Source organism: Rhinopithecus roxellana, chromosome 3 (genome assembly GCF_007565055.1).
Source record: "Rhinopithecus roxellana isolate Shanxi Qingling chromosome 3, ASM756505v1, whole genome shotgun sequence".
Taxonomy (NCBI): domain Eukaryota; kingdom Metazoa; phylum Chordata; class Mammalia; order Primates; family Cercopithecidae; genus Rhinopithecus; species Rhinopithecus roxellana.
Genome location: NC_044551.1, coordinates 48,664,090 through 48,736,178, shown reverse-complemented (window position 1 = coordinate 48,736,178; position 72,089 = coordinate 48,664,090). Strand labels below are relative to the sequence as shown.

General features: G+C 39.2%; 1 protein-coding gene across 6 annotated transcripts; it reads right to left on the bottom strand.

Annotated features, from left to right (window-relative positions):
* Nucleotides 1-37,009: 37,009 nt before the first annotated feature.
* On the bottom strand, nt 37,010-65,926 carry NREP (neuronal regeneration related protein). 6 transcript variants are annotated; one of them, XM_030926967.1, is made up of 5 exons: nt 65,767-65,926; nt 64,969-65,010; nt 63,608-63,668; nt 43,130-43,207; nt 37,010-38,752 (listed from the first exon to the last, which is right to left on the bottom strand). In XM_030926967.1, exons 3-5 carry the CDS (start codon nt 63,608-63,610, stop codon nt 38,627-38,629), a joined length of 207 nt encoding a protein of 68 aa, XP_030782827.1. In that variant the 5' UTR covers nt 63,611-63,668; nt 64,969-65,010; nt 65,767-65,926; the 3' UTR covers nt 37,010-38,626. The 6 variants fall into 6 exon arrangements, 5 of the variants coding, with proteins under 5 accessions (XP_030782827.1, XP_010359300.1, XP_030782828.1 ...); XM_010360998.2 differs by lacking the exon at nt 65,767-65,926 and adding an exon at nt 65,395-65,577; XM_030926968.1 differs by lacking the exon at nt 65,767-65,926 and adding an exon at nt 65,151-65,373.
* Nucleotides 65,927-72,089: the final 6,163 nt, after the last annotated feature.

Sequence of the window (72,089 nt, the reverse complement as noted above, 5' to 3'; positions counted from 1 at the left end):
ATTTTAAGCTATTTGCTTCTTAATTTACTGTATCTCTGCATAGGTGATCAAACATATGTTGCTGTATTCCCCTCTTTCTGTGGTCTCCTTTTCTGCTTTCTTCCACTCAGTCTTCAGCAAAGATCCATGTTCTCAAGAACACCATCCACCCAACAGTGCCCCCTGCCTCCCATCTAGCAACTCAGCAATGGTATCCATCAGTCCTGGCTCTGAACTCCTGGCTTGTGCTATTGGACTAAATAGCCAGTAAGGTTTGCTCAGTGAACTGTTGTTTGCAAACAAATAAACTAAGGCATGTGATCACTTAGTGATGAGTGGGTGAAGAGAAACTTGAGCTGTACAGTGTTGCCTGTTATGCATTGTTATCAGCCCAGAAACCCAGGGTTTCCAGGCCTAGAGTCACAGTGAAAGTGCTTTAGGTGTCATCAGCACAGTTGAACTGCATACCCGACCCCTGCCAAATATGGCCCACCTCAGACTCTTATTTCACAGGTGGGAAAACTGAGTCCCAGAAACATATGTTATTAATTTGCTCAAGTTTGCATGGTATAGCTCATTGCTGGGAAGTTGTGTATAGAACTCAAGTCCCCTGACTTCCAGTCCAGTGTTCATTACGTTATACTGTATGTTCCTCTAGTACTTCTTCACCATTCTATCCATCCCATTATGCCACCCTAGTCTGAAGACCATGCAAGTCAGCTTTCTGCATGCCAAAATAACAGGTCCAAACACATGAGCTGTGCATCCAAAAAGCCCGAGGGTGCACCTGTCTTTCTGTATCAGGAATTGTCCATGTCCTTTACCAGCCAGCCCCTGGAGCAGCTAAATGGCACTTGGCAGCTTCGCACATTAATTCTGCAGAGAACAAAGGAATACAGATGGCACATGATGTTGCTGGCCTCCTCAAACTCCTTCATTGTTTCCCTACAAAGGTTCAAACACCACAGCCCCATGTTAGAGATACTCCTTAGCCTGCCCTAAACCTCCCTGCTTGCTTTCTCCACAGTTGTTCCTTAACTTGTTCTTTCTGGTTGCTGTGTACTTGTCTCCTTGCATACAGAGTGCCCCTCCCACTTCTTCACCCAACTATGCTTGAAACTCCAAGACCCACATTCTTTTTCCCAGGCCTTGCTCAACAGTCATGCCCTTTACCTTCTCAAGAAAAATTTCTACTCTGTAGAGAAAAGTGGTTCTGAACAATTAACACATTTAGTGGCCACTAGAGATGGGTTCACAGCATCAGTTTGGCCACAAGCCTTGTTCCCCACCAGTTCCTCCTTCTCTGTTTATCTAGTACAATGCCTGGCATATAGCAGCTTAGTAAGTGTTGGGTGAATGGGAATTAATGAATGAATAAATGTACTTTCTATGCTCTGTATGTATCTGTATATGTTTGTGGGTGAGTGTGTGTGTATGTATGTGTTTGTTGGGGGGATATGTATGTGTATATATGTTTGTGTGTAGGTGAGTATGTGTGTGTATTTCAAAGTATTTGAAGTTTGAAAGCCATTAAAGCTACACTTCTTTTTTGTTCCTCCTCAGTAAGGTTCAACAATGAAATTAGGAGTAGAACTTAAGTTTCTGGTTGGCTTAAGTAAACCACAACCCTCTCCATCCTGGCTCCCTTCCATTTTAGAAACATCAGCTTTCTGAGGTTTCAGGCTTGGTATTTCACCAATAACTTGTAAACGGGTCCAGTGGCTCTGAGTCAGAGCCCCAAACTTCAGCTCCACTGCAAAGAAGGGCTTCATTGATTTGAAAGCCAAGCCATAGAAATGTTTGCTTTCCTTGCAGTAGCTGACTGAATTGTGCTCCAGAGCAGTGGGGCTGCACATGCGGCCCTGTGAACTCTGCAGGGCCAGGGTGTAGCTCCATATGGCATAGGTACTCATGATATGGCATCATGCCATCTGCAATGGCTTAGCACAATGCACCTATACACAGGAAGCTTAAAATATACTAGAGCCCTCAAATTTGCTTTTAGTGGTTGTATAAATTAGTACAATCTTTATGGGGGTAGTTTGGTAAAAGGTTTGAAAACTTTAATTTTGCCTATTCTTTTTCCTTACAATTTTACTTCTGGAGGCTCTAGAGGAGAATCCATTTCCTTGCCTCGCTACAGCAGTGCCTACACATGGTCACAAAGATAATTTACGCAATTATTTTCATTGCAGAATTGTCTATAATAATGAGTGAGTTGAAATTACTTAAAAGTCTCTCAATATGGTACTAGTTAATTAAATTATGATACAGGGAAAAACTCAGAATACTAAGCAGACATTAAAAACAAGAGAGAGATGCATAAACTGGCATGAAAAAATGTTCACAATATGTTGTTCAGTTAAAAAAAAAGCAAGTTGCCTGCAGTATAGCTAAAAGAATTTGACTTTTGAAATCAAAATCATGAGATATGTATAATAAGTTATATATGTAAGCAGAGAGATCTGGAAAATAAAGAGGTTGTCTCTTGACTATGTGATTTGGGTTTGGTTTCACCTTCTTAAAACATTTGAACTTATTTTCCCAGTTACGTTTTGTCTTTATAGTTGGAAAAATAAATTTACTTTTGAAAAATATAGTAACAGATGCTATGTAAATTCTGAAAATAAGGGAGGTCAATCATAGGTATTAGGTAAGAAACCAAAACACAAGGCATTCTTCTTTCAGAGGAAATTTAAAACCAAGAAGGAGTGAGCACCCTTTTGTTAATCTTATTATAATCAACTGCTTTATATTTATTTTCATTTCCACCAAGTGACAGCAGTCACATAGAAATGTTTCTCAATGACGTTAGAATGTCAAGACTCCACTGCAGTCTGTGTCTACTCTTTTCAGATGCTTCTGCAGTTTGACAATAAACTTAAGGAAATCTTCTATAATTCCCAGGGTGAGGAGGAAAAAAGGTCTTTCTGTTATTGAAATGAATACAGGAATACAGTCATATTAAACAAAAGGATATTTTGAAAGTTTGGATTTAATTAGCCTGTTTATGGTTTAAATTTCTTTTTAGATGGTTCTATTTCTGAATTTAAGAAGGTTTTAAAATGACTTCTCTTTTCTCTTTAAGTCCCTGTATCCCATTTTTTGTTTTTCTATATTTCAGAAACTAATCAATTTAGAATTCTTCACACATGCCAATTCTTTCAATTGAGTTTGGCCTACAAAATAGTAAGATGCAATCAAACTTGTTTTTGTACATAAGATTTCATATGTTTAAAAGTCAACATGCAAATATATGCAGAAACTCTCAAATTTTTTTAATGAGAAAAACATCTCCCTGAATTTGAAATCAAGCCTTATGGGTGGTTCCGGTGCTATGAAGTTAGGTGGCTCACGTACATGTGTGGGTGATGGATGGTGGACCCCAACTCACTGTCTTCCTGAAGGTAGCTAAAAATCAAATATTCCAGGAGACCAAGAAGATGCAGTCAGTGGACTCTCAACAATAATTTTCTAATTGACAGGTTTTATAGATACTTTTTCTGTGAACATAGTTTCATTTACTTGAGTCAATAATACTCCCACAGGAATGAAAACCACAAAATTATACTTTCTTAGCTTGCCTGGCAATATGATGCTTCTATTACAGAATGACAAATCCTATTACCTGTTTATTCAGAATTTCAATTTAATTCAACATTCAGAAACACTGCTGGTTTGATTTTTTTTTTTTTTTCTCTGAGTCTCATTTCTGTCACTGGCCATCTTCTCTGCATACAATGTCTTCTATAATGAGGTAAGAATTTCAGTACCTCGCACAATTCTCATAGTAAGAATTTACAAAAACTTTGTTCCATTTACTTCTACTTAAAATGGCTTCCTTTTCTCCAGAATCATAGAAGTCTTATCAGCATGCTAAGCAAAGACTCCAAGCTTAAGGGAGAAAAAGAAAGAAGGGATTTAAGCAGTTGGATTATAAGATATAATGGACCAGATAATTCTAATAGATTTGGAGTGCTACAGATATCTCCCTGGCCCTAGGCAGGCCCAACCTTCCACGGTACTACCCAAAATCCCACCCCCCACCCCCTACCCCCATACCCTCTCACCTTCCACCCATGCACCCTCCTTTCTCATGAACCTTCCCACCTCCTACCCTACTCACCTTCTTACTACCTGTCCACTCACCTATAAAGGTGAGCTGATTGCAGATGATTCAGGATATGAATTAAGCTGTTCTGGGGATAAAATCTCAACTCACTACCTCTTGGCACATTCTAAGATATAAAGTGACCTTCCTCTGGGTAGAATGCAAACATCCCCTGTTCATCCCAGACATCAAATGGATTGAATGATTATGTTTCTGAGGACTAAGACCTCCATACATTGGTGAAGTAAGGCCAGTTTTTTTGATGCTGAAGATTTAGGCTCCTGTTTAAACATAGTCGAGTCTCTTACTGGGCCATTAAGGTCTTTTGTGAGAGAAAATAAAGAAGATTGAGCTTTTGGATAAAGCAGAAGTTGGAGTAAAGTTAGGGAGGCTGGAAAGAAAAGGAAGGGAACCCTGAACGAGGTGGAGGATCTATCAGGAGCAGTGCAATCATCAAGGGATAACCAGGCAGGAGACCTTGAGAAGGACCTCTGTAAAGAGATAATCATTTCTTTTTTCTTTTTTTTCTTTTTTTTTTTTTTTTTTTGAGACGGAGTCTTTCTGTTGCCCAGGCTGGAGTGCAGTGGCGCAATCTCGGCTCACTGCAAGCTCTGTCTCCCGGGTTCACGCCATTCTCCTGCCTCAGCCTTCTGAGTAGCTGGGACTACAGGCGCCCACCACCACACTCGGCTAATTTTTTGTATTTTTAGTAGAGACGGGGTTTCACCGTGTTAGCCAGGATGGTCTCGATCTCCTGACCTCGTGATCCAGCTGCCTCAGCCTCCCAAAGTGCTGGGATTACAGGCATGAGCCACTGCACCCAGCCGAGAGATAATCATTTCTGTTGTTTTTGTAAAATATGTCAGTCTATACAGCTCCATGTGTGTTTGCAAATTAACCTTCATATACACTCTGGGGGTGTTAATTAGCATATGAAACACCCTAATCAGAAATCCATATATGAGTAATAGCTCCAAATATTGCTATCTAAATATGCACCAGAGAGTTTTTAATTAGGGCAAAGCATATTAGCAAATACTTTTTCTATATTGGAATTAGAGATTTTTCAAGATAGATGTTTGGTCAGGAAGATTTATGCAGATGTTTTTCCCCTGCATGAGTGAGTTATAGGAAACCTAGCAGCCTAACATCTTTGGGGATGGTGCCCTTGATCTGGAATGCTGTTTGGTCCTGTGTTCCCTGGACGCTTAGAAAATGATTCCCTTGCCTGATTCTACCTGAAGGCTAGCTGAGCCTCATCAACATTGTTACTTTTGGCTCAGCACAAACCTTTCTTGTATAGTGTGTGTTAAGAAACCAGAAAGAATGAAGAGTGAGGACTTTAGCAAGTTTAGAGAATGAATTGTCTTACTGTTTTGGTACCTCTTTGCTTACAAAGATTTGTAAGTGAGGGAACACTGAGTCTGAGACTAAGTCACTGTAATACATTTTAATTGTATTTATTATAATATAGACATAGGTAGAGAATTATTCAAAGAGGGCATATAGCTCTCACCTACTCTAGTAGTAGAAGGCTGTGTTTACAAGAAAAACCTGACACCTGGAAAATGTCTGCTTGGCTTAACTGAAATCTCAAAAGAGGAAACTGCTGAAGAACCCAGCAGTGAAGTGAAAGTAAAGTCCTTGTCTGTCAACTACCAGGCTGTATGTGAAAGGGAACCTCATTTCACATTGCCAGCATGTACTGGACAAATGTGAGGCAAGGTGCACAGGAGTTCCTGCACCTTGACTTGGGGGGAGCTGCAAGAACTATCTTGATTCCTCTGCTGGCCCTTGGACACATACTATCTAGGACTGAAACTTCCATGATCCCCGGCCAATTTTGGTGCAGACCCTCTAGCTCTTAGGTCTCCTGGATCACTCTTCCTCCAAATCCAGGACGTGTATGCTCAGACATCTTGGGCTGGCCAGTTATGTATGAATGGTCAGTTAAGTGGGGATTGGGAAAAGATAGTTTCTTAAGAGGTGATGTTCTGGTGACAGTATTTTTCATAAGATAAAATGCACTTCTATTATGAATGTTTAGATTAGAATGATTGGAAAAAGAGGGTATCAGGAATAGGCAGTGTGGGGAAAAAAAAAAGGCCAAGTTTGTGGGAATACCAAACAAAATAAGAACACAAAGAGCACAGTAGTCATTATCAACCATAAGTGCAGAAAGATCATTTTGTCAATGAAGTATTCAGATGAAAACCAGACAAGTTGTTTTTTGCATATTGAAGACAACTAGTGTTATTGATTGGAAGCCTAATTTGTGCATCTTTATGCTGGAATTCTCTTTGATATGGCTTTATTAATTTTAAAATATATAACTATTTAGTGTTTGTTTCCCCAGGTCTAGAAAACTTAAATTCATGGGTTAGAGAAAGCTGACAATAAGATCACTAATCCACCACAGGTAATTGTTGAGAAACCAACCATGAAGACCAGGGACAATACTAGAGGATGTGGTAGAGGAGGAGGATAGCACGAAGGGAGGAAATGACCTAACTTCATAAGAAAATAAGGCAGATATTGAAGACTGAACACTAGTGAATGAATTTAACATTGATCTCTGGGGATTCTCCTGAGCACATGGTGAGATAGGAGATGATCTTTTAGAATCTGTCTGCACTATAAGGAGAAGTAATGCTAGACTGTTATTTCTTCTAAGGCTGTGGTTAATCAACAGGTGGATGGGGGTACTGTAGACCTAGTGAGTCTGGACTTACAGCACTGGATAATGTCTAAGTTCTGTCGGCAGCAGCTTTGAAAGCTGGTCTTTGGACTAATGCCAAAACAGCTGCTTAAGAGTCACCTATGGATGTTGTTAAATAGTTCAAGATGCCTGTGCTACAACCCTTTAGGCTAAAGAGTGAAGTCCAAAAGTTGAGTTTTAGTAAGCTGTCCAAATAAGTTCCATGTACAGGCAGGTATGACATCCCTGAAGGGAGCTGATTTATGGACGAAAGACAAACTGAAGAGAGTCTTCCCAAAGTGCCATATGGGGTTCTGTTTCAGTCAACATTCTTATCAATACCTTAGATAACAATGACAAGTTTATCAAATTCAAGGATGACATGAAACTGGAGAAGAGAGCAGAGTTAGGATCCAAAATGATTTCATACTAAGTCAGATAAAAACCAAAGATCAGGTTAAAAACAAGTCTGTCAGTAAAATTTCCATATCAACTATGACTTCCAGTCACATAGGAAACATCCAAAATTCATTTTAATATTTGTAATATTAGAAAATCAATGAAAAAGAATGCAGGGATCTAGCCATGGTCAAAGATCTTTAGGCCTGGGCAGGAAGTTCATTTCATATATTGAGAGACAAAGAGTCAATCATGTGATCATTTTGGCAGGAACAAGAGAGTTGTAGATTTCTGTAAATAGACTAAGGAAGAAATAGGTAATGTATATGGCTTAAATCCAAAGACGTAGGCCATGTGCCACACCTTCCTTGAATTTATGGAATCAAATATAAATGAGATTTATTGCATCCCATTAGGGCCCAAGCCAAAAATTCTGGTCATTTGTACCTACTTTAGGATGGTTCTATCCCTCCTTAAGAGATAAGCATCTTTCAATCTCAGAATTGCAAATTAAGTAGAGAAATATTTTAGAAAATTAAAACCCAGCAATATTAATACTTTTGAATTATGGAAAAATATTCAATTTTTATTGTAATGTTTAGAAATTGCATTTGAGTGATAGCATTGTAACTTCAATTTAAAATGTCTAATTAAGTAATTAATTCAGACTTCTGGCTTGCAGTGAAATTCTTACTAACTATATGTATAATATAATAATGTAGTACTTAAGAGAACTCAGAGTTCACGATATTTATAAGCTTAATTTATTAGATTTATATAGATTACTTAGTCCTTGGGAAAGTTTGCCAATTGGGCAATTGAATTACTCTAAAGAGAAATAAAATGCATTAAACTTGTAAATGCAGTATAAAATATGTGAAAGTATTTAACTAGTTTTTTAATGGGATCAAGTATTGTTCAAAGGCAATTAGAGTGATTGCTAAAAGTGCTAGGCATAACTGGAATAACAGGATTTATAAATTGAACTTAAAGCTTAAGGAAGAATGAGGTTATTAAAAATTGGTGACTTTAATAAAGTGAATATCAATTTTTCAAAATAAAATAAATGACTGAATAGTCTTTTCTAGATAGAAAAGCTATCTTTGGGTGAAACAAAAAAACTCCCAGCAGTTTGCCCAGGGTGGAGATGGAACTTCAACAAGTATGAAAGTGGCCTGGATGGAGGTCAAGTCCTCAAGGCTCCATTGGCGATTACAGAATGCTGAACCTGCCAAGAGCTGCTGCAGTCTTAGGCTATAAGGAGAGGAGAGTGTGCAGAGGGAGGAAGCTGATTGCTTGCCTCCATTCTACACTAATTTGATCGCTTAGTCTATTATGATCACTCCTGAAAAACCTGACTTTAAGACCAGCTGTTGCTAATTGCCCTGAGCCAGCGTGATCGTTCACTGACTCTGAGGTTCTTTGTTTATTTTTGTGGATAATGGTGGGTACTTTGGTAGATAATAGTTTGTGGTGAGTGGGTTAGTGATATTAGTTACTCTCTCACAAAATCTCTACCAGGTTATAACAAAAGCAGGTCTCCAATCAAATTCTGCCACACATCTCCCACCAAATTCTGCCACACATCTCCCAAACGATTATCAAACAAACATCTATTGATAAGCAGACCCCAAACAGTTCACACGATCTGAAATCCCAGCTCTCTATTCTTTTATGTAATCTGGCCATACTTTTTCATAAAGAAATCACTAGAACCAGATGTGACAATATATTTCAGTGGCAAAAATCTATAAGTCTTATGGAACAGCTGGCTTCCAAAATTTAACTCTCACAAGGATACAGGATTAGACTTGTAAGGCAGTTTAGCAGAACCTAACAAAATCTCAAGAGAAAAGAGCCTGAGACACAGACAGAGACAGAAGTCTTGGTTCAAATATTGGTTGTCACCATGCACTGACTGGGGAATATTACACAATTTCTTTTGCTTTCCATTTCTTTACAGGAAAGGTAAGGATAATAAAAACTGCCTATTTTGAATGTTGTGGGAACTAAAAAAATATAGTGTACATAGAGTCACATAGTCAGAACTTTTTAAATATAAAGGTATTATTGCCATTGTTTCATGTGGTTCCAGAAGGAGAGCTATTGATAGCATTTATGAAGGAGAACAGAAATGAGTCAATTTAAAGTGCAAATTTTCTGGAAATCATAGTATTATAAAACAGATTAGGTTATCTTTTGCTGAAATAAATTTCTATCAAGGGTAGAACATAAGGAGAAGCTATTCAAAGTCTTAACAGAAACAAATATTTCAGAAGAGATTTATGCTGAGGGCAGAGAATTAGAGATCTCTCTACTGCTGTCCAACATAGAGATTCTGGGATATTGGCCTACTTTCATTCCTTGTAGGTATAATTTAGATCCTGTTCATCCATGTGTATTCACAGGAGGGCTCTCTAATCTTGCAGTTTTATAGACTGAGAACTTAGTGTATAGAAATCACTTTTTCTTCTTCTAACTTTATACCCTTTTTCTTAAGCACAGTCAGCATTTCTTCAGCACCTTCATTCCTAAGCAGTGTAAGTTCTCTGCTTTTATTCACCAATGAAAGTGCATACACGTTCACCAATCTCACATTTTGCATGTCCCAACCTACAACGTAATCACAAATGTCTTCAAACAACCACCCCACTGCTGTATTTGTTTTAAAGGCTACATCGCTACTGAAACACTAAAGCCTTGTTTCTGGAATTAAAACTGTGCCCTGGGGTTGCCTCTCTAGCTTTCTGCCATTTGTATTTTTATGTTATTTGATTCTTGCACAATTTTTGTATATTTACCTGCATCCCTGATCCTTCTTTCCACCAGAAAAAGCTACACTCAGCTCTTGGCTTACAAGATTCCTGCTATAATATTGCTATCTATAAATAAATCACTTCCTGACCACCCCCATCAGGCCTAAATCTTGTCTGGACCCCACCTCTGACTTTGTGTTAGTGTACTGTTCATCTTTTTGACTTCTTGGTTATATTTCACTTTAGGATTCCCCTGACACTCAAACCTGTTTGTTAGTTTCATGGTAACTTTTAACAAATTATAACCAATTTTAACCAGCTCATAGTGTCTCCTGTGCCCACTGCTTCATGCATGAAGAGCCAGAGGAATCCCTTGGTCCTTGATGAATAGACTAATCATAAAATCATACAAATGATTTAAAAACATTTAAAGATTGTCAGCATCAATAATAAATAAGCCCAGAGGCAATAGAGTACTATTTTTCACCTATAAATTTAGCAGAAATTAAAAACCAGTTGTGCACTCCACACCTGATGAAGGTGTTATGGGACAGGCATCCATACCTACTCTATTGATAAAGAGTTTAACATGGTATATACTTTTGGAAAAGCAGTTTGCAAAACTATAAAAGAAAACATGACAAATGCATATAAGAAATCATTCAGCATATAACTTTGGAGATTGGCATGTTTTCACTCAGCAGAATTCTCTGGAGATTGATTCAAGTTGTTGCATGTATTGACAGTTCATTCCTTTTTATTGCTGAGTAGTATTCCATGGTATAAGTGTACCCAATTTAGCCCGTTAGAAGACATCTGGATTGTTTCCAGTTTAGGGCTATTATGAATCAAGCTGCTTAATGTATAGACTTTTACATGAATGAAACAGCAGGAGTACAACTGCTGGGCCATAGGCTGTTTGTACATTTAGTTTTTAAAGAAACTGCCAATCTGTTTTCCAGAGGGGTTGTCCCATTTTACATTCCCACCAGCAATGAATGAGCGATCCAGTTTTTCCTCATCCTCATCAGCAGTTGATGTTGTCACTATTTCTTATTTTAGCTATTCTGATAGGTGTGTAGTAATAGCTCATTGTGGTTTTTACTTGCTTTTCCCTAATAGCTAATAATGTTGAACATCTTCATGTACATATTTGTCATCTGCATATTATCTTTGGTGAAATCTCATTTGAATTTTGCTGATTTAGGATTGAATTGTTTGCTTTCTTTATTGTTTAACTTTTAAAAATTGATATATAATTAGTACATCATAAAACTCTCCCTTTAAAAATGTACAAGTGATTGGGGCGGAGCAAGATGGCCGAATAGGAACAGCTCCAGTCTCCAACTCCCAGCGCGAGCGACACAGAAGACCGGTGATTTCTGCATCTTCAACTGAGGTACTGGGGTCATCTCACTAGGGAGTGCCGGACAATCGGTGCTGGTCAGTTGCTGCAGCCTGACCAGCGAGAGCTGAAGCAGGGCGAGGCATCGCCTCACCTGGGAAGCGCAAGGGGGAAGGGTATCCCTTTTCCTAGCCAGGGGAACTGAGACACACAACACCTGGAAAATCGGGTAACTCCCACCCCAATACCGCGCTCTAAGCAAACCGGCACACCAGAAGAATATATCCCTCACCTGGCCGGGAGGGTCCCACGCCCACGGAGCCTCCCTCATTGTTAACACAGCAGTCTGCGGTGATCTAACCACAAGGCAGCAGCGAGGCTGGGGGAGGGGCGCCCGCCATTGCTGAGGCTTAAGTAGTTAAAGCCACTGGGAAGCTCGAACTGGGTGGAGCTCACAGCAGCTCAAGGAAACCTGCCTGTCTCTATAGACTCCACCTCTGGGGGCAGGGCTCAGCTTAAAAAACAACAGGGGAAGCAACAGAGGCCTGAGCAGACGCGAACGACTCTGTCTGACAGCTTTGAAGAGAGCAGTGGATCTCCCAACACGGAGGTTGAGATCTGAGAACGGACAGACTGCCTGCTCAAGTGGGTCACTGACCCCTGAGTAGCCTCACTGGGAGACATCCCCCACTAGGGGCAGTCTGACACCCCACACCTCACAGGGTGGAGTACACCCCTGAGAAGAAGCTTCCAAAGTAAGAATCAGACAGGTACACTCGCTGTTCAGCAATATTCTATCTTCTGCAACCTCTGCTGCTGATACCCAGGCAAAGAGGGTCTGGAGTGGACCTCAAGCAATCTCCAACAGACCTATAGCTGAGGGTCCTGACTGTCAGAAGGAAAACTACCAAACAGGAAGGACACCTATACCAAAACCCCATCAGTACGTCAACATCATCAAAGACCAGAGACAGATAAAACCACAAAGATGGGGAAAAAGCAGGGCAGAAAAGCGGGAAATTCAAAAAATAAGAGCGCATCTCCCCCTGCAAAGGAGCACAGCCCATCGCCAGCAACGGATCGAAGCTGGTCAGAGAATGACTTTGACGAGGTGAGAGAAGAAGGCTTCAGTCCATCAAACTTCTCAGAGCCAAAGGAGGAATTATGTACCCAGCGCAAAGAAACTAAAAATCTTGAAAAAAGAGTGGAAGAATTGACAGCTAGACTAATTAATGCAGAGAAGGTCATAAACGAAATGACAGACATGAAAACCATGACACAAGAGATACGTGACAAATGCACAAGCTTCAGTAACCGACTCGATCAACTGGAAGAAAGAGTATCAGCGATTGAGGATCAAATGAATGAAATGAAGCGAGAAGAGAAACCAAAAGAAAAAAGAAGAAAAAGAAATGAACAAAGCCTACAAGAAGTATCGGATTATGTAAAAAGACCAAATCTACGTCTGATTGGGGTGCCTGAAAGTGAGGGGGAAAATGGAACCAAGTTGGAAAACACTCTTCAGGATATCATCCACGTGAACTTCCCCAACCTAGTAGGGCAGGCCAACATTCAAATTCAGGAAATACAGAGAACGCCACAATGATACTCCTCAAGAAGAGCAACTCCAAGACACATAATTGCCAGATTCACCAAAGTTGAAATGAAGGAAAAAATCTTAAGGGCAGCCAGAGAGAAAGGTCGGGTTACCCACAAAGGGAAGCCCATCAGACTAACAGCAGATCTCTCGGCAGAAACTCTACAAGCCAGAAGAGAGTGGGGGCCAATATTCAACGTTCTTAAAGAAAAGAATTTTAAACCCAGAATTTCATATCCAGCCAAACTAAGTTTCATCAGTGAAGGAGAAATAAAATCCTTTACAGATAAGCAAATGCTTAGAGATTTTGTCAGCACCAGGCTTGCCTTACAAGAGACCCTGAAGGAAGCCCTAAACATGGAAATGAACAACCGGTACCAGCCATTGCAAAAACATGCCAAAATGTAAAGACCATCGAGGCTAGGAAGAAACTGCATCAACTAACGAGCAAAATAACCAGTTAATATCATAATGGCAGGATCAAGTTCACACATAACAATATTAACCTGAAATGTTAATGGACTAAATGCTCCAATTAAAAGACACAGACTGGCAAACTGGATAAAGAGTCAAGACCCATCAGTCTGCTGTATTCAGGAGACCCATCTCACATGCAGAGACATACATAGGCTCAAAATAAAGGGATGGAGGAAGATCTACCAAGCAAATGGAGAACACGAAAAAGCAGGGGTTGCAATCCTAGTCTCTGATAAAACAGACTTTAAACCATCAAAGATCAAAAGAGACAAAGAAGGCCATTACATAATGGTAAAGGGGTCAATTCAACAGGAAGAGCTAACTATCCTAAATATATATTCACCCAATACAAGAGCACCCAGATTCATAAAGCAAGTCCTTAGAGACTCACAAAGAGACTTAGACTCCCATACAATAATAATGGGAGACTTCAACACTCCACTGTCAACATTAGACAGATCAACGAGACAGAAAGTTAACAAGGATATCCAGGAATTGAACTCATCTCTGCACCAAGCGGACCTAATAGACATCTATAGAACTCTCCACCCCAAATCAACAGAATATACATTCTTCTCAGCACCACATCGCACTTATTCCAAAATAGACCACATAATTGGAAGTAAAGCACTCCTCAGCAAATGTAAAAGAACAGAAATTATAACAAACTGTCTCTCAGACCACAGCACAATCAAACTAGAACTCAGGACTAAGAAACTCAATCAAAACCGCTCAACTACATGGAAACTGAACAACCTGCTCCTGAATGACTACTGGGTACATAACGAAATGAAGGCAGAAATAAAGATGTTCTTTGAAACCAATGAGAACAAAGATACAACATACCAGAATCTCTGGGACACATTTAAAGCAGTGTGTAGAGGGAAATTTATAGCACTAAATGCCCACAAGAGAAAGCGGGAAAGATCTAAAATTGACACTCTAACATCACAATTAAAAGAACTAGAGAGGCAAGAGCAAACACATCAAAAGCTAGCAGAAGGCAAGATAACTAAGATCAGAGCAGAACTGAAGGAGACAGAGACACAAAAAACCCTCCAAAAAATCAATGAATCCAGGAGTTGGTTTTTTGAAAAGATCAACAAAATTGACAGACCGCTAGCAAGACTAATAAAGAAGAAAAGAGAGAAGAATCAAATAGATGCAATAAAAAATGACAAAGGGGATATCACCACCGACCACATAGAAATACAAACCACCATCAGAGAATACTATAAACACCTCTACGCAAATCAACTAGAAAATCTAGAAGAAATGGATAATTTCCTGGACACTTACACTCTCCCAAGACTAAACCAGGAAGGAGTTGAATCCCTGAATAGACCAATAGCAGGCTCTGAAATTGAGGCAACAATTAATAGCCTACCCACCAAAAAAAGTCCAGGACCAGATGGATTCACAGCTGAATTCTACCAGAGGTACAAGGAGGAGCTGGTACCATTCCTTCTGAAACTATTCCAATCAATAGAAAAAGAGGGAATCCTCCCTAACTCATTTTATGAGGCCAACATCATCCTGATACCAAAGCCTGGCAGAGACACAACAAAAAAAGAGAATTTTAGACCAATATCCCTGATGAACATTGATGCAAAAATCCTCAATAAAATACTGACCAACCGGATTCAACAGCACATCAAAAAGCTTATCCACCATGATCAAGTGGGCTTCATCCCTGGGATGCAAGGCTGGTTCAACATTCGCAAATCAATAAACATAATCCAGCATATAAACAGAACCAAAGTCAAGAACCACATGATTATCTCAATAGATGCAGAAAAGGCTTTTGACAAAATTCAACAGCCCTTCATGCTAAAAACTCTCAATAAATTTGGTATTGATGGAACGCACCTCAAAATAATAAGAGCTATTTATTACAAACCCACAGCTAATATCATACTGAATGGGAAAAAACTGGAAGCATTCCCTTTGAAAACTGGCACAAGACAGGGATGCCCTCTCTCACCACTCCTATTCAACATAGTCTTGGAAGTTCTGGCTAGGGCAATCAGGCAAGAGAAAGAAATCAAGGGTATTCAGTTAGGAAAAGAAGAAGTCAAATTGTCCCTGTTTGCAGATGACGTGATTGTATGTTTAGAAAACCCCATCGTCTCAGCCCAAAATCTCCTTAAGCTGATAAGCAACTTCAGCAAAGTCTCAGGATACAAAATTAATGTGCAAAAATCACAAGCATTCTTATACACCAGTAACAGACAAACAGAGAGCCAAGTCAGGAATGAACTTCCATTCACAATTGCTTCAAAGAGAATAAAATACCTAGGAATCCAACTTACAAGGGATGTAAAGGACCTCTTCAAGGAGAACTACAAACCACTGCTCAGTGAAATAAAAGAGGACACAAACAAATGGAAGAACATACCATGCTCATGGATAGGAAGAATCAATATCGTGAAAATGGCCATACTGCCCAAGGTTATTTATAGATTCAATGCCACCCCCATCAAGCTACCAATGAGTTTCTTCACAGAATTGGAAAAAACGGCTTTAAAGTTCATATGGAACCAAAAAAGAGCCTGCATTGCCAAGACAATCCTAAGTCAAAAGGACAAAGCTGGAGGCGTCACGCTACCTGACTTCAAACTATACTACAAGGCTACAGTAACCAAAACAGCATGGTACTGGTACCAAAACAGAGCTATAGACCAATGGAACAGAACAGAGTCCTCAGAAATAATACCACACATCTATAGCCATCTGATCTTTGACAAACCTGAGAGAAACAAGAAATGGGGAAAGGATTCCCTATTTAATAAATGGTGCTGGGAAAATTGGCTAGCCATAAGTAGAAAGCTGAAACTGGATCCTTTCCTTACTCCTTATACGAAGATTAATTCAAGATGGATTAGAGACTTAAATGTTAGACCTAATACCATAAAAACCCTAGAAGAAAATCTAGGTAGTACCATTCAGGACATAGGCATGGGCAAGGACTTCATGTCTAAAACACCAAAAGCAACGGCAGCAAAAGCAAAAATTGACAAATGGGATCTAATTAAACTAAAGAGCTTCTGCACAGCAAAACAAACTACCATCAGAGTGAACAGGCAACCTACAGAATGGGAGAAAATGTTTGCAATCTACTCATCTGACAAAGGGCTAATATCCAGAATCTACAAAGAACTCAAACAAATATACAAGAAAAAACCAAACAACCCCATCAAAAAGTGGGCAAAGGATATGAACAGACATTTCTCAAAAGAAGACATTCATACAGCCAACAGACACATGAAAAAATGCTCATCATCACTGGCCATCAGAGAAATGCAAATCAAAACCACAATGAGATACCATCTCACACCAGTTAGAACGGGAATCATTAAAAAATCAGGAAACAACAGGTGTTGGAGAGGATGTGGAGAAATAGGAACACTTTTACACTGTTGGTGGGATTGTAAACTAGTTCAACCATTATGGAAAACAGTATGGCAATTCCTCAAGGATCTAGAACTAGATGTACCATATGACCCAGCCATCCCACTACTGGGTATATACCCAAAGGATTATAAATTATTCTACTACAAAGACACATGCACACGTATGTTTATTGCAGCACTATTCACAATAGCAAAGACTTGGAATCAACCCAAATGTCCATCTGTGACAGACTGGATTAAGAAAATGTGGCACATATACACCATGGAATACTATGCACCCATAAAAAAGGATGAGTTTGCGTCCTTTGTAGGGACATGGATGCAGCTGGAAACCATCATTCTTAGCAAACTATCACAAGAACAGAAAACCAAACACCGCATGTTCTCACTCATAGGTGGGAACTGAACAATGAGATCACTTGGACTCGGGAAGGGGAACATCACACACTGGGGCCTATCATGGGGAGTGGGGAGGAGGGAGGGATTGCATTGGGGAGTTATACATGATATAAATGATGAATTGATGGGTGCTGACGAGTTGATGGGTGCAGCACACCAACATGGCACAAATATATGTATGTAACAAACCTGCACATTATGCACATGTACCCTAGAACTTAAAGTATAATAAAAAATAAAAAATAAAAAAAAGTAAATATTAATGTCAAAAAAATAAAAATAAAAATGTACAAGTTAATAGTTTTAGCATATTCAAAAGGTTATGTAACCATCACATACTCCATAATTTCAGAACAAGTTAATCAACTCCAAACGAAACTCCATTTCCATGAGCAATCACTTCCCATTTCTGCCTCCCTCATACTTGAACAACCTCGAAGCTGCGTTCTATCTCTATAGATTTGCCTATCCCATGCATTAAATATATATGGGATCATACAGTATGTGGCCTTTTGAGACTACCTTCTCTTACCTGGCTTATATTTTCAAGATTTGTCCATGATGTAGCATGTATCGGTACTTCCTTTTTATTGCTGAATAATATTGCATTGTATAGATACGCCGCATTTAGTGTATCTGTTTATTGATAATTCAAATAGTTTCCACTTTGGGATTATTATAAATAATGCTGCTATGAGCATTCATATATAAGTTTGTGTGTGCACATATTTCTGTTGGGCGTATATTCAGGAGTTAAATGCTGTGTCATATGATAGCTCTATGTTTAATTTTTGGAGAAATGCCAAACTGCTCACCAAAGCTATTTCACCACTTTACATTCCTCCCAGCAACTGTGTGAGTGTATAGGTGAGCTTTTAGGGTTCCTTATATATTCCACATACTATTTCTTTTCAAATGTGTTTGGAAAATATTTTTACTCAGTTTATATCTTATTTTTTTCAACCTCTTAATAGGGTCTTTGACAGAAGACTTTAATTTTGATGAAATTCAATTTATAATTTTTTCCTTTTATGGGCCATGCTTTTATAGTCAAGTTTTAGAACTCCTTGCCTAGCCTTAGATTTTGAATATTTCCTCTATGTGTTTTTCAAAAATTTTTAGTTTTGTATTTTACATTTAAGTTTGTGATCCATTTTGAATTAATATACATATAAGTTGTCTGACAGGTAGAGTTTCATTCTTTTTCCATATGGATGTCCAATCGCTTCAGCACCTTTTCTTGTAAAGGCTGTCTTTCCTAGTCTATTGAAATGCTTTTCCATCTTGAGCAAACTTCAGCCAGGCAAATATATATACGTTTCTTTGGGGTTCTCTAGTCTGTTCCATTGATCTACAAATGTATCCCCTTGTGAATGCTACACAGTCTTGTAGTTATATAAGTGAAATTTCAGAGCCTCATTCCTTCTTTATTATTTTTCAAAATTCTTTTAGCTATTCCAGTTCCTTTGCCTTAACATATAATTTTATGATACTCTTGTCTATATCTAAAAATAGTCTTGCTGATACTATTTGCCTATTTTTGGTAGAAGTTGTGTTAAAGCTATATATCAATTTGAAAAGAATTGACATCTTTACTATGTTGAATCTTCCAATCTATGAAAATGGTGTGTCTCTAAGTTTATAATATTCTTTGATTTTTTCATCAGCATTTTGTAGTTTTCATTACACAAGTCCTGCACATATTTTGTTAGATTTGCATCAAAATATTTTATTTTGGGTGATTATAAATGGTATTTTATTTTTAATTTTGGGTCCATGGACTCACTGATGGTATATAAAAATAAAATTGATTTTGTTTACCTTATATCTGTCAGCATTGCTGAACTCGCTTATTAGCTGTAGAAATTTTTTGTGTAGATTCCTTGGAATTTTCCACATAGACCATTGTGATATATGCAAATCAGAACAATTTTATTTCCTCCTTTTCAGTCTGCCTTTTATTGTATCTTCTTACCTTATTTCACCAGCTAGCACTCCATTGAATTAGAGGAGTAAGAGCAGATATCCTTACTTTGTTCCTAATCTTAAGGGTATAGCATTCAGTTTTTTACTGTTTTATTTTTATTTTTTATTATACTTTAAGTTCTGGGGTACATGTGCAGACTGTGCAGGTTTGTGACATAGGTATATACATGTGCCATGGTGGTTTGCTGCACCCATCAACCCATCATCTACATTAGGTATTTCTCCTAATGCTATCCTCCCCTATCTCCCCACCCACTGATGAGTCCTGGTGTGTGATGTACCCCTCCCTGTGTCCATGTGCTCTCATTGTTCAACTCCCCCTTATGAGTGAAAACATGTGGTGTTTGGTTTTCTGTTCTTGTGTTAGTTTGCTGAGAATGATGGTTTCCAGCTTCATCCATGTCCCTGCAAAGGACATGAACTCATCCTTTTTATGGCTGCATAGTATTCCATGGTGTGTATGTGCCACATTATCCAGTCTATCACTGATGGGCATTTGGGTTGGTTCCAAGTCTTTGCTATTGTGAACAGTGCCACAATAAACATACATATGCATGTGTCTTTATAGTAGCATGATATATATGATATATAATCCTTTGCACATATACCCAATAATGGGATCACTGGGTCAAATGGTATTTCTAGTTCTACATCCTTGAGGAATCACCACACTGTCTTCCATAATGGTTGAACTAATTTACACTCCCAGCAACAGTGTACAAGGTTCGTATTTCTCCACATCCTCTCCAGCATCTGTTGTTTCCTGAGTTTTTAATGATTGCCATTCTAAACTGGCATGAGATGGTATTTCATTGTGGTTTTGATTTGCATTTCTCTAATGACCAGTGATGATGAGCTTTTTTTCATGTTTGTTGGCTGTGTAAATGTCTTTGTTTGAAAAGTGTCTGTTCATATCCTTCACCCACTTTTTGATGGAGTTGTTTTTTTCTTGTAAGTTCGTTTAAGTTCTTTGCAGATTCTGGATATTAGGCCTCTGTCAGATGGATAGATTGCAAAAAGTTTTCTCACATTCTGTAGGTTGCCTGTTCACTCTAATGATAGTTTCTTTTGCTGTGCAGAAGCTTTTTAGTTTAATTAGATCCCATTTGTCAATTTTGGCTTGTGTTGCCATTGCTTTTGGTGTGTTAGTCATGAAGTCTTCCCCCATGCCTATGTGGTGAATGATATTGCCTAGGTTTTCTTCTTCAGTTTTTATGGTTTTAGGTCTTACATTTAAGTCTTTAATCCATCTTGAGTTAATATTTGTAGAAGGTGTAAGGAAGGGGTCCAGTTTCAGTTTTCTGCATATGGATAGCCAGTTTTCCCAACACCATTTATTAAATAGGGAATCCTTTCCCCATTGCTTGTTTTTGTCAGGTTTGTCAAAGGTCAGATGGTTACAGATGTGTAGTGATATTTCTGAGGACTCTGTTCTGTTCCATTGGTCTATATATCTGTTTTGGTACCAGTACCATGCTGTTTTGGTTACTATAGCGTTGTAATATAGTTTGAAGTCAGGTAGCGTGATGCCTCCAGCTTTGTTCTTTTTGCTTAGGATTGTTTTGGCTATGTGGGCTCTTTTTTGGTTCCATATGAAATTTAAAGTATTTTTTCTAATTCTGTGAAGAAAGGCGATGGTAGCTTGATAGGGACAGCATTGAATCTATAAATTACTTTGGGCAATATGGCCATTTTCATGATATTGATTCTTCCTATTCATGAGTATGGAATGTTTTTCCATTTGTTTCTGTCCTCTCTTATTTCCTTGAAGAGTTGTTTGTAGTTCTCCTTGATGAGGTCCTTCACATCCCTTGTAAGTTGCATTCCTAGGTATTTTATTCTCTTAGTAGCAATTGTGAATGGGAGTTCACTCATGATTTGGCTGTCTGTCTCTTTCTGTTGTATAGGAATGCTTGTGATTTTTGCACATTAATTTTGTATCCTGAAACTTTGCTGAAGTTGCTTATCAGCTTGAGGAGATTTTGGGCTGAGATGATGGGGTTTTCTAAATATACAATCATGTCATCTGCAAACAGAGACAATTTGACTTCTTCTTTTCCTATTTGAATACCCTTTATTTCTTTCTCTTGCCTGATTTCTGTGGCCAGAACTTCCAATACAATGTTGAATAGGAGTGGTGAGAAAGGACATCCTTGTCTTTTGCCAGTTTTCAAAGGGAATGTTTCCATCTTTTGTCCATTAAGTATGATATTGGCTGTGGGTTTGTTATAAATAGCTCTTATTATTTTGAGATTTGTTCCATCAATACCTAGTTTATTGAGAGGTTTTAGCATGAAGGGCTGTTGAATTTTGTCAAAGGCCTTTTCTGCATCTATTGAGAGACTCATGTGGTTTTTGTCATTGGTTCTATTTATGTGATGGATTACATTTATTGATTTGCATATGTTGAACCAGCCTTGCATCCCAAAGATGAAGCCGATTTGATTGTGGTGGATAAGCTTTTTGATGGGCTGCTGGATTTGGTTTGCCAGTATTTTATTGAGGATTTTTGCATAGATGTTCACCAGAGATATTGGCCTGAAATTTTCTGGTTTTGTTGTGTCTCTGTCAGGTTTTGATATCAGATGATGCTGGCCTCATGAAATGAGTTAGGGAGGATTCTCTCTTTTTATATTATTCAGAATAGTTTGAGAAGGAATGGTACAAGCTCCTCTTTGTACCTCTGGTAGAATTCAGCTGTGAATCCATCTGGTCCTGGACTTTTTTTGGTTGGTAGGCTATTAATTGCTGCCTCAATTTCAGAACTTGTTATTGTTATATTCGGGCATTTGACTTCTTCCTGGGGTAGACTTGGGAGGGTATATTGTTCAGGAATTTATCCATTTCTTCTAGATTTTCTTGTTTATTTGCATAGAGGTGTTTATAATATTCTCTGATAATAGTTTGTATTTATGTGGAATCAGTGGTGATATCTTCTTTATCATTTTGTATTGCATCTATTTGATTCTTCTCTCATTTCTTCTTTATTAGACTTGCTAGCAGTCTATCAATTCTGTTGATCTTTTCAAAAAACCAGCTCCTGGATTCATTGATTTTTTTCAAAGGGTTTTCTGTGTCTCTATCTCCTTCAGTTCTGCTCTGATCTTAGTTATTTCTTGTCTTCTCCTAGCTTTTGAATTTGCTTGCTCTTGCCTCTCTAGTTCTTTTAATTGTGATGTTGGTGTGTCAATTTTAGGTCTTTCCTGCTTTCTCTTGTGGGCATTTAATGCTATAAATTTTCCTCTACACATTGCTTTAAATGTGTCCCAGAGATTCTGCTACATTGTGTCTTTGTTCTCACTGGTTTCAAATAACTTATTTATTTCTGCCTTAGTTTTGTTATTTACCCAGTAGTCATTCAGGAGCAGGTTGTTTCCATGTAGGAGACAACATTCAGGAGCAGTTTTCATGTAGTTATGTGGTTTTGAGTGAATTTCTTAATCCTGAGTTCTTATTTGATTTCACTGTGGTCTGAGAGACTGACTATTATGATTTCCATTATTTTGCATACTGTGGAGTGTTTTACTTCCAATTATGTGGTCAATTTTAGAATAAGTGCAAGGTGGTGCTGAGAAGATTGTATATTCTGTAGATTTGGGGTGGAGAGGTCTGTAGATGTTTATTAGGTCAATTTGGTCCAGAGCTGAGTTCAAGTCCTGAATATCCTTGTTAATTTTCTGTCTCATTGATCTGTCTAATATTGACAGTGGGGTGTTAAAGTCTCTCATCATGATTGTGTGGGAGTCTAAGTCTCTTGGTAGGTCTCTAAGAACTTGCTTTATGAATCTGGGTGTTCCTGTATTGGGTGCATATATTTTAGGATAGTTCGCTCTTCTTGTTGCTTTGATCCTTTTACCATTAGGTTATGCCCTTCTTTGTCTCTTTTGATCTTTGTTGGTTTAAGAGATGTTTTGTCTGAGACTAGGATTGCAACCCCAGCTTTTTTTTTTTTTTTGCTTTCCATTTGCTTGGTAAATATTCCTCCATCCGTTTATTTTCAGCCTAGGTGTGTCTTTGCACATGAGATGGATCTCCTGAATATAGCACACTGATGGGTCTTAACTCTATATCCAATTTGCCAGTCTGTGTCTTTTAATTGGGGCATTTAGCCCGTTTACATTTAATATTGTTATATGTGAGTTTGATACTGTCATTATGATGCTAGCTGGTTATTTTGTCCATTAGTTGATGCAGTTTCTTCATAGTGTCAATGATCTTTACCATTTGGTACGTTTTTGCCGTGGCTCGTACCGGTTGTTCCTTTCCATGTTTAGTGCTTCCTTCAGGAGCTCTTGTAAGGCAGGTCTGATGTTGACAAAATCTCTCAGCATTTGCTTGTCCATAAAGGATTTTATTTCTCCTTCACTTATGAAGCCTAGTTTGGCTGGATATTAATTTCTGGGTTGAAAATTCTTTTAAGAATGTTGAATATTGGCCCCCACTCTCTTCTGGCTTGTAGGGTTTTTGCTGAGATAGTCTGATGGTCTTCCCTTTGTTGGTAACCCAGCCTTTCTCTCTGGCTGCCCTTAACATTTATTCCTTCACTTCAACCTTGGTGAATCTGATGATTATGTATTTTGGGCTTGCTCTTCTCGAGGAGTATCTTTGTGGTGTTCTCTGTATTTCCTGAATTTGAATGTTGGCCTGTCATGTTAGGTTGGGGAAGTTCTCCTGGATAATATCCTGAAAAGTGTTTTCCAACTTGGTTCCGTTCTCCCCATCACTTTCAGGTACACTAATCAAATATATATATGGTCTTTTCACATAGTCCCATATTTCTTGGAAGCTTTGTTCATTCTTTTTCATTTGTTTTTCTCTAACCTTGTCTTCATGTTTTATTTCATTAAGTTGATCTTCAGTCTCTGATATCCTTTCTTCCACTTGATTGATTTGGCTATTGATACTTGTGTGTGCTTCACGAAGTTCTCGTGCTGTGTTTTTCAGCTCCATCAGGTCATTTACGTTCTTTTCTAAACTGATTATTCTAGTTAGCAATTTGTCTAACTTTTTTTCAAGGTTCTTAGCTTCCTTGCATTGGGTTATAACATGCTCCTTTAGCTCGGAGAAGTTTGTTATTACTCACCTTCTGAAGTCTACTTCTGTCAATTCATCAAACTCATTCTCCTTCCAATTTTGTTCCCTTGCTGGTGGCTGGTGAGGAGTTGTGATCCTTTGGAGGAGAGGCATTCTGGTTTTTGGAATTTTCAGCCTTTTTGTGCTGGTTTCTTCCCATCTTCGTGGATTTATCTACCTTTAGTCTTTGATGTTGGTGACCTTCGGAAGGGGTCTCTGTGTGGATGTCCTTTTTGTTGATGTTGATGTTATTGCTTTCTGTCTGTTAGTTTTCCTTCTAATAGTCAGGCCTCTCTGCTGCAGGTCTGCTGGAGTTTGCTGGAGGTCCACTCCAGACCCTGTTTGCCTGGGCATCATCAGTGGAGGCTGCAGAACAGCAAAGATTGCTGCCTGTTCTTTCCTCTGGAAGCTTCATCCCAGAGGGGCACCCGCCAGATGCCAGCCAGAGCTCTCCTCTATAAGGTGTCTGTCAGCACCTGTTGGGATGTGTCCCCCAGTCAGGAGACACAGGGTTCAGGGATCCGCTTGAAGAGACAGTCTGACCCTTAGCAGAGTTCAAACGCTGTGCTGGGGGATCTGCTGCTCTCTTCAGAGCTATCAGACAGGGATGTTTAAGTCTGCTGAAGCTGTACCTACAACCATCCCTTCCCCCAGGTGCTCTGTCCCAGGATGATGTGGGTTTTATCTATGAGCCCCTGACTGGGGCTCTGCCTTTTTTCAGAGATGCCCTGCCCAGAGAGGAGGAATCTAGAGAGGCAGGCTGGCTACAGTGGCTTTGCTGAACTTCAGAGGGCTCTGCCCAGTTGGAACTTCCCAGCAGCGTTGTTTACACTGTGAGGGTAAAATCGCCTACTCAAGCCACAGTAACGGTGGATGCCCCCCGCCCCACACACACCAAGCTCGAGCAGCCCAGGTCAACTTCAGACTGCTGTGTTGACAGCAAGAATTTCAATGCAGTGAATCTTAGCTTGCTGGGCTCCATGGGGGTGGGATCCACTGAGTTAGACCACTCGGGTCCCTGGCTTCAGACCCCTTTCCAGAAGAGTGAACGATTCTGTCTTGCTGGCATTCCAGGCGCCACTGGGGTATGGATAAAAAAAAGAAAAAACCTCCCGCAGCTAGCTTGGTGTCTGCCCAAATGGCCACCCAGTTTTGTGCTTGAAATCCAGGGCCCTAATGACGTAGGCACCAGAGGGAATCTCCTGGTCTACATTGTGAAGACTGTGGGAAAAGCCTAGTATCTGGGCCGGAGTGCAGCGTTCCTCATAGCACAGCCCCTCATCACTTCCCTTGGCTAGGAGAGGGAGTTCCCCAACCCCTTGTGCTTCCCAGGTGAGGTGACACCCCACCCTGCTTCTGCTCACCTTCCATGGCCTGTACCTACTGTCTAACTAGTCCCAATGAGATGAACAGGGTACCAGCTGGAAACGCAGAAATCACCTGCCTTCTGTGTTGATCTCGCTGGGAGCTGCAGACCAGAGCTGTTCCTATTTGGCCATCTTGCCAGCAATACCCTCAGTCTTTTATTATTAAGTATAATTTTGTAGCTTTTTATAGATGCTTTATATCCAGTTGAGAAAATTCACCTCTATTTCTATTTTTCTTAGAATTTTTTTTTCATGAATGAGTTTTGCATTCCATCAAATGATTTTTCTGCACTGATCAATATGATCCTGTAACTTTTCCTCTGCCCTTTCTATAGCCAAGCACAGGTTCTCATTTTCCTTTTTTCTTCTTGACATCCTCTGCCTGATATTCTACCTGCTACAACTGTTGCTAGGGCACTTTCATCCTTTCCTACTCATTCCAAGTTGGCTTCTTCCCAAAATAAGAGCTTGGTTTACTCCCTGACATGGCTGATATTTCCCAGCTCTTTTCTTTAACAGGAGCCACCTTCTAATTATGGATTTATTGTTGATCTTCTTGTGAATATTCTGTCTTTATTGAGGTTTATTTTTCTGTACATATCACCTTTACTCCTTATCTATCTCCTTCTGCCATAAGTCCTTTTAGTGCCTCTGCTTCTTTTATCATCCCAGGTAGTTTCTTTGTATTCTGGGTACAGGTACCCTGCTCAGCTTCAGTCCTCCTTTTATGCCAAGTTCTTGAAAATGCCAGCCATTCCAGCTGCCCTGTAACTGTGCCATGATCTTTAGCACTTGGAATACACTCCTCATGACTGAAATTGCATGCAATTTTTTTTTTTTTTTTTTTTTACCAAAGACTGTCTCCCAAGAAGTTGGTTTATCTGTGATGATTAAAGTTTTCTGCATTCATCATCCCACTCCTGAAACTTTGATTTAAATAGGTTTAATTGTTCCTTTCATTCTGGTCCTGTTTTTCCCGCTACTGCTCAAAGTGAAGTTGGCATTTCTACTTATGTGAGACCCTCCTCAAATTTTCTGTTTATAGGAATAAGATGGCAAAACACAGCCCCCAGGGCTCATCAAATTGTGCAATAGCCAGGTTTTCCACATCACACTTTTGTGGGCCATCATACTGACATGCACCTACTCTGGAATAGGAAAGATCTTCCTGCCATTTACTTCCTCACTCCACACACCCCCAGCCCATGGAAGCTGCCTGTGTTCCTGGCCTTCTATCTCTATTTTTCCATGTACTTACAAGAACAAAATTGGATGCAGGTTGTAGATTTGTTTTTATTTTCTCCTCTCCTCATATGCCAAAGGACTTTCTGCAGTTGACACACAATGTCACCTGCTTGAAGTTTGTTTGTTTTGTTTTGTTTTGTTTTGTTTTCTGACTTCTTTCCTGTTCCTGCCTCTGCCAGTTCTACCATCTTGACCTTTCCAATATTCAGTCTCCTAGGCTGTCTACCTGGATGATTGCCACAGGCCTGCCACCCTTTCCCATATCTGTCCTTCATTCCTTCACCTCTCATTTAGTGGTCAAGAAAAATGCACAACCCACACACCCACCACTCTGGGAACACGCCTTCCATTCTCATAGCATACATTTCCAATAGACAGGCAGGTATTATTCTTCCTATACAACAAATGAGAAAAAAGTCTTGTCAAGATAAAAGAGCAGCTGGTTAAGAGCAGGGCCAGGCCGGGTGCGGTGGCTCAGGCCTGCAATCCCAGCACTTTGGGAGGCCGAGACGGGCGGATCACGAGGTCAGGAGATCAAGACCATCCTGGCTAACATGGTGAAACCTCATCTCTACTAAAAAATACAAAAATCTAGCTGGGCGAGGTGGCGGGCACCTGTAGTCCCAGCTACTCGGGAGGCTGAGGCAGGAGAATGGCATAAACCCGGGAGGCGGAGCTTGTAGTGAGCTGAGATCCGGCCACTGGGCCAGTGCACCACTCCAGCCTGGGCGACAGAGTGAGACTCTGTCTCAAAAAAAAAAAAAAAAAAAAAAAAAAAAAAAAAAAAAAAGCAGGGCCAATGCTGCTTCTGACTTCTAGCTAAATCATGTAGGACTGCAGAAAGCAGAAAATCCCTCCCACATTAGTCTCCATTTTTCTGCTCAGGTAGTGACTTATGCCTTATCTAATCAGATACCTTCTACATAAACATCATTGGCTGGCCCAATGTTATCATCGTTAACTTCCTTAACATAATCATGGATAGATGAAAGACTGGTAATTCTCAGAATCACTATATATAATGCTTTCTGTTCTTGATAGTTCACTAATAGAAAGAGAAGTGTCAGGAATACCCATTGGCCTGAGATTATGAAGATGACTGAGGTGGGAGTTGTAGCATTGATGCCTGTATCAGAAGAAAGTCTTAAGTTAACTAGCGGGACAAAGTCCCTCTCCCCACTTCACCATAAGAACAAGGAAGATGCAGACTGACTAAAGAGGATAGAACCCACATAACACCATATCAGAGATGGAGTCAGGTGTGAGCTTTGATAATATCTGCTTCTGTCATGCCTGCAGTTTTGGGACAAATGCTGTCTCTTTTTATGCCTTACAAAGGCATAGTATGGGACATGGAAGAACAAAAAGTTGTCACTTCAATTCCCTCCTTCAAAAAGTAAAAGATTATTTGCTTTTGTCCACTATTCGTTTTTCAACAAAACAAGCCAGAGAATGTATCAGGTGTGTAGCTGATAGGTGTCCTTGACCAGGGAGTGGACTTCTTGGTCAAATTGCCACACCACTTTGGGAGGAAGCTGTGTGGAGTAGTGAGGGAGAATGGGGACAGCCACCTAACCAGCCAGATTACTTGAATCAGCCCTGCAGATCAGCACAGTGACAGATGTCCCAACCAGATGGTGCACACATCCACTTCATGAATACACCGTAGAAGTCTGGAATCTAGGGGAAAAAGGTTTTCTGCCATGAGGGCTCCTGCCCAAGAACAATTGGCTGACACCACTCTACTGAAAGTCAGGCTCAGAGAAGACCACAGCTTCTCTGCCATGTATGTAGGGGTGAAAATCCTGCCCCATGTTTCTCAATTCCCATCTTTGATGCCTGAAATCTCACCATTAGCACCCTATTCTTTGGTTTAAGGATTTCTGCTATACAAATACATTTATAAAAACCAAGACAAGTGTTTTCAGTTCTTATGTCGAAAGAATTACAGATACTTTTTGAGAGCAAGTTTACATGTGAGGGAAGTGTGGTGGTTAACTTTATGTGTAAACTTGACTGGACCCAGATGTCTGATTAAACATTCTTTTCAGGTGTGTCTGTGAGAGTGTTTCTGGAAGAGATTAGCATTTGAATTGGTAAACTGAATAAAGCAGATGGCCCTCCCAGTGTGTGAGTGGCATTATCCTATCCATTGATAGCTGAATAGAACAAAAAAGCAGAGGAATTTGGAATCACCTTCCTTCTACCTGACAGAGCTAGTACATTAATCTTCTGTCATTGGTACTCATGGTTCTCAGGCCTTCAGACCTGGACTGAAATCTACACCATTGGTTCTCAGGCTTTCAAACACCAACACTAGCTTTCCTGAGTCTCCAGCTTGAAGATGGCAGATCATGGGACTTCTCATCTTCCGTAATTGTGTGTGCCAGTACCTTATAATAAATCTTATTGGATCTGTTTTTCTGGAGACTACTTTTTTTAAGTTTCTAATATTTCTTCTAATACTGTAAGAAAGGTCATGAAAAAGTGGAAGTTTGAATGGCAAGGTTAGGTTTCCTAAGTGGTACCATGGAAAAGGTGAAGATTAACTCTGCCATCCTGGATAAGATATTTCACTCTGAGCAATTAATCATCCCTCAACTGAGACAATCATGGTGACCTCACAGTGTTGTGGAAGGCCCATATGTGAAATGATAGATATGACAACCCCTCAAGTGTCCTGCACGTGCAATAAAAGGAAGCAGCTATTTTTCACACCCTTCCTGGGTGCTGCTGTCACACTTTTTAAAATGTCCCTCTGAGCTAACTGTCCTCCTCAAGAACTCCCATCAAATACCCCTCATTATCACATCCGACAAAGCAAATCCTAGCTATTAATGACAAATTGGAATGTTCCAGTTACCTCTCTGTCCTAGAAAGCAGCACTCCTCCGCTCTGTGGGGAACATTTGCTTTTCAGAAACTAGCCCTGGGATTTTAAGGAATGAGCCAGTGAGACAGTCCCTAAGTAGGCCTGATGTTCTTTGCAGACATCCGGTTGCATTGTCACAAAGCCCAGGGAAAAGAGAAAACAGGAGGTGGTCTGTGGCCCCCAAGAAAAGAAGTGACTGTCTCTCCTTTTTTCAGGGTGCCATGGGACCAACACTATAGCAAGGGGCTGATATGGTTTGGCTCTCTGTCCCCACCCAAATCTCATGTGGAATTGTAATCCCAATGTGTTAAAGGTGGAGCCTGGTGGGAGATGATTGGATCATGGGGGTAATTTTTAATGGTTTATCACCATCACCATCCTTCTAGTGCTGTCTTGTGATAGAGTTCTCACAAGACCTGATGGTTTAAAAGTGTGTGGCACTCCCCTGCTTCACTCTTTCTCTCTCGTCACCATGTGAAGAAGGTCTTTGCTTCCCCTTTGCCTTCTACCATAATTGTAAGTTTCCTGAGGCCTCTCAGTCATGTTTCCTGTCAAGCCTGCAGAACTGTGAGTCAATTAATCTGCTTTTCTTCATAAATTACCTAATCTCAGGTAGTTCCTTATAGCAGTGTGAAAACAGTAGAGACCTGGCTCAGGATTGGGATTGTCCAAAGTGATAGGTGGAACACAGCACCTGGGGCTCTACAGCAGCTGTTTAGACATTAATAGGACTCATAACTCTCTTCTACCTAGTTATGTCTTAGAACCCCCCTAACAACCACAGCACCATACAGTGTGTTCCTCCAGTGGATGCCTCTGTCATTGATTCCTTCCAGGCCTCAGCTATCATTTTTAAAAGGAAGCTGAGTCAGTCGCAAACAAGAGTTTGTGTAAGAGGGCAATAGTGGTGGTGAAAGTCCCAGAAAACCAGTCACAGAAAAACTGACTAAAGGAACTGAGGTTGCTAAAAGGACAAGGGGAACAGGATGTGAAAGGTTGTTGCATTGGAGAAAGAGCCAGCTCATTCTGTGCAGCCCTGCGCTCAGCTGGGACCAATGTGTTGGTGGAAATTAATAGCAGCATTGGGCTCAGAAAGGTTGCAGCTAATAAATAAAGCTGCTCAACTTGAAATCAGCAAATTAATGCATTCTTAGAATTCTCCACTACACTTGATCTTAGCCAAAAAAGATTACAAGCGATTAGAATTCTCTTTCTATGAGGCTTTCACATAGCCACATGGACCTCCTGGTTATAGCTAAGCCATGCATTAATGGCACCATGTACTGTGCAAGGGGATAGATTAATTTCATATTCCTTCTACGAAGTTATGTTCAGAAGGAAGCCTAATGGAGACATGCAGTAAAAGAAAAGATGATCCTCTTTTTCTGCCCTGATTCATGAGCTGCTTGCTGCTGTATAGGCTTTTCTTAGGGGTACTGGGATCTCAAGTACTACAGGGTTGCGACCTGAGGTATAATACCACTTCTCTCACTGACTTGTGCTCGCTTCTCCTACGGGAGGAATCATTGACTCAACCCTTTTGAACATGCTGGATAGAGATACGGTGAAGAATCTGGAGAAATAAAAAAAAAAGTAGCAGTAGAAAGATTTGTGTCAAGGAGGAATAATGTAAAGGCTCTAAGAAGAGTTGCTGATCTGTTATACACTCATTGAACTTGCAGCTCAGAAAGACATCTTCTCTGGGACCCTCTTTGATCACTCCCCTGTGTGGTCAGTGCCTCCAAGCCATCTAGCCTGTCCTGCTTGACCACTGACAGGGAGTCTGGATCTTTCTTTCCCTTCCCCATCAAAATTCACTGGTGCTGTTTCCTCAGGTCTTGGTCCCTGCAGTATAGTAAATTAATAGCCAGTCCCCTTCAAGGCTTCTATCAAAAAGAATTAATGGGAGAAATTTTCAGGCATTGAGACTAGATGGGAAGTATTTCTGTCCAGGAGTGACTTCCTCAAAACCTAGCACCTAGGTTTCTTTCCTAGCTCAGAGATTTTCAAACTCTTTTGCTTTTATATCCCCTATAAGAATTGTATTAAAGTATGTACCGTCATGTAACTTTTATGAATAGTAATGTCTTTCATCATAAATTTAAACACTTTAAAGGATGTAATTTGGGGCATATTATAAATGTTTTCATGTTAAAATGAAAGTTGAATTTCTCCTATAATGTATACAGTTGAATCTAAACACCATGACAATGGATAACCCACCATCATTCAATTTTTAAAAACAAATACTTCCATAACTTTTAGAAATTTGACTTTCCTTTTCTACTCGAACTTAAATTTTTATTCAATTTCCTCCAAAGAACTTTACCTTAATGTAACATAATTTTGTTTGAAAATACTCCTTACATCATCACATTTATCTGCCTAAATTCAATTTTTTACTTTTATTTTGTTACCATAAAGCTCTGAACATTAAAAAAATCTATGCAATTATTATCAATACACTACTGATTAAACATACATATTAATTATTAAACACAAAAAGTAAAATTATATTGCAAATGCATCCTTTCATGAGATGATAAACTTTTTTCAGTTAGTTCATTTATCTGTAGATGAACATTACTTAGTTCTGAAATAAGGGGTATCAGTTATATTTCTTTTTTGTTTTGTTTTTATAGATGTAAGTTGAAGGAATTGAGAGTGTTTTATTACAGCAATGTAATTCAGTTCTTTGAATTCCTTCTATGTTATATGTCAACATTTATATAATGGTGTATTAGAAAATATTTTTAATCTTCAGTCACATGACAATTTGATAAAGTCCTTCTTCATTTCTTTTAAACAGTGAACTAGGAAGCACCTGACTAGCAAAGAGATTTGTTCTCCAGCAATTTGAATAATTTACTTTCTCAATTTCTGGGAAGTACACCAAGAGAGCTTTACTAAGATTTATCAAATTATTGTTAATTGTGCTGTAACACTTGTACTTAGGCCCACCTTTTAAAAGCCATATCACCAGAAACGGCAGGAAAGAAAAACAAACAAATTTTTAGTTTTATTACATGTTTGCCAAAACAATGCTTTTTCATAAAATGATTTGATCTTATTTCTTGTTTTAAATGTATTGCCACTAATTTGGAGTTGCAGATTTAACTCATTTATGAAAAATATCTGTCATAAAACCTCACTGGCAGGGCCAATCTTCACTGTCAAACCGGTATGCCAAATCAGATACACTTTCTGTCAGAAAAAGTTTTTCATTTTTCAATTCAAATAGCTATTTTGAGCAATATTATAAAAATCAATGAGAACCAAAAGTATGTCTTGTGAAACTGATCACTAAAAACAATTAAGATAAAGATCTAATATAATTGATTTTTCCATGTTTAAGTTATAAAAACAAGATGACCAATACACTATTTCTCATATAAAGTAGGAAAATGATAAAAGGCATGGTATATCTCTAGTAAAATTATGTACAGGTATTGAATGCTGCTGACTGGCTTTGGAGAATGATTAAACAAGAAATATGTTATAAGATAAAATGGTAGACACAACTATAGTTTGAATGTATTCCCCAAGTATCATATGTTGAAAAATTAATCCTCAAATTCATATGTTGATGGGGTAGACCCCATGATGGGACCCAAGGCTTTATAAGAGGAGAGACCTGAGTTGAAATGCACTTTTTGCCCTTCCACCCTTCTATCACAATTTGAGGCAGCAAGAAGGCCCTCACCAGATGTTGAGCAAATTCCAGTGCCAGGTTCTTGGACTTCCCAGTCTCCAGAACCATGAGCCGAATGTTTCTTTTTTGAAATAAATTATCCAGTCTGGTGTTTTGTTACAGCAACAGAAAACAGACTAAGACAAGAATATAATTGAATAAATGTTTCATGTTATGGTTTGATACAATGGGTTCTGACAACTTTATTAATGAATGCACATCAAATCTGAAAGAATCATGTGAAACTTTTTATCCTTGGGTTCTATCTACTGCATCTTCTAAAATTTTGGCATTCCCAGAGGGCATTCTGGTTACATTTAAAATAATCAGCATGGCAAATCTATACTGCTTTAGCTCTTCCAAGTTGCTTTTTTTTCCCAGTCAAGATACATCCTATGGAAGGACACTGACAATAGTGGAAATAATTGATTACAATTATATGAAGAAGACTTTTTTTGGCATTCAGTGCCTTCTACTAATTTTCTTTATTTCAGTCTCCCATGTCTCTCCCTCAAGAGCAAGAAATTCTTTGACAAGAGTCAGGAAGAGAAAAAGAAAAAGCTGTAAAAAAAAATTGTCATTATTACCATTACTCTACTTTATCATATATCTGAATTCCGAAAATCTATTTTTGAGTCCAAACCCCCAATTTCTATGTTATCTAACATCATAGCTTCAACATGTGTATAAGAGGTGAAAGCCCAAGGCTCTATGGTTTTATGATTAATCATCAAAGAAACCTTTCGTCTGTTTGCTACATCTGAGGTTTTTGGGATCATATTAAGAGCAATGTATTATATTAAGATATGGGATGGATAGCCCTGTATCTTTTTTTCATGTGGGAAAAGAAACAGTATGAACAAAGACTCATTCTCAGCAGATCAATTTAAGGAAAGAGTGTATATAGAGGATCTGGAAATTAATTTCCTGAAAACTGTCCTGAGCATGCAATCTGTGAAAAGCCACCACATACCTTTAGGTACACATATCTGTTTGAAAATTATGAATTTATCATACCTGTATATAAATTAACCTGACCCAATCCAAGATTGTTTGTCACGTGATCTCAATCCCTGGAGGAAGATAATCAAAGGATTCTAAAGAGGGCCCAGAGAGGTAGAGTTGGAATTGCAGCAGAGAAGTTTTGAGTAGCATTGAGGAAATTCTGATTCCAGTCTGGTGTTCATCATCCTGCAAGTGTTCCTGCTATCAAACAATGAGTACAAAATGTGCCCTGGGCCTTTGTTGGTGAAAATAAGTGCAGTACCATCCTCCCCAAACCAGAAGATTAGTGTTGCTAACTGCCATACCAACAGAGGCAAGCAGATGATATAAATCAATCAAGCAGACAGGATATAAGAAAAGAGGTGATGAGAGTTTGATAAAAGAGAGGACGTGCCTCATCCACAGGTGGAGGCAGCTATTCACCTCTAATCCCACTGTTGCTATATTTTCCACTTTTCTACCTGGATTTTCATGTAAAATCACCTGATTTGTAAATGTAGGCAATTAAATCAACATTGTTATACAACACATTGCAAAACAAATCTCCAGGTTATGTCAGCTCAATGGCTGTTAGCCGTCTCCTCCCAAAGGCAACATGGTCATATGTTTGCCTCTGGTGAGAGAACAAAGCAGTCTTGAATCAAAGTTTGGGTCTTCTGAAGTGAGCCCAGCTATCTCTCCAGTTCTTATAACCCTTCACAAAACATTGCTGGATCCTCACACGAGTTTTTCAAGTTTAAAGTGCAGAGTCAATTATTACTTTAAGCTTTATGGAGGCTGAGGAATTGTCATCAGCTAACCCCACAATCCATAGAGTTGGATGGAACTTTAAACATCATTTATTCCAGCTCCCCTGTTTTTACAGCTTCTCATAACATTCTCTCAACATTAGTACTGGGTCTAATCGAACACGGATTAACCAGTGGAGGCTATGCAATCCCAGTATTATAGTTCCTGGATGCTGTCCTCATATGCTGCTTCCAAGGACTGTAAAAAATTTTCAATAGAAAGAAGTAGCTGTGATGCTAGTTTCAGCCCTTCTTACTTCCAGACTCTGACCTATAATTACCCTGAGCTCTTCAACTTCAGATCATGTGCTAATTTAAAAACATGTCCATAAATTCTTTGGTATTCCTCCTTTCAGGAGGTAGAAACTAATTTCCTTCATCCTTGAGTGTGGGCAATACTTAGCGACTTGCTTCTAATGAACAGAATATGACAGATGATGGTGACTTCTGAGAATAGGTCATAGCATTTTAGTTTGCTCTCAGCTTTCTCTTGAATTACTTGCTCTTCAGGAAGCCATAAGTTATGCGGACACTCAAGCAGCACTAGGGAGAAGCTCATGAGTAGAAGAACTGAGGCATCCTTCAAACAGCCATGGACTAACCTGTATTGGGAGCAGATTCTCCAGCCCCATGTAAGTCTTCAGATGATTTTTTTTTTTTAATAAAAAAATTTTTTAAAAAGGTAATTAAATTGAAGGAGAACTTCCCTTATATCCAGAGGTTAATACTCAAAATGGTGGTGGTATGTCATTTTTAAGAATTTTCCTTCAGAATGAACAAATTCTAACGATTTGGTAAGCAGCTAGAATTTGGTTCTGCCCTAAGGCTCCTTTCTCTTAATAAAAGTTGAGGGTAAATAGGAAACTTAACCAAAATCTGAGAGGTGCATTAATTTCAAATTAAGCTCAGTAACCCCCAAATGTAAAAGTCCTTCCTGACATAACACACATATTAAGACCCAAGATTTCTCAGAGAGAATCTGATGCCCACTCTCCAGAGGCTGAGCTCCCACTGCAGGGGAAATGTTCCCTTTGGCTGTTTTTTCTCTCTCTGCTTTTATCTCAGAGGTCTGTTCCTTAGTCTCTGTTGAGGTGAAACTCCAATGTCATCTGAACCCAACCAGCCAAATAAGCAACTTGTGTACAAGCCAAGTTAAAAAGTTTCACTCCCAGAATGGATGAGGAGAAACCAGAAGACATTTCTCATGCACAGAGAGTACATGAATCCCCTGAACTGCCAGGTTTCAGGGTCACATGAGACCTCTAGAAGGCTCTGCTCACCATCACCTTACCATCTGCTAGGTTCCAGGTATCTGGGTACACATGAATTAAGTCTTAATGACTTTAAATTCTGTCTCAAATTTGTACCCTCTTACAAGTTTAAGCTTTTTGTCTGAGGAAAAGTGCAAATAGTCCATGAAGAAGTGAGGTCAGATCTCTTTTGGCAGGGATAAAGAATACCACAGAGTGGGTCTTAATGGCAAGGCGTGAGAAAGAGTAAGTTCTGAAGTGTATGGGAATGCCTTGGAAGGGAGAAAAAGTGTAGAAATAAAAGGATCTTGGTCTAATTCTCCTTTGTGTCCAGAGGCAGCTCTGCAAATACCATCTTAATGAGCCACTGCCTAGCCCCTAATCTCATAAAATCCTCAAAAGGGAAAACGCATGAAAGGCAGAGCTGATTCTCTCTCTTTCGATATTTGCCCTTGGGTTTGCTGGCCTGACTTCTGGGGCCCTGGGAACACACGAATTAGCGAGAACCAGAGAAGGCATTCAAAACTAGGCCTCTTCAATGATAAGCCAAATCAGACAGTTACTTTACAGCTTGCATATTTATTGAACAAATACTACTAAAATAGCTAAAATACATTGGGTACTTGTCATGAGTGCATCAGTAAAGATCACATTGTTACAAAAGCCTGCATTTTCAGCAGTACACAACTGCAACTCTACATAAATGCCACAGATGCAGAATACTGTTTTCTTGCTCTATTTACACAGCTGATATACCTATTCTAACGAAGGAGGGAGAGGAGGAATGCACAAGAAACTCAGGCCAATGGGGGAGCAAGAAGAAAACGAAGAAGTGCAGTGCATGCGTCATCGGTGTTTTAACAGTCAGAAGCGAAACAGTTCAGAACAAGGCCTGCCCTGTCAAAAGAAGAGCTAAAAGACAGTTATATAAAAATTAAGGTGGGCTTTCAGACTGGCTAACACAACAACATTCCATGAGTAGATGGTATTTTATTTTTGTTTATCCATTTCGTTGGGAGCAAGGACAAAAATGTAAATCTACACCTTGCTTATCGAAATTCGCAAAAAAAAGAGTGCTCTGCCTTTTAAAAAAGCATTATGATTTTGTAAAGACATTGTTTTCCAATTTAATATTTGGAAAAGGTGTCATTTTCATATTCCTACTCAGATGCCAGTGTTTTGGGTTTTCTTCAGGGTGAGTTTATTTAAAAAGGTTTTGCTCTTTTTTTCCACAAGTATCCTTTCAAACAGAAAGAACCCAAAGAGACACCTCAAAATGCCTGTAAAATTATTGCTTTTCTTTCTCTAAGTCAGGCAGGCGAGGCTACGGAAAGGAAGAGATTTGGTAAGTAAATTACAGTTTTGTGATTGCTCCCGCTACCGTGACTGCATGTCCGTGAGTGCCAGTCAACGAGACAATCGTCTCTCACACTCTGGTAGCATTCGCTCAACCTACAACACTGAGGAAGAAAGCCACACTGAAGACACAAGGAATACAAGTCAATCCAGTCTAGAGAACAACATTCAGGGAAACAGAGTACCAACACCTTCTTAGAACATGGAAATAAAAAATAACTCCATCAGAGCTACCTCGCCAAGGAGCATGTTGAAAGTCCAAAATAGCACCATTCATCAGTGTCTCAGGTCCTGTGGCAGCATCTCGGTCACTTACCACAAGGAAACAATGAGTTTCAAACTACTTCTATACATCAAAAGAGTACATGGATAAAATATAGAGATATACAGACAATTGATGAACATAAACTACTAGGTTTGTTACATCTAAATGAAAAAAAAAGGGGGGACTCTCAGCCTCTGCAAGAAGCAGTCGGGAGCTGTGTGAGTGAAAAGGCAGGAGTGGACCGGTTGTGTGAGCGCGGTGGGAGTTTGAGTTGTGGAAGACATTGTTGTAGCGAACCAGGCCTGAAGGCCCACCTGTAAGGGTTGTAAACGTGGATTCACAGTGTGAAATTCTGAGCGTTTTCACTTGAGTCAGAATGATTAAAAACTGGTTTGATGATACCTATTTGTCCACTGTAAATTCTCTAAAGCAAGGCTCAGAGTCCCATAGTTTCTTCTTATACTTGATGATTTACACAGAAAAAAATCCCATATATGATACCATGACCTCATCAATACCCATACACCATATGTAATACAAATGGAGGTGTTACGATTAAAAAAAGTGGAGGTAACTGATTCTTGGGGAGCGGAGTTCACTGCTGCCCAGTGGAGTCAGGGAGGCAGCGTTTGTCTCATCGTTCTTCTTGCGGTTCACTTCCTTTGGGACAGGAAGTCTTCCCTGCAAAGCAGGCAGACCCACACACAGACACACACACATAAAAGACAAAATTAGTCATGCTTCTGAAACCATTTTTTAAAATTTTGCTTTTCCTGCCCAGCCCACATTTTACCCTTGAACTCTTGCTGTTTTGCAAAACAGAGTTTACATATTAAACACAGTTCACCTGAATGTAAATATTAGGTCTGTGAGGAAATAAAGTAATTAAACACTAGCCACCTTTGCTTCAGTAGAATGAAGTGCTTCTGTCATGGTGGTGCCAGCCATGTGTGAGGCAGCATTCCCCAGTGTCAGGTTTCTTGGGACAGTTTCTAGTATCAGATGGGGCGCAACCTTAGACTGGGTGATAGATACTCACAGGAGGGACAGTCAATAATTGGAAAAAAAAAAAAAAAAAGTCCAGAGGGTGTGATGAAGAAGAGTAATAGTCTATTTTCGAATATGTAATAAAAATATTTAAAAACTTATCCAATTTGCATAAATCTTATCTATATGTATGGCTTATTCTACATGCAATTGGTACATGCCAGAAGTGGGTACCAAAGATGGGAAGTGTCTGGGAGAGAAATAATGTGAGGGTGCCCAGACAGCGGATGTAGGAGAGAGGGGGCTAGTGGGAAACCAAGGCCAGAACTGACTGGGGCTATTCTAAGTCTCTCCTCACAATCCTGATGAGTAAGGTTGTTGTGTTTCTGACTAGAATAACTCAATCTCAGTGTGACTGCTGATCCGCCGCCATGTGGCTTCCCGGATACACTGCTGCAGTGCCAACAGTGGAGAGGAGCTCTCCATCACAATCAGACAGCAGAAGCACAGCACAGTGAAGCCCACCTGCCCACATGATGCATAATAAAGGTATTAATTTACAACAGATGGATTTTATGCCCATACAGGTATGAACATAGTGAAGATTTGATGATAGTCTCTCTTTTAGCTGAACTCTGGAGTTTTAATTACTCACATTTTCTTGGAAAAAAATATCCTTTGTGGTTTTAAAAGATGTGTGGGTTTTCTTTTTTGTTTTTGTTTTTTTGCTCAAGTCACATGTTCTAACAAGTCAGTTTTAATAAGCCAATTTGACTAGATGTAAAGTACTTGGATTAAAGTGATCATCTTACTTTGTGACCTATAAATTAACACATCTAAATTTCTTTTTAAGAATTCAGAAGCCAGTAACTTCCAAACAACTTGAAATTGAATAAATATTTTCAGCAGCCCAGGGGTGAACTAAATGCAACAGATAATTCAACTTTAAAAAGTCTTACTTACTGTGTAATTTTCCGTATTTAAACATCTGGTATGCCTCAATTTTTTGCTTAAAAGTCTCAGACTCTGAGAGCATACAACAGTTTTTTGGACATATATAACCATTATGTACTTTAATACTCCAATCTTAGGTTGTGATTTTAGAGGTTGTTTTGGTATCATTAAATACCAATGAGACCAAACCAGAAAATTAAATAAAAATATAATTCACCATTCACACACCGTTAAGAGTCTAGATTCAATTTCCAAAAGCATAATATTGGGTAGTTACTTGCATTTCTGAAAATAATTTCAATCTTGGAATCTTGGTACACAATCCCAAATTTAACAACAACAACAACAAAAAAAGGAAATCCACTGTAATACCAGTGTCTTTAAAATTATGCTGCCAGCCCAACGCCATCTCACCCCACAGCCAACCAGTTACCATGGTTCAGGATAGGACAAACTTAGGTTTTGGACAAATGAAGAGTTCAATGGCTGTTAATTGTCACAGGCAAGAAAAGGAAAACCAAAAGTTGATAAATGTTAACTCAACAATTATACTCTTTACACAGCTTGCCTTAAAACTGCTCCTGTTCAGACTTACTCTGTTCAAAAGTGAATATACAGAACGTTAGTATATCTCTCTATTTAAATCTTAGTCTCAGTACTAATCTTCTACCTCCATGAAACATACACAACAAAACAAAAGGAAGAGCAAAGGATTTGGGAAGAGGCACCTCCAGAAAAAAAGAAAGTGAAGATTATTTCAGATTTGAATTTACCATTTTTACTATTTTTTCTGTTTCAAGGTGCCAGATAATATATATTTCTTTGTTCACTTTTATGCTCTGAGTGCCTACTATGGCTGGAGTACTCTATTCGATTTTAAGCTTAGAGATTGAAACAGAAACAAAAACAGTCCCTGCCCATCTCACCCTTCATTAACTTGCTGTGTGGAAGACAGGCATACAGACTGGACCCTGATGAGGCAATGGTAGTAGGGCCCACAGGGAGGTGTGCTACTGCAGCAACCTGAGGGCCCAGAGCCCAACATGCCCGTGGGGAGAGGTGCTCCTGAGGAGACAGAGTTCTGTGCATCCTCCCTATGGAGTCCTGGATTTACTAGATTTCAACCCTCTTCCCCCAACTGATTTCAATCCACACACCCTCCTACTATTTAAAAAATAATAATAATAGGCTTTCTGCCCCCACTAAAGGAATTTTAGGCTTCTGCAACAAATGGAGGAGGCATTTTGAAGATGGGACACAAAGAAGTCTTCTTTCTCCAGATCCAGAAGTCAGGCCTTATAAGAATTTAAGCCAAAAAAAAGTCCATCCATGGAAAAAACAGTTGTTCTATCATCCAGCACATATTTGTGCCAACAGAACTGAGGGACTTGAGTAATTCAAGAGGCTAGGGGTTGGGGGGCAGATGTGTCCAGTGGCTCCCACAGCCCCGCTGTCCTGGAAGTCATGCCAGTTAATGTGCCTCGGGGTGGATCAGCCCTCCCGACAGATGACTACTAGGAAATTAATCCCCAGTTAATAATGTGCTTTGGACCAAGTAAGTCAAGATTATTTTTCCTACAATTATGCAAAGATATGCTTTTCCAGAAGGGAACTTCTGGAAAAAGAATAAATACACTATGCTTAAAATATTATTCACATATTTAGAGAAGAAAGAACTGAAAATAGCAGAAGACCTGAATACCATGATCCACTGTGCCCACCCCTGGGAGCATGTCTTTGTGTAGGACAAGACCTAGCACACCAGGGCTGGCTATCTAAGAGTAGGGGGAGGCACCACTGAGCTTATCAAGGAATGTGCCTAGTCTTGCCCCTCTGGTTTATGTCACCAGTATCAAAGAGAGGACCTTTGGATGCTTGAATGAGGCAAGAATTAATGCGAAGGCTATACTTTGCTTTGTTTTCACATCTTGCCCTCAGCTGCCTTAAGAAAATTATGCCCTGATCTGGCACAGTGATGAATGTCTACGGTTATACTGCTGCTGCCGCTGGTGTGCTGTTGGTGAGGTGGTGGGGTGTGGGTGTGTTTTAAGGAAAGCGCTACTATTTTAGCTCTCTTCCACTCCAGCTCTACAAATCAGTGCAAGTCTAGTTCAGGCAGGGCCAAACCATTTTGTTCACCTACTTTTCTGCCAGTGATTTCAACCTTGACCTTCAAAAATGCTCTGCAAGATTAAAAGTGATTTAAGATTGTTTTCTTTCAGTGCAAACTGCCAGTTGATACAACCGCTTCAGTTTCTGCCTGCCAGTATAAGATAGGGAATTGTTGAGACTATTGAGTGTAAATAAAATAATTTCTTAAACATTGAAATACCAGTAATAGCTAGGGGAGGCCTCACCATTAGTCAATTATTACACTTATGAAACTTTCAAATAGAAATGTTATTTTCAGTGGATTCTGTTTTTCTTTATTAACTGCAAAATCAGTAAGTCATTAAAAAGTACACTCTTCCTGCTTGAGGTCAAATAAGTATTTACCCTAAGAGGCAAAGTTCAGTATCTACAGTAAAAACTGGTAAGTAGTTGTTATTTGTTTCAGAAATTGTGCTAAAATCTAAAATATAAATTTTACAAATTTTGAGGCAGAGAACTGCCATACCTAAGATGTCAGAACAATGAAGCCATGTTTATAAAAAATGGTTTTTAGGCTTAAAAATTAGAAGAAAGACATGTAACAGTTTTTTGGTCTTCCCTTTTGCTTCATGGATAATCTTATCAGACCTTCAGACTTCATTAGCAGGCAATTATGTCATCATCTTACACTTTTAAGAAATCTTTTAGTTTGATCATTGTATTTGAGTTTGTCTAACCAGGAATGGAACAGATTTAAAACCTGTAAATTGTACATTTGATAAACTAATTCCATGTTTTAAATGAAAATTTTTTATTTATGAAGAAAGGAAGATAATGTGAACTTTAAGTCAGAGGACTTTATGATATTTTTTAAAAGTACATTATTTCCAAGGTCATCATAGTATCAGATTGATGGATTCTTATAGCAGCCTATAATGGGTATTAAAATGAAAAGGCTCTGATATTTTAAAACAATTGTTTCAATATTGAAAATAGTGTTAACAAAATGGCATCTAGGGATCTTACCTTAGGAAGCCTTCCCTCCATGTTCTTGTTTGGAAATGGTTCTTGACTGACCCAGACAAAGAGTTCTGGGCAATAAACCTACAGAGACACAAAAGCATACACATTCAGATTAAAAACAGGATCCACTCTGAAACTACATGGGATAACCTTAATGAGCTCAATTCCCCTCAATGGTCACTTATTCCCAACTGCAACTTAGAGCACTGGGGAAACCATTAACTCTTTCAAACTCTTAGTGTGCTTCTGAACACACACTGCACTCAGGAGCGTTTCAGCTCAATGTCTGCCAAGATTAAGTCCAATAAATCAGAGATATCAATCAATGTTATTTTTAGCAGGCAAAGTAGCAGCTTAATGGTATGTCTGGCTGAGTGCACTAAGTCACCAGGGAGGTCTAACTTTCAAAGGATTCTATGATAAGTATCCTTGCAAAACTCCATCAAACACTGTTAAGGGTTATTCTGATCATTTATTAGAAGGCCAAAGATTATGAACAAAATAAAAGAGGAAAGAAAGCAGCAGCCCAGATTCTCTCCAAGTCCATGTGGCCAGTGACAACACATTCTGCCCAGCTGCCTGAAACAGCCAAGTGTCTGAGGGAGGGGCGGGAGATAGATGTCATCACCATGAATGATTCAGAGAATACTAGTTGATGAATTTGGTGGTGGGAGGGGGTGGAGCGAGGGAGTGGAACTGAGTAACTCTTCTTTAAATATACAAAGGATGATTAGCATAAGGTTGCGGACCAGCTGTTCTCCATCTTCAGTAATGACAGGAGGGGGGAAAGGACTTAAAATTACAACTAAGATTTGGGTCAGCTCTAAGGAAGAACTCAGCATAAGAATTGTTAAATTACTAAAAGAAATTAGAGAAAAACTGTGAAATCTTCTTTAAAAAATTTAGAAACAGAATCCAGCAACCATCTTTCAGAGCTAATTCACATTTAATATAGTCCTGATTGAAAGCAGAGTGAAATTAGGTAAGATTCCCTCCAGATCTGATTCTCCACATTCTTCAATATATAAGCTTCACATTTAATAAACAACAATTAAGAGTCACACCTCATTAACAGATTAACAAACAGACTTAGATGTCTGTTTAGATTTTGGTTTTGGAAGCCAAATTGAGCCCTAATTGAGGTAACCTAATCATTGAGTTGACTGTAATACTTGGTATACTCCAATCAATCCATTTTGTCAGGACATCTAGGGTAGGAAATATGTTCACTCTTCGGAATAATTGAACAGTAACTATCTTTGATCTACACCAGTGACATTTAGAGCACATCCTAGCTTACAAAGCAATTTTGCATACATTACTTAATTTGTCCTGATGATAAGCCTATAATATTGGTCTTATCATTAAACAAATGAAGACACTGAAACTCAAAAAGGTCAACGACTTGCCCAAAGTCACACAGGCAGTGTAGGGTAGGACTGAAACTCACACTAGGTTTCCAGATTCTAAACTTCAGTTCCTTCCACTATCCTGCTGCCCTCACATTATCCCAGAATGCAAATCGCCTGCCACCACTCCCTCAAAATTACACCAGTCCACAGCCACCACCCACGTTTGGGTCTTCAAGAGAGCTCATTCTGCAAGAGCTGGAACTATTTTCTTTTTGGACTGGGTCTAGTTTTCTGAGCCATGTGGTTCCCCCCACCCCAACCACCTTACTTTTCCACATATTTCCTCTCCTCTGCCCAGCTCCTTCAGAAAGTATTCCACCATCTGCCTTGTTTGGGACAAGCAGCCACTTCTGACATTTCCTTTATCCAGGAATGGGTGAAGAAAACAAAAAATAATCTCAAATACACAAGCTTTTTTCAAGACTTAAAACCAAGTCACAGCACACAAAAGCCCAGTTTCGGCTTAACTTGAGGGGACCCTAAGTTTGAATCTACTGTTAAATTCACTTCATATAAATGGATATAAAGTGATTACATTTCTATATTGCCACTTTAAAAATCATATTTTAAGTACAGTCTTAAAATATTAGTGAGAAATTAAGTTACATTGGAAACCAAAAATGTTGATAAAAATACATGTAAAAACTTTGTAGGCATAGGAAGCAATGAAAAGCAAGGTCAGGTAAGTATTGTCATTCCTGTGTTCTTGTGCTTTTCTGGGATATTCCATTTTAACGAAATGACACTGCTTTAACATTTAACTTCTAAGCATCAATACCAAAAGCACCGAAGTCTGATTTGTAGGGGAAAAATAGCTTGCCTTTCCGAAATTATTACACCTATTTTAACAATCTGTTGTTCTAAGAACTGTCCATTTGCTTAATAAATTAAAAAAAAAAAAAAAAAAAAGCCAACAACTTTTGCCAAAGAACTTGGGAATATGAATATCCAACAGGAAAACACACATGACTAAGGAAACTTTCTCCCTCCCTTCATATTTGTTACATTGACCAAGGCATTTTTTTTTTTTACTATTAGGCATTTTTAGCACATTAGGCATTTTCTAGTATTTGAATCATAATCATTGTATACTTTTAGAAAAATGAACGTTGCTTTGGCCTTGTGGTAGTCTTCCAATCTGCTTCAAAGTCAGAACCTTAAGCCAAAAATGGCAGGGACAGAGGAGTCTCAGTTACACTCTTAAAACCTGCTTGGCTAGTGTCTAAGAACTCAGCATATCCCTAGACATAGTATCTAAAGGAGATATTTAAACTTTTCATTTTTTTTAAGCACAGCTAGTTTTAAGAAACAGTGGTAAATTACTGGAAACTAATATGATCTATCTGCATTACAACATTGTTCTTTCTTATACCTGCAGTATTTTCAGACTCTAAAGTGAAGAGCTTAAGAGAAAAGATCTATTGACAATCATTAATTACCTTTGCTCTCAAATGATTCAGACCTGACCTTTGGTATTCCACAAGGGCCTCAACTTCCATTCCTTTCCCAGAGCTGGATATAGAGAATGGGTGTCCAAACAACAGTCATTTGTCTTTCTGTCAAAAGCTGTCTCGGTTTAAATGTACTGTATTTTCTCTGCCGCTTCTTCTCATCAGAACATATTCTAGTCTACTCACCAGGTTCTACTTCTGGCAGTCAGAAATAGTGCCACTTTTCAACTTCATGTCTCTTACCAACCTTTGTGCATTTATGCCGCAAGAGTTCATGAAATAGCTGCAAAGTGCTGGACACTGTTAGGTTCTGGGGATTGCAAGAGAAATAGAGTTCCTGCCTTCCATATGCTCAAGTCTGGGGGTGGGGAAGGTACAGCAGGGGTGATCAATCCACAAAAATCTACTTTTAAAAATGTGTGTTATGGGCTGACTTGTATCACCTCAAAATTCATATGGGGAAGTCCTAACCACCAATACCTCAGAATGTGATTGTATTTGGAAACAGGATCTTTATAGAGGCAATTAAGTTAAAATGAGGACATCAGGGTGGGCCCTAATCTGAAGTGACCCATGCATGTTGTTCTAAGAAGAGATTAGGACACAGACACACAGAGGAAAGACCATATGAAGACACAGGGAAAAAGACAGCCATCTACAAGCCAAGGAGGGAGGCCTCAGAAGAAACCAACTCTGCCAACATCTTGATCTCAGACTTGGAGCCTCCAGACTGTTAGAAAATAAATTTCTGTTGTTTAAGCTGCCCAGTCTGTAGCACTTCGTTATGGCAGCCCTCACAAACTAAACACAATGTGCTTTTTAAGGGCAACAACAACAAAAATAAATATATAGGTTATGTCAAATGTAATAGCTGCTGGAACATGTATCAACAGACTAAACAACAAACAAAACCAACATTTAGCGTAATATCCAGTAGTGCTGTCAACAAAGGAAATGGGGGTGGCAGTGAGTGCATCTGGGAGGGCATTTGATGGCTGTCAGAATCAGATAGAAGGGTGAGGGATAAGTGCATAATGAGCTCCATGCAGGCAGGTGGCCCTGTGGCCAGGAGGTCTCCCTGCAGCTCCCAGGGGCCACAGTAGTAGCAAGACCCACATGAACCCATGAGTTTCCTAACTAGTTCAGAATATTAGGAACTGACAATGACCCTATGACTGAAGCTTTTGAGTGCTGATAATATGAGGATCAGAAAACTGGTAAGCTGATCCATCTTTCTAGAGTCCATCTGTGCTTGCTGAACTGTAAAGTTGCCCATTCTTCTTGGTGCTCATCAACTGACACGCCAAACATGGGCACGTGGCTGATACTGCATTCCATTCATTCATTGTCTGAATTCAAGTTTGTGTTTTTCATGAAGACCAATTAACTTTCTTTTTGACACTTCATTGAATACTCTATTGTTGTTTCGGTGGTTTGCATCTCGAAAATTTAAGCATTCTGGGTATGGGAATACCACCTCAAAACTGTTGTTTTATTCAACAAACCAAAGTTTGCATTAATCTTCACAAAAAGTATGTCTTCTTTTAAAACCGGTTTTTCCATGTATACGATAAACAATTGTTTTTGCCCAAATAAAATCCTCAAAACCCTCTAGAATACTATTCTTCCAGAAGTCAATTAGAAAATCAGAAAAGCAAATCGTACCTTCAACAGTTGAGAAAACAAAATGCTAGTTAAAAAAAAAAAAAGGTAGGGGGAAGGAAAATTTTGTTACTTTAATTTGAAGAATATGCAATGGTTTTGTTTGAATTCTGGGAAAGTTTGAGTGTTTATACTTGTCACTGAATATATTGGTTAATGCATTTTTTTCTATAATGCTATATTTATCTCACTGACAATTAGGTTGAAAAACAACAGAACGTCATAAAGAACCACAGTGGTTTAAAATACACTAATCATGACATGTATTTAGATATCCTTGAGCAATTCTTAGAAAAAACCAATTTTATGCTTTCGAGTATAATTAATATACTTAAACCCACTATATATTTAAATATTACTTACAACGAAATGTGCTATTTCTTACTTATTCTCTTAAATATATTGATAGGTAAGTTACAATATTCTATCACAGCATACAAACTGGAAATAAAATACTCAGGGTTTTATCCCTCATTTCCTTCCTTCCTCCCTTCCTTCTTTCCTTTCTTTCTTTTGAGGCTTGTTTTACTCTTTGGACAGTGCATCATGAAAAATAACTACATTTTTTAAGTAATTAGCTTACCAGTAATTATTGCTTAGCATAAACTATTATTAATAGCAGACAACTAGTGTTCCAAATTAGAAAAATGAAATGTAGGAAAATTCAGAGACCAGTCTTCCAAGGTCCTAAAAAATATGCAAACTAGATTATTGCTTAAATTATTTTTCAAACACTTTTTAAGCTTTTCATTTCAAAATCTGCTATTTATTTTTCAATGGCATGGTCCACATACGGAATCAATCTAAAAGTTCTCTGACATGTTTCCTATCACTTCTACTACACTGCAGGTAAAATTTGAATCATATCTACTTATTACCTGTTTCTAAGTTTGTATTTTCCTCTGTTCATTTACTGTCTTTATCAATATTTCTTTGGGGGAGACTGTTCTATGAGAATGATACTTAAAGGCAGGGTTATATCTTTTTGCAGAGGCTAAATACACCACACACATAAATGCTGCTTACTTCATTAGTTAACATACATTTTCAGAACTCTGCCATGAAGATATGTTGCATGGTTTGGTTGTTAAGGACCATAACTGTAATATTATTCTTTATCCTTGATGGGGTCATATAGGGTTAAAGAATGCACACACAGGTCCTTTATAACTTAACAGGATGGGTATCTATCTCCTGCAATTAGGAAAGCCAACTAGGGCAGCAGGAGTCCAACCTGCATAATCAATCCTTTCTGCAACAAAGGGGTGTATTTCATAATCTTTCTGCCAATTAAATAGTATGTGTCTGTATGTGTACATGTTTTATTCTGCCTAATTGGTCAGGAGGTTGTGAAACCTAGTACTGTAATTCAAGGAGAATTCATGTGCATATACATACACTTCCTTTCTGCAAAAACCCTTTGAAGTGGTGCTATAAAGAATCTCCCTCAAAAGCCACTCTGCTCCCAGGTGTTACTGGTCATATGAGAGGGCCAAATGTAAACTGAAACCATAAATGAGCTACAAGGATCATTTTCTCTCAACAACATTACATCAAAGATTAGACGGTGCCAAAAGATGATGCACTGTGCTGTCTCTCTAGAGATGTAGTCTTAGAAATCTGCCTAACCTTGTGAATGCTGCTTGAAGCAGCAGCACACAGCGGGAAAAACACGTTGCCACTGGAAGACAAAAAGATAAACCTGTAGAACACTGGACCCTTCAAATGATGTATGTAACCTCTGCACATTCTGGAAAGCAGAATAAAAGTGTTGGGGCTTAGGTTGGCAAGTATTCTGGCTTGGGAGCTAAATGAAACATGCACTGACCTAATTTAAACACACACACACACACACACACACACACACACACACACACACACACACACACAGACACATACATACACTAGAGCTGGCTGTGATAACAATGGGTAATTACAGAGTATGCATTATGAACACCCAACTACTGCACTCTATAGTCATAAATGCCCTCCTGCTAGAAAGGAAAGGCAGGCCTTTGTGGCTCCTGCTGACACTTGTTGAGTTTCATAGCCTGCTAAGTCCTTAACATGCACAAATAGAGGTTGGGGGAGGCAACGTGTTTCAATAAGGAAGACAATGATGGCTCACTAATTGGTTAAACCCAATGGCATTAGCTTCGCTTCGGGTGCATATTCCCACTACGGGCACAGAAAATGTTCATGTTTTATTAATATTATGCCACAGATTATGTTACTGTCCAACATTACATGTCAGGAAGGCAAAAGATTTACAATTCTTGATTTTGTGAGTTGGGGTGTCTGAAACAAGCTTTGCAGACTTTAATAGTGGAATTCTCTAAATTCACTCTGCTCATTGTGAAGCCATCTTGAGAGGCCACTGATGAATATGTGGGAACCTGACAGCTGTGGAATTTTATTTCTAGACTTTAACTAGGCAGAGAAGGGAAAAGGAAATCTCCTTGCTGGCAACAAAATGAAAGTGTTTACATGTGAAATTAATCGTCAGCACAAAGAGCTTTCACAGTCACTCTGTTCCACAATGTAATATTCTGCTTGTTTGGCTGCTGAATCTTTTAAAATTTTATTTCTAAGAATAATAGCAAAGACTTTCAAGGGGGGCAAAAAATCAAGTCAGGAGCCAGCCACAAAGGTTAACAGAATTACCCGACTTTTCTTTTTCACCACTACTTAAAACCATTCATTACGTGAGTTTTCTGGGCTTTGAGGGTACATGGTTCAAGGCCAGGTGCAGCAACGGCCAGCTAATTCAAGCATAGTGAACACGGAGGTCAGCTGCAAACATTTATGTTGTGCAACATCGTGTTCCTCTCATTCCAGCCCCATTCCTTTCCAATAAGAGCACATTTAGCACAAAGCAATCCACCTAAAGACTCCATAAATCCAAAAAAGGGAGTCACTGATCGAGGAATTCTCAGATTTCTGCCAAGGCACCCTCCCTTGGACTGGAGGTCAGCCTGGTACAGTAATCAGAGCCAAACTGTGGACTGGACTCAAGGAATTAAGTTCAGCACTTCAAATCTTGACTTTTAATGGGCACTTTTTCTTTTCAGCAATGAAGAGAAAACAAAGTGCAAATGGCTGGTAACAGCCCAAAGTAAACCAGGAGAAAAAGTAAAAGAATAAAGCTTGGATACAAATCTTATAATATCTAAGAAGCGTCTTTCCAAACAATGTGAAAAAAATAAAGCAACCTTTTTAAAACTTGGTTTGAGATTATGCAGTTGTGAGTGAACAATAAGAAAACAAAGGCCACAATACAAGATAGTTCCTCTCTTTAGCAAAGAAAAAAAAATCAGTCTTTGTTAGCTTACAGCAAAAAGGCCCCTCAGGCATTTACGCACAGCATAAGCTTTTCTTTGCCCCCGTGAACTCAAGAAATATGTTAATTCAAGAAATATGTTAATAAAATCTTTTACCTCCCTGGAGTGGAACCAGAATAAATATTTACTTAACACATCTTGAGTTCTAAGTCTGGACCACCTTATTCCATTATATAAATTGGTTTTAATTTGTAAGCAAGAAATTAGGACTATGACATCTTGTGATGTTTCTCCTACTTTTAAGATATATTGAGAATTAAAAAAGAAAGACAAATTTGAATACTAATTCTATATTATGCCCCAGCACACCAAACTGCACTTGTGAATTTTAGAACGGTATTATTCGCAATTGAGAGTAAAAGCTGTTGATATGCTTTCTAATACTAGACATCTGGAGTAACAGTGCTTTTTCCAAGCACATTCCAAGGTTAATAGGAAACATCTAGACTTGCTTTTATTAGCTGGTTTGAATGATTTTAAGTATGCTATGCCGAGTTTCACCTTCAAATAACTATATGAAGTTAAATTTCCAGTCCCCAAGAATGCTATTTTTTCTTTCCTTCTGTCCAAAAATTACTGTGCTATCCATTAAAATCTCATGAAAATTTTCCCCCAACAACATGAAAGAATAATTATTCAAAAATACGATTTCTTTTGTTAAAGCCTTCAGTTAAGGGCTGATAATTATTTATTTAGACGTAGGACTTTGGATTTTTCTTGGTCTGGGTGGATGAGATAGCTAGTTGCTTTGAAGAGTCTGAAGATATTTCAAAGCATTCCTCTTGTTGACATGTGCAAGACAGAGCTTTCCAGAAAGTCTGCATTTTCTCCCGAAGTGCTCATTCCAAAAGAAATTATTCACTCTTTCCATCAATGTACCCTCTTCTACTGGTAACTGCAAACCCTTCAGTATTCAGCTAAAGTTATTTCACAGTTCAGTGCTTGTCTCGCACTGTCCTGGTCATTTAAAAACCGGTATCTCTTCAATAGCAAATAGCATCATAACAGATCACTAAATTTGGAGGGAAAGTGGTTTCTATTGCAGAAGAATGTAATTAAAATTGGTGTAAATCACAGGGTACAGAATTCTTATCTGGTAAGAATTCTGACTTTTTTTTAAAGAAGAAAAAATATATCCAGATCTGTATCAACATGCTATTTAAATGCTCAGGACAAAAAGAGGCCACTAAGAGGCTTCCAAGAAAACTGTCAGAAAACTAAAAGTACAAGAGGAATAGAATGGATATGCTTAGAATGGATATGCCCCTGCATATCACCTGGGTTTTCAACCCCTCCGGGTGGAGCCAAGTCTGATTAAGTAGAGGGCTTCTCTCTGATGAGGGATTCGGTCAGGCAGTACCATGTGAGGCAGAGAAGACTGAAGGGAGGCGCTCCCAACCCAAACAGATGTGTTTCAGGGCTAGTTATCACCAAAGAAACACAGGCTTCAAGAGTTGTGAAAATATCTGCAAAAAGAATGCCAAACTAGAGGCTTAAGTTCCCTAGAAAAAGAATCATCGGTAGTTTAATATGCAAAAGGTAGCAGTGGAAGCTCAGGCCTTCTTTCCAAATTCTGACTCTATTCTACAACAAGAGAAGACCTCAACCACATATTTTTCTCCTCAGTCTTTCTTCCATTGTAAACCAAACACCACAACTATACTTCTCCAAAATAAGGGAACTATGAGCAATAAACAGGAGTAGTTGGAACCCACAGAGACAGAGCATGTAAATTTGGGAACCCACAGTTTTCTGTAGAAATGCATAATACAGCCCACTATAATGTTTTGTTAACTTTAGGCATGTTTTCTAGGTGCACTCTTTTAATCTTCACAATGTTACCGCATATATAAACCAATATATATATAAAGCGCCGGCAACAGGATCGGGCACATAAGCAGATCTGTGTTAGCTTCCATTATCATCATCGTCACCATTTTACAGATGAGAATACTGAGGGAGAATAGTCAGGGAACCTGCCCAAGGTCTCCAGTGTTCATGTGTTGCTACAGTTGTGGAGGAAAGACCAGTCTTAGGGTAACAACTTTGACTTGGCTACATTAAGACTTTGGATCTAATTAAACCCAAGCAAAGTAGGAATCAGTTTTTTTCTTTTTTCAATGTTCCCTGGAAGGAAATGTCCAGCACAATATAAATATGTAGCATCATTGCAGCTAATAACAACGCATTTGCTGAGAAACCAAGTTGTTTCATGACTCCCAAATGAACTCTCAAACAGTTTCTTCTTAGATGGCTACCATGGAAAATCTAATTCAGTATAGAATTCTTGACTGCCTACACTGGCACAATCAATTCATTCTTTCATCAAATGCATTTGAAATCCTGTTCACTATAACTTTGCTTTTTAAAATGTTAACTCAATTTAAAAACAAAGTAATTAGTTAAAAAATATTTTATCAATGATCTGCAGACACACAAACCATATACTGCATAAAAATATGAAGTATTTTTCTTCCTTTCAATTGAGAAGAAAATAAACACTTATCAGACAAGAGAGACAGGTTAAATTCAGAAAGAAAAATAAATGTAACCAGACTCCACTTGGAAACCTTTAATTAATGTATTAGAAATCCAGACAGTTCTAAAGATGGACAAATAGAAAGATGGAGATGGGGCAACAACTAATTATTAACATCCTAAAGGTATCAAATAGCAAATAATTAGATATGCTGTATTTGATCCTCATATTGCAGGTAGAGTACTCTATTCAATCACAGTCAAAGATGTGGTGACCCTCGGACTTCATCTACACAACATAATAGCTAATCAATTTAGTAAAAATTCACAATGATTATCAGATGAATTGTTTCTATGATGCAAAGAACAAATTTAATTGTATTTCTGATTGAATTGATTGTGCCAGTGTAGACAGGCAAGCCTCATATAATAAAGTTCAAAAAGTGGTTCTCATGTTTTTTAAAAAAAAGGAAAAATAGGCTTAATAAAGATTAAATGAAAAGATGCGGAGACTTGTCTCCCAGACTTTGATAACAAGATCAGAACAATTTATGATTCTATTATCAAGAAGTGAGAAAAATATGCAAGGCCAGGGCATTTCATGATATATAATTAGACTCAAGACTCCACAGGGCAGTAACAAAAGGAGACTCAGTTCTGGTCCACAGCATCCAGGTTTTGGAAAAGCTAAATCTAAATAATAAAGGACTAAAATTGTGAAGATAAGGGCTCAGAGATATGGACAGAATTTCTGATCCTATATTAACTAAATTGGCTAGGTATATAATCTAAATTATCTGGTCAATTAATAAAGAAATATTTATTAAGTATTTTCAGCAGGCATTGAATATTTCGTAGGCAGTTTTTAATCCTATACAATTAGCATCTTATGAAAGAGTAAGTCCCATTAGTTTGGGCTGGAAATACCAAAGTAGCACAGAAAATAATTTTTTTTTTTTTCCAAAAATATTTTTTTTTTTTTTTTTTTTTTTTTGCTCTGTCACCCAGGCTGGAGTGCAGTGGCCAGATCTCAGCTCACTGCAAGCTCCGCCTCCCAGGTTTAGGCCATTCTCCTGCCTCAGCCTAGGCGCCCGCCACCCCGCCCGGCTAGTTTTTTGTATTTTTTAGTAGAGACGGGGTTTCACTGTGTTAGCCAGGATAGTCTCAATCTCCTGACCTCGTGATCTGCAAATCCCGGGAAGTCTATTCAGGAAAGGAGTGGGCTAGTTAATATGATGTATCTATTCAAATTCTAATTCTGTTAACACCACAACTGGAATTCCGATATTGCATGCTTTTAAACAGTGGGTACATTCCCTGAACAGCATTCATTCTTTAAGCTAGTATTAACTGAGTTCCTCCAATGCAGAAGGCACTAGGTTAAGTGTTCAGCCATGTGCTGCCTAACCCACAGGACACACTGATCTACTGACACTCAACAACATCTGTCAAATGAGCACAAGAACAGACTTTGACATCATGGTCCCAACGAGCCTTTTGGGTGGCTTTCACTAGGATGACTGAGTGGGAGGCATGAAACAGTACTTCGTGGAGGAAACAGTTAATATCAAACCCTTACTTGGGTCATGTTTATAAGCACCTTAGTCAACAAGTTTTATCCACATAAATACTGACTAGCTTTCCCTTGATGCTCTGAAAGCTGGCTGGCAAAGCAGTATCTTCTCCTAATTTCTACTCTTTCCTATCCAAGAATAAGTTCTATATCAGACACCAACTTTATCCAATAAAAGTGTCCTCAAAATGCCTGGACCCGTTTTAAACAAAACAACTTTTGTAGATTTCTCCTTGTTCAGCCACTGGACTGTAGTACTTTTCCCTGCTGGAATTGTATCAAACTCAATTCAGCAGGAAGGCTGTTACCTGCCCCAGTAATCAAAGGACATGGTGTGTGATGGTGATCTGAGTAAGAGCTGGGATGGAGGAGAGAAGAGCTGGAGCTGGCAGCCACAGCAAAACTTCTGTGCACATTATGACTCTCCCTGTTCTTTTAATTACCTATTGGTGAGTCTTTGGCTCGGCATTTTTATTGGCAACAACTACTTGGCGATTCCCCCTTCCTTTCCAATCAATGGCTCTGGTTCCCAAATTTCAGTGAAAAGGGGCAAACAGACCTTCCTTTCATGCCACATTCTCTCTTTACTCCTTCTCCTTCTTGAATATGTTATATTTGTATTTTGCTCCATGAAAATGAGGAACATTGAACCAAGCAGTCTAAAATCAGAGATTTTAAAATATCTTCAGCTAGATTATCCTAACACTTTCAAGGCAAAAAGCTTACATTAGGAACCATTCTAAGGTAGTAATGGGCAACAATTTTACTTTAAAAGATTTCATTACCCTGTGAAACCAGGGCAGATTTGCTCTACTGTCATGACTGCCTCAGTCCGATTACTGAGATTACTGTGCTGCCCGCTGGAAAAGCACCATTAATACTCTCATGCATAATGGCGCCCCACAGCCAATATTCTGGATAAGATGTGTGGCACTACTCTACAGTGAGATTCCTCTTTCAGCAGACCATACCAACCTAGCTTTCTGGACTCTCAGGACCTCCTCTGCCTAAAGGAGTGCAAAAGAAAGGAACACAGAATTTAGGAGTTGTTTTTGTAGTGTGCTTAGATCTCACTTAACTCTTCCTCCTTACTTCCCAAACATTTGAGCCTTCTAAAATGTTCAGTGAGAGGCTCTTTTCAGTAGGAAATTGTTCATCAGTGTATGTTCATTTCATTTCCTGGACTGCCTTATAACTGAGCTATCACAGCAGTACAGTGTCCGGCCATAACTCATTGTAGACACCAAAGTGGGCCACCTGGTCCTGCCCAGAAATAGCAGATTGTCATGTATCCATGACCACTGACTCATTCATTTATTCCACAGACAGTTGTTGATCACTGAGGATGTGCCAGATCCTAGTTAGGTATGGGAGCACAGATCAGACTGGTTCATGGTGTAGGATCTATTCCAAGGTCTCATTAGGAAATGTCAGTGAAAGTTAGAGTTTCCTTTCACTTTGTAGAAAGAGAACACCAATTTCTCTATGATTTCGTTACTGAGAGTTCTCAGTAATGAAACGTCTCTACATCTGAATTCACCATCCCACTGATAGAGGAAATGGAAAAAAAAAGAGGCATCACAGTCTCAACTGCTACCAAAAAGGGAAAGGTGTTGCTCAGTTACTAAGTGGTCAATATTCTTGTATCAAGTATACAAACTTGGAGGGTAGAAAAACATGCAGAAATAAGCCAGCTGCAAGAAGAAAGTTAAACGTGTGATACAGAGGAACATAAGAAGATTCCTGCTGGATGTACTATGGTGAGTTTCAGAGAGGAGTTGTCATTCTAATTCAGTTTTCAAGGATGGCTTTATTTTGTCAGGAGGTGCATTCCTTCTAGAAACAAGTTAAGCAAAGGCACAGAAGGAGGGAATCCTGGGGCAGGTTTAGAATAAGTGGTCTGGTCCCTCTAAGAAAATATAATCCACTATAGCTAGAAATAAATGATTAATTAATATAGTTCCTAGCATATCTATCAAGCCACAGAAATAAAACTTAGGAAGTTCTAAACATAGCAGGTAAAAAAAAAATTACTTGAAGCTATGAAGTGGAGAAGGCATAAAGAATTCAAGGAGCAATGCTTACCTATGTCACTTTTACTGAGAGATTTACAGACAAGTACCACCTCATCAGAAGGGGTTAAAAGAGCTAGTCACATCATTTCATGTTGAAAATCTTGCAGCTGATGTATTCTAAGGTAACCATTCTGTGCTGTTAATGAGATTGCAGGAAAAAAAAAGTCCCTCTTGGACTTGGCTTTCCTCGATTTTCATGTATCATGTAATGAGATTCCCTTTGGTTGATCACCAGACTACTGACTACATTAGTAACAGCATGTAGGCCTCAAATTGTAAACAATTTTTATTGTGATGACATAAGTGTTGGCTTACATTTTGAATAAGTATGGTTAATCAAGAAGAAATGGAAAGAGAAAAGCAGCTGGGTACATGGGGGTACAACTGATTAGCACATGCCAGCACCCAGTCAGTCTCACAGGAGGGAAGCATGATCCTTCTATCGGGGAGCTTGCAAGTCAGCAACATCCTCTCTGCCAAGCAGACACTGCTGAACTTGCTGGGATTTGCCAATGAAAGTGCTGCCACTTTCTCAAGAAAAAGAAGATAAGCATGCTCCCTTTTCCCTTCCCAGTTCCTTTTAGCTAGAGACCTTTCTTCTCTCCACCACTCCACTCCAGCCTAAGGCGAGTGAGAGGGAGCAATAAAGTAAGCTGTACCTTTAACCAGAAAGTGTAAGTGAGTGAGTGTGTGTGTTCTTTCCTGTTAAGCACAATCAAAAGGCAAAGAACCTGAGACAGGTTGGTAACCTGAGTGAGAGCCCTGGGCCATCTCTAAGATGCCTGCTCAGTGGCTTCTTATTGCTTAGCACATCAAGTCTTTGACTTCTAGGTATAGTTTTTGAGGTCTGTCCTTGACAGCACAGAGGTCCTAAACAGGGAGGAAGATCTTCCCTATAACAGTAAAAAGGTATTATCCCCTCTTGCAAGCCTAACTCTCTAATGCACTCCTTTTATCTGGAATACTCCTCACTCTCATCTAAATCTACCCAAATATTCTTAATTCTTCACTAACTCAATATAAGGACTGGTCCTAAGTCCTAGAAACAAAAAGCTTAATAAAGCATAGTACTTACTCTCAAGGAGCAAATAGTCACTTCTAGGTTTCAAATTTTGTGCCAACTCCAATCAATTGTTAATGGCATCCTGGAACACCGTATTGGGCATTTTGAAATCATACTCAAGCTGAATAATAATGAGTGTCAAGGTTGATTAGCAATGTCTCCCACAGGTATAAAAGTTAGTGATGGAGATAGCCATATATTTGCTATTTCTGGCTCCAGCTTAATTTCTACCTTCTTAATAAAAGTTAATTTTAACTTTTAACTCCAGCTTAATTTCTACCTTCTTAATATAAGTTTTCCACTATCCCCAATCCCCAGTCCTCACTAACATCACTCATACCATTTAGCACTAGATTATATTGTTTTACATTGTTAAGTATGCTGCACCTCACAGAATCACAGAAACAGATTCTACTGAACTAAGTGAAGGCTAGAAAGTTCCAATACTGGGAGTAAAGCTCCTCTTGGGTCCAGGCTGCAGGAAAAGCTGCTCTGAGGTTTAAATACCACAGCTGGATCCAACCCAGAGAGATGGCATCGCACCACATTGCCAGAGTGTGGCTCTGGAAGCTGGGAAAGGTTAGCCATTGCAAGCCACGTAATTTTGGCAAGTGCCACACCTTATGGTTTCACTGCATTTTGTTTTATCCCGTTAATAATGGAAAATAAGTTTCTGTGTAAACTAAAATTGCATTCACTTCGGCTTCCTACCTCTTTCAAAATAGAGGTTAAGGATACAAATTACTTCTAGTTCACAAAAACTAAACATAATTAAATCATTAAGAATGAATGTTAAAAATCCAACTTAATAGATGTCAATATGCATAGACCAAATATTTATTGAGCTTCTACCATATATTTAATACTTTACCAAGCACAATATGAAGTTTATAAACCCTCTGGGAGGCTATAATTTAGTTGAGCAAGGAAAGAAATGCATATGATCCAACTAACAAATAATGCCATCCTGGTTAATACCATGATATTACTACTAATAACTGAATTGATATTTAGAATTTAGCTGAAAGCCATGTTAATGAGTAAGTCCCAAACCATTAGGGCTGTTAATACTTTTGCACGAATGGATCAATTTCAGGATCACTGCTATTTTTTACACCACTGAGATGAACTATTCTTGAAGCTCTTCCTAGGTACAAAATATGTTCTAGAAATATTCATTTCAAATAAATTTACACCCAATAAATATTTTTAGCAATCATAATTCCTACAGATGTGGACTAAGAATTTATGATTAAGCTGCTACCCAGTACAAAGTAGAGGAGTCCTTTAAAATTGATATATTGTAATATATCTTTATCAACCAAGATGACACAATCCAAGTACATTCAATACATTTTCCTCTGGTATATTCAAATTGGATTTGCTGGTAAGATTTCCTTATCCCTAGTTTTTTCTTGTATAACACAGGAATTATACAGATAATTCAGGCAAATCCTTCCCACTCCTACATCACTCCAGCAACATTTTGAATTACCAAGATGAATCAGACAAAATCAATTTTTTGAGCATAATTATTCAGGTAATTATTTCAACCCTCCATTTCACTTTGGCTATGAGGATATGGCCTTAAAAGACTTTCCATCCAGGAAGAGCACTAATTTTTTTAAATGTAGGACCAAGGAAGTTACACTAAGGATCCCTAGTCAGCCCAGTATATCTGAATGCCACATCAGGTCTTTAACTGACCAGGTAAATTAATACTTCAAAGTATAAAATTCATTAATAGCCAAGTATAAATTTGGGTATTGCTCATTTGGTTTAGCAGAGTATTCATATTTTAGAATTATATTTTCCTGTTTTAGAAGTATTCATCTCAGGACTTAAAAAGTGAATTTCTTCAGTGTATTTATGATGATCTGATTTACATCTTTTAAGAAGTGTATCAGGTTAAAATGGAATGATACTCGGAACAGCTGTTTATTCTAAGATTGCTGCTCAAATACCTTTTCCTACCTGAATTATCTCTATAGCTCAAGAGGAAGCTGGACTGGGCTTAACCCAAATAGACTATCCCTACTGTCCTAATTCCTCAAACGATTCCCAATTCTCCCCCTCACTGTTCACTGGAAACTGTGGTGAAAAAGACAGTACCAAATAAAATTACTCTCTTAGGTACTTCTCAGCATCTCCACCATCAAGAGTCACTGAGCAATTGGTATATTTACATTCTAAGCCCAATGGCACAAGCTATGAATAGGACCACATCCCTCCCCAATCTTTGTCTTTTTCTTTACACAAGGAAACCTTATGTTAATGGAGAGATTATTGAAAGAGTCTTCTTGTAAGCCCATGAATGCCACTTCACAAACTGTACAGAAAGCAGAGCTCTATGAATGGTACAATGGAGTCAACTCATCTGTTTTAAAAGCTCAGCATCAGTCTTAAAGAGAACTTATATTGTTCTAATGTCTAGGTCTCTGTTAAAACATAATGAGCCCATGCTTATGTCACTGTGAGTCCATGGTACACACACACTGAGAGGCAAGTTTACTGTGTAGAAGGCAATCATGTTGAAAACCAGGACTTAACCTTGACATTGGATTAAATAATTTTTTTTCAAACTAGTCAATAGAATCATCTACTCATTCTGAATTGTTTTCTTCTCATTAACTTATCCAAAGCAAGTACCTTTAAAATAGAATACCTAAATAAATAGTAAGAACTCATGTAAAATACAATCATAGCAATTTAAATTTAGAAAAAGCCAAATGTAAATTAAAGAAGTGCTGAAGACTTAATATCCTACTAATTAAAAAAAAAAAAAAAAGTGAGGGTGGGAGAGGCATGGGAGAGGCATATTTACTAGAAAACAAAAAGTTGGAGAATGACTTATAGAAAAAAATGTTCCGTTCAACTAAGATACAGCAAACTATACTCAAAATTGACACTTTTAACAGTACTCTTGAGTTGCACAACCCCAGGTGCCACCATGTACAACTTTATATAAATAGCATTCCCTGCAGTGGTGCTCAAGGAGGCCCATACACAGAACACAATGTGATTGGTGCCTCCTAGAGCTGCACGATTTTATATATATATATATATAAATAATATGATACAGAAGGCACTCGAGAATCCTTAAGTGTCTCCACATTATTGTAAAACATTATCATTTTAGGTATGTAACAAGTCTAGATATTGAATCACTGTGTTATGAATTCTGGAATCTATTAGATAATTTCTTATGCTAAAATGAGCTGATTATAAACTTGTATTTGAAATAAGCTCTTTACTAAATAGGTTAAATATACTGAAATTAGATCTTCTTTAGCATTTTAAATTATGTAACTGGAAATGCAAGTTTAACAGGAAAGCCATGCTTATGTATTTTCTAGAGGTGTAAGGAGTTAAATCTACTGCTTCACTGGAAGCAGTTTCTATTGTATGTGGGCTAAGTCTTCACTCTAAGCAAGCCAGTTACAGAGGTCCACAAAGTAATTCCAGTTTTAATAAAGGAAAGAAAACTAACTTGATTTTGCCAAAAGGGAGAAAGAGGAGATACAAGACACCTCTAATATCACTTCTTAAAAAAAAAAAAAGTGAAACTTTTCTTTACATTAATATGTGCAAAGACTTTTAAGATCTAGACTTTCCGGAAAAAGAGAATTGCTAGAAAGTTACTTGGAATCACCCACAGACAATAACTGTCAGTGGTTTCATTTCAGGCAATGGGCTTGTGCCAAAAGGGACTGACATCTTGATGAAAGGATCACCAAAAAGTTGTAAGAATTTTTTCATGAGTAAAAATCCTTCCCGGAGCAACAAATTGTGATTTTCCATTCTGCCACCATACATAAACGATAATTGCAAAAAAATTAACATGTAATAATAATTTCCATTTGCTTTTCTGCATTCAAATGGTTCCAACTTCCACTCTCAGCTTTGGCAGGCATGCTTACCTTCTACAAAGCTCATTCTACTTATTACTACAGAACCATGATATCTTAGTCTTTGAGCTTGATCTATAGAGTTAGTTTTGGCAGGGTCAGTAGTCATATTTATGTTTAAACTGGTCACCTGACATATTGCAACATACATGAACCTCTGTGATCTATTTATGCTCACAGAAAGTAGGTAAGGTTCTGAGATAAAGAGCTTGGAGGCAAGGTGATGTGGTCAGTCACAGTAAAAAAAATAAGTAAACACAAATACTTTATAGCAGTTGATTTTATTACCATCCTATTATTCTATGACAACAGCTAATTAAGAATTTAATATGAATTTAGGAACCATTTGCACAAAATCCATTGATTAGCTTAATTTTATGTTCACTTCTTTTGTCTTTCTACCTCAAGTTCCTTAATTTGATCATTTTCAAACAAGGTCCATGTGGTGCTTTGATACCCACTTGTTGAAATGGCAAGTGAGGCATACACAAAAAGTAAAACACTTGTTAATAAAAATCAAACTGAACTCATTTCACTGCCTGATTCACTTTCCTCCTTGGAAGCTTATACTTGGGTTGTTCTCAAAGAAAACATCAAAGATATCAGATTAAATTTTGATTCATTAAATTCCACCCTCATTTCAAAGAAAAAAAAACTAAAACTAAATTTGGATATCACACATTCTAAGTGACAAAGAGGTGTTTTAAAGAGTATAAACATCTGCAGTAGGACACGCTGTACTTCACTAAAAAGTTTTATGACATTTCTATTATTTTTTTTTAGTTCATCTTATTTCCAAAGAGGAAATTTTTCATAGATGATTAATACACTTATTCAGCTGCTTTTAACGTGTATTCCTTCTGTTTCTTTAATCAGTAATCAAACATTAAACTGCATTCTCTGTGGATCATGAGCTTTGTCAGAAATAGTTATACTTTTATTTAGAGGTTAACATGCTTGACTTCTGAAATTGAGTACATGTCTCTCATAAATGAAGTTATAAATCAAGAAAAATAACAGTATATTTAAATAGATGAGGTACATAAATATAAAAATTAATCCTTTTCATCTATATTGCTTTAAAGGATAGCATATACAGTAGCTGTTTGATCAGGGGGACAGACTCCTCAGTTTTGGATAAGTTTGGGCTAGCTCTAAGACCCAAGGCTTTGTTTGAGCCCTACTGCTGTCACCACCTCCTTGCATGTCACAACACATCACTCTTCTTAAAGAACCGAATAGTTTCTGTTGTTTAAATTAAATAAATCCTCACTTCTGAAAGAGGAATTTTAGTTTTCTATTCAAAAAAACTGCAAGTCAAAAGAACTAATTTGCCACATTCAATTCACATAAATTGCTGTACTGCAACGCTCCCAGGAGCTGGAGATGGAACCTTTTAAAGGTCAGATGGGGTGTAGAACAATGAAGGGTTGAGGCAGATGAAGATGGGTGGTTGATATTTATACGTAATAGATTGGTAAGAAGTATTGAGAATCTCCTCTGATGACCAAGTCTTACCATTTTGAGAATCTTAGTCTTGGGCTTCTATTCTCCCTCTCTTCAGTCCAGGGAGACCAACCTGCAAAATATGTTTAAATACAGTAGACACATCGCCTCACCACAGGTCAGCAAACCAAAAATGCCTCTTTAGAGGCTACAGACGAATAACCATTTTCTGTGGTTAAGTTATATGCAAATTATTGTTAACTGCTGGGATTTCTAAAAGAGCTTTCCAAGTGGCCTATAGGCTTAGCTAGGGGACAAAGGAATCCCTGGTACTTTGCTTTGCAGAGTCCTGGGCTATTCTTAGTGTTTGGTTCATCTTTAAATTGCATGAGTTCAAAAGGTTTAGCAACTTAAAAGTAGAACCAAGTGATAAAAATAGATTGTTTTCTGGCTGCTCTTTGTTCCCAGACATACTACTGGCAGTATATTTGCAATCAAGACGACAGAATAGGAATCAGCCTTCCACCGTGTAGTGTAATGCCTCAGAGTGGATATTTTTGGAAATGGCACTGCATTACATAACCTTCCGTGTTTAAAAAAAAAAAAAAAACCCTACACGGCGGGGGGGTGGGGGGAGTCAGGAATATACACCATTTGTCCTTCTCCCTAAACCAAATAAACATTAATGTACATACTGCTGCAGTGATTTACCCTCAACCTTTATGTTATCAGAAGGCAGCTCTTTTGTTAACACAGTTATGACAAGAATTAAGATGAATGGAGAAACTAAAAGTTCTCAAAAAGGGTATCATTCGCTCTTAGAGTTTTCCTATAACGTTATTATAGATACACATAAATGCAAATCAGATTATTACCATCACCAAGAAGAAAACAGTCATTTATTTTTAAGGCCCTCCCCCCCAAAGTTCAACTGCTTTATAAGAAAATGCAGAAAAAAGTGCTGCAAGATCGAATGCCTAAGAAGACCCTCGGAAGCAGCAGCATTGAAAGAGTAATCAAGTGTAAGGACGGAGGGGTACAAATTCATTTTATAAAAGGGTTGGAAAAGCTTGCATGCACCAAAGTGCATTTAATGCAAAGAAACACAACAGTTTCTAACAATGCTTTAGGAGCAAGAAGAACAAAATTAACCATACCAACAAGCACAAAACCCCACCCCTTCCCAAAAGAATTCATTTATCCCTCTAAACTTGTGCATTTCAGAAAAAAAACCCAAGTCAAATTCCAGCCTGAATGCAGCACGACCAAAATGCCAGAATTTCTCCAAGGTACACGCTTCAGGTCTTTAAAATTTAGAGGGAAGAAGCATGAACTCTGCAGGGTTGAAGGGTCCAGCTAAGAGCAACGGCAAGGAATCGACACAAAAGAGAAAGCAGCGCTCCCAGCCGGGGATAGGAATGGCATATACTTACAGACAAAAGCCCCGCTCCCTGTTCACTCTCTCCTCTCTACACCTGAAACACAAATGTGGTTGAAAAAGGGCAACATGCTAGAAAGACAGCTTGTGGGGGAGGGGGGATTGGGGGAGGGAGGGGGGAGGGGAAAGGGGTGGAGGAAGAGGAGGGAGGAGGGGGAAGGGAAACAAAACCCAAACCGGCTTCACTTCCAAGAAGTGCAGCCTTGGAAAAAAGAGGAGGAGATGATCTCCCTGCCTCGCGCTCTCTCTCCAAGACTGTGTGTGTGTCTCTCTCTTTCTCTAACAGTCTCTCTCTCTCCCTTTCCCTCTCTCTCCCGCTAGTGTGCTAGTGAACAATGAGCTAATTCTGATGGAGCTGGCGCAGAGCCAGCGCCCCAGCCTTGCTGCCACTGTGCAGCCGCCTAGGAGCCAGACTGCTTACTCGGCAGGAATCGGCGGCTCGGGGCCCCGTCGGCGAGCGGCCAACAGGCGGGCGCGCGCCCCGACACCCTGCACCCGCGCCCCAGGCGCCCCGCTCGCCGCGCTGCCCCCACTGCGCCGCACAGCGCCCCGGGGAGACAAAGCGAACCCGCAGCTCTGCGCTCCGGCCCCGCCCAGGGAGCACGGCGCGCGCAAACCCCCGGCCTGCCTCCCCACCCCCGGCCAGCCTCTCCGCCTCGACGTGCGGTTGCTTTTCAGACAAATAAGGAGGCGGAGGAGGCGGTTTGGGGGCGCGCCAGGCGTGAAGGCGGCCAGGGTGCTGCACAGTCCGGCGGCCCGCCAGGGCCGTGGGGAGAGGCGGCGCGGCCCGTACTGTAATAATAAACCTGCAGCAGAGGGCATCTGAGGAAAAGAGGACGGCGACGGGCGGCAGCCGCCTTCCTTTTATGTGCCTGTCCTGAGCGAAGCAGAAAATGGTGCCCGCGGCGGCGCGGAGCCGCACGCAGACACACAAAGAGCCTGTGCAGCATGCATTTGCACACGGCCCAGGTCGGACCCTGCCCCTGGGCAGGGTACGCGCGCCCCACTCCCTTGCGCGGCGAAGCCCGGGGCGGGGAGCGCCCCCGAAGGCCAGGCCCAGAGGTCCTGTGGCTGCCTGTGCACACACACACGTGCACATAGTCACACGCGCACAGCCAGCCAGAGCTGCGGCCTGGCATGATCGGCCCAAGACATACTCCCCTGTGGCTTCCTTCTCCTTCCCTACATGCTCCCCCACTGCCTGCCCCTCTGAAATTGTACTTTTTAAAATCGAGGATTGCTTTGAAAACTAAAGTGCTTTGCCATTTCTGATTTTTGTAAACTCGTCTTTCTTATTTAAAATCTATATTTTCATAGTAATGTAATAGCTCAAATTTTGCAACAAACTCAAATAAACTGGTTCTGTTGCCAACAAAGCAGGATATCATTTTATGGTAACTGTCAGATGTTAAAGGAGAAGATTATTTCCTAATTAAATTGCCTTGCCAAGAAAAAGAGATATAAAGGATCATAGTGTCTTCTGAATTTGCTATCCACTTTTCCCCCAATCACTGAAGCAATGTTTTCCGTTGTAACAAAGAAAATAAGGCAAACTTATGAAACTCAATTTTTAAACATGTGTTTACAGAATGTCTTGATGTTTTGGATTTCACATACTGGGTACCAAAATAGCAAACCTTAAAAAGCAATACTTTACACTCAACAATTCTAAAAGAATGCATTGAATTCTCTATGCTTGTTGCTGGGACTCTAGGTCGCCTTAAAAACTACAAAGCCATTGCCACAACAAATGCCTATTAGACTGCACTGGGTGTGATGTTTAAGGAGCACACTAAAAGCTTCTCTGAATCTAAAACTTCACAGTCATTTTCCTGCAAAAATAAGATTATTTGGCAGCCACAGCTAGGAACAAAGGGAAGAAATACAAAATTCAACAAATTCCCTTGACCCCTTCAGGTCAGTTCACCAGCCAGGGAAGTACTGGAAGGAAGGTGTAAGGCATAGGCTGGGTGGTGGGAGAGGGGAGAGGCCTGGGGGCTACTCTGCAAGTCTGGAATCCCAACACACTGCTCAAGGGCACCTCAACATTGAGATCTTTGGCATTCACCTCAGGGTCAGGCCGGAAAAGAACCCCAAGGGCACATCGTCAAATCAAAGACTACCAAAAATCTATCCCAGTAATATTTATTCAAAAGGTGCATCTATGAGGAAACATACATACACATGCATACATATACAGGGACTTTAACATTTATGTAAAATTTCCCTAAGATGTTCTTTCAAAACACAGAGATATGTTCATTTTTCTCTTTCTTTCTTTCCTGGTTTTTTTTTTTTTTCTTTTTTTTTTAGAAATGAGTCTCACCAAGTTACCACGTTGCCTGGTCTCAAACTCCTGGATTCAGGCAATCCTCACTATGGCCTCCGAAAGTGCTAGGATCACAGGCACAAGTCACCTCTCTTGGCCAATTTTTCTTCGTTGTTACCATAGACATTCAGTGACAGATTTTTAAGTATTAAGAACACTGTGTCGGGCGTGTTGGCTAACGCCTGTAATCCCAGCACTTTGGGAGGCTGAGGCGGGTGGATCACGTGGTCAGGAGATTGAGACCATCCTGGCTAACACGGTGAAACCCCGTCTCTACTAAAAATACAAAAAATTAGCCGGGTGTAGTGGCGGGCGCCTGTAGTCCCAGCTACTCAGGAGGCTGAGGCAGGAGAATGGCGTGGACCCGGGAGGCAGAGTTTGCAGTGAGCTGAGATCGTGCCACTGCACTCCAGAGCGAGACTCCGTCTCAAAAACAAACAAACAAACAAACAAAACAAAACAAACAAAAAAGAACACTGGGTCAGATTCATAGCTTATTTATCTGTTGTGTTCCAGAAAACGGTTGTCATCCAACTATCCAAGAAACATTCTTGAGTCTCCTCTAGGTGTAGAAGGCTGTGCTAATCACTTAAGGATATATAAGAAACTCATGCCATGTCGCCTCACCCAAACTGTAGCTATAGCTGTCTCACAGTCCTAGCTGCCATGTTCTGCCCCCTTCCATCTATCCTGTAGGTGGTATGGTAGACCCACTCTTCTAAAATTTCTTTTTAATCATGGTATCCCCTGCTCCATTACAGGATAAAGGCCGTATTTTGCCACAAGGTGACTACGGTCTGACTTTCTAACCTTACCATCTCTCAATCATAGAATATCAGTCCTTCACTTCACTGTGATTGATCATTTAGGGCACATAATTATCCCTAAACCATTACCAGTCAGGAAGCAAAGTCACACAAAGACTGACTTCAGCTAAGATGTCTCAACCGTTCAGTTATATTGACATTTGGGGCCAGATAGTTCTTTAACGGGGTGAGGATGGAGGGTGAGGCTGTCCTGTGCATAGTACGATGTTTAACAACATCTCTGGCCTCTACCCATCAGATGCCTGTAGGAAACACCAGTTGTCACAACCAGATATGTATCCAGACCCCTGTCAAATGTTCTAAGGGGTAAGGGAGACTCATCCTTGATTGAAAACCACTGGCTCTAACAATCAGATCCATTTCCTGAGGTGGAAAGAGGTAGCCTCCCTTGAGTTATGTGTGCTTCCTTCGAAGAGGGACAGAGACCTAACCCAAATCAGGATTTTCGTGGGGAGGAGGAAGGGGAAGTAGGCAATGTCCTTATCTTCATGGAATTTGTCGTCTGGGGTGAAGGGGTAGAGAGACAGCCAAAGCCAAAGTTAAGGTACAGTATCATAAGAATGATTGTAGAGTTCTACACAGTATTCACTGTGGATGCAAGGTTTCCTTTCTAAATCATACCAGCAGTTCGAAGAAAGCTTCCTAAGGGAGGTAAGGCCTAAACTGAATTTGTGAAGAATGAGAAAGAGTCAGCAAGTTGAAGGAGGAAAGGGGCCTTCTGAGCAGAGGCAGAGGCAGATCATGAGCTAGGAAATTTGACTGATGACTGATGACATCCAGATGGTATAAGAAAATAAAAACCCTGGGTCAGAACCTGTTTCTTGGGTTCTGTCCCTGGCAAGTATGCCAAAGCATAGTCCCTCAGAGGATTTGCACAGTAGAAGAGGATGTACTTTAGACATAGGATTTTTCTTCTCCCTCAGCTATTTCATTCTCAAGTATTTCCTGAATATAGCTAAATGTATCTCAAATCTATATATTCCTGCAACTTCATCAATTTTTGGTCAGTGTCACTGCTTGGGTTAACCAGTTCCGTGAGTTTGAATTCCAGGTAAAAGGTTAGTAGAAAAGTGGTTAGAGCCAGCTCTACGTGGCCTTGGATAAGTCATTTAACATTTTAGTCTGTTTCTTCATCTTTCAATAGGAGTTTATACCATAGTGCCCAATTGTTGTATTATGTGAGACTGTGTACAGTGTTTAGCATATAAGTTAACATTACATATACAGTAGCAATAGGTATTATAGACTGCTTTATAGGACAAAACTTATATGATGTTTCCTGATGGACCCCGCCTCTCCTTCTGGCCTCATCTCTTGTCCTCTCTGGTCAGACTGAATGAGGGCACTTCTGCAGTGAGTTACACTGTTGCACAACCCTTGAGCCTTTCCATATGCTATTCCTCCTGCTGGAAGGTCCCTTTCCCACTTCTTCAATATGCTAACTCCTGCTCCTTCTTCTCAAATTCAGTTTAGGCATCACCATCCTTTTAAGAAACTTTCTTTGAACTGTTGATCTCATTTAGAAAGGAGTCTTTGTGGTCACAGTGCACCATGTACAGAACTCTACACTTGTCCTTATCACTCTACACCTGAACTTGGACTTTATTTTTCTGTCTTCACCACTAGACTATAAATTCCATGAAGGAACAGATTGCAGTATACATTGTTCATCGCATATGTAACATCCATTATCCCTTTCATTCTCCTTAACGACATCTTGATTTTTGTCCTCATCTCCATCCATCCCCATATAGCCTGCTAGATCCAGGGATGGTGACCCCGAGGAGTAGATTCTAATTATCTTAGCAAATCAGTGTATTGAATTACTTGGATCTGATAATGGGCTAATAAGCAGGTGACCTAAGTTCAACCAATCAGACTGAAGGGAAAGATTTATACTTCATGCTTAAGAAATTTGAATGCTATTATTAAAGTAATACAAAACTGTTGAAGAAATGTAATCTGAAAGTGATATGACAAGATTTTTTTTTTCCAGGGAAGGTTATTCTGAGAGTAATTTGGAGGATGGATTTGAGCATGAAGAAGGGGCAGAATTGAGGAAATTAGTTCAATTTAGGAGAATATTAGAGCAATTCAAGTGAGTAATTATGAATGGCCCAAATTAAGATAGAGGCCATGGGAAAGGAAGAGAGGGAAGGAGTCAAGTTGCATTATGGAGGTAGAATTGCAGGACTCATTATGGGTTCACAAAGCATGGCAGATTAGCTCGAGAAAAGAATCTAAGATGATTCTAGATTCCGGCTTTGTGACTGCTTGGATGATGATGGGATTTCCTAAAACAGAAAATACAGGAAGAAAAGTGCCTATGGGAGGATCAGTGGGTGACACTGAGTTCAATTTTATACCTGTTGAGTATATAACCCACATATTCAATGATGTTCCAGTAGCTATCTTTGAGTAATTCTCTTATCACCAGCTCCCTTTTCATCATGCTTTCTTCCTGTTATGGGCTGAATTGTGTACCCTCCTCCCACACACCCAAATGTACATGCTGAAATCTGAACTCTCAGTACCTCAGATTGTGACTGCATTTGGAGATAGGGTCTTTAAAGAGATAATTAAGGTAAAATGAGGTCATATGGTCGGGCTCTAATCTGAAGTGACTAGTGTCTTTCTAAGAAGAGATTAGGACACAGACACATACAGAGGGAAGACCACATGAAGACATGGAAGAAAGACATCTAACACCAAGGAAACCAACCCCAGCGACACCTTAGATCTCAGACTTCAAATCTCTAGAACTGTAAAGAAATAAATGCCTATTGTTTAAGTCCCCCGGTCTGTGGTACTTTCTTATGGCAACCCTGGGAAACTAATAGACCGCCCTTGTAGCAAACATGTGGAAGAGTAAAGGATTTGTAATATTTGCATTTGTCATAAGGTTTTGGATATGACCTCATTTTACCTTAATTATCTCTTTAAAGACCCTATCTCCAAATGCAGTCACAATCTGAGGTACTGAGAGTTCAGATTTCAGCATGTACATTTTGGGGGTGGTGTGTGAGAGGAGGGTACACAATTCAACCCATAACAGGAAGAAAGCATGATGAAAAGGGAGCTGGTGATAAGAGAATTACTCAAAGGTAGCTACTGGAACATCATTGAATATGTGGGTTATATACTCAACAGGTATAAAATTGAACTCAGTGTCACCCACTGATCCTCCCATAGGCACTTTTCCTGTATTTTCTGTTTTCTACAAAACAAAGTCTGAGGAAGAGCCTGAAGCTATATGTCCAGGGCTTTACCCAAACCCAGAAGGTGGCTTACATATGTGTATAAAAGTTGAAGTCAGGAGGGCTCAATTCAAATTCACGGCTCGTTTTTCTCAGAACAGCATTCCAAAACACAGAAGGGAAAGGAAACCGATTTACAATTGACCCTGTCCACTTTCAAGTTTCCAGCTGTATTTATACAGCTGCTGAAGGCAGCACAGATGAGAGATTCTCCCCTTCACCACTGAGAAACCCACACCAAGAGTATGTTCAGCGCCTTCGTATTAGAGAATTCAGTAAGTCTCAGGGAGGAACACAAAATATCAAGAACTCAGCCATTGACATTGGGGATGCTGACAACGAGAGGAGGAAAAATAGATGTAAACTTAGCAAACTGAAATATGAATGCAAAAGCAAATACAGGAGGACTTAAAAGCTACATAACTCTAAAATATGATGAACAGTGCATTTAAAAGATAAAGGACAAATGTAAGAGGTGAGGAACGTCTGAAAATTATGGTGCTCTCAATCTTGTATTTTACTCAACATCTGGAAATAATTGTAAATCCCTGGAAAAGTAAAGTTTGTCCTCCTGGAGGTGAAGAACAAGGAGGTTGTTGCAGAAACAAAGAGATAAATGAAAGGAATGTCTCAAAGGAAGATTTATCCAGATTATCCTACCACGCAAAACAGACCATATGAAACATATTTTAAAATTATCCTT

Excerpts from the sequence above, each read along its gene's own strand:
- NREP (XM_010360997.2), bottom strand. The coding sequence starts at position 44,860 with ATGGTGGAATACTTTCTGAAGGAGCTGGGCAGAGGAGAGGAAATATGT. Across the intron at positions 43,208-44,806 it reads GAGAGGAAATATGTGGAAAA|GTTTATTGCCCAGAACTCTT; the intron begins GTAAGGTGGTTG and ends GTGTCTCTGTAG. Across the intron at positions 38,753-43,129 it reads TGGAGGGAAGGCTTCCTAAG|GGAAGACTTCCTGTCCCAAA; the intron begins GTAAGATCCCTA and ends CCTGCTTTGCAG.